Raw genomic sequence first — 72089 nt, forward strand, 5'->3', positions numbered from 1 at the left:
CATTTTTATCTTTCTTATCAGGAGACTGTACGCATGATTAGTGCTAGGTGTTATTTCCCTACTTTGTATATTAGTTGTACCTGCTGAGTGTTGGACTCACCCCGCCTCCATTGTTGTTATATTTCAGGTTGATGCTGTCAGGAGAGAGAGTTCCAGTTGCTAGTCCCCTGCAGACCATCAGCTATAGTTATCTTTGGTTTTGTTTATGCTTCTCATTTGACTATGTTTTAGACTTGGTTGATTTGATACTTGGATATTTTATTTTAGCTTTTCTCTATCAGACTTTGTTTTAGTCTTGTTTTGGATTTTACATATGGATATTGTATGGAATCCTTCCGTTTGATGGACTTTTGGTATGATTTGGATTTTATTCTACTACATGCCTGCCTGGACGGCAGAAGAGGTGAGTTCGTCGGATTTGAGCTTTACGAGTGTAGTTGAGTAGGGTGGATTTCGAGTCAGAGTACTATTGTTTGTGATTACTATTATTAACTGCGTGGTTGTGATAGCCAGAGGCTGAATATCTATATAAACTGCGTGGTGATTGTTTTTATTTATTGTTATTATTCCAGCTGCCTGTGGCTGAGGTATATGTGTTATGTAGAAGTTTCAGATTGTCCGCCGTACAGGGGAGATGCTGTCGAAATTTCTTCGGACAGGAACTCCTCTGGGGCGTGACATGTGATGCATGTTTAATTAAGTAGTTAATTAGTGCCTAGCGATTAGATTAGATCTAAATCGTGCACATGATGCACCCCACGATTAGATTAGATCTAAATCAAGTATTTGATACGCATCATCATTTAGATTAGATCTAAATCACGTCAACTCTAATGCCTACCGTGCCGTGATACCTACTACTACCTCGATCACATGTGTTGTTGAATCTGCCAAAGCAGAGCAATACATATTATCTTGGTAGGGTACGGAGGGACAATCTTGGTCCCGCCTATCAACGCATGTGTGAGTTCAACTCAATTAGATTGAGTAACTAGTTAACTCGGTTGGATCGAGTATAACTATAGGCATTCTTCCAACGGTTGGAAAGATAGGTCAAAATCACATATATATTAACTCTCGGGCGTATTAGCCAAAGCTAACTCGAGTTTTAATATAAATGCGGATATTGATCCTATAAACAAAGAGTTACATAGAGATGTAATTGGTAATCGTTACCTACCGATCATACTAAGTCTTGGGCGTATTAGCCAAAGCTAACTCTAGGGTTAGTATGATGTGGATCTTGTCCCACATGAATTATAGAATTCAGTGGGAGCATCATTTAATTAAAGGTCTAATTAAATGATTAAGAATATGATATTTATTTCTGCATTTATTTCTGTTGTAGATTACCATGACGTCGAATACGAACACCTTCTCCCTGCGATCTGTCCTCGAGAAGGACAAGCTCAACGGAGCAAACTTCCTAGACTGGTACAGGAACCTGAGAATAGTTCTCTCTCAGGAACGTAAACTGTACGTTCTGGAGCAGCCCATTCCGGACGCTCCTCTTGCCAATGCCCCGCGAGCTGACAAAGATGCTTACAAGAAGCATCAAGATGACGCATTAGATGTGTCATGTCTAATGCTCGCGACCATGAACTCTGAGCTTCAGAAGCAACACGAGTTAATGGGCGCTTACGATATGGTTGAACATCTTCGTCAACTGTATCAAGGTCAAGCGAGGCATGAGAGATTTTTGATCTCAAGGGTACTGTTTCAGTGCAAGATGTCAGACGGGGCTCCCGCAGGCCCATATGTACTCAAAATGATTGGGTACATAGAGAACCTACAAAGGTTGGGGTTCCCACTTGGCCAAGAGCTGGCTACTGACCTGATCTTGCAATCCTTGCCAGATAGCTACAGTCAATTCATTCTAAACTACAATATGAACGAGATTGACAAGCCACTGCCCGAGCTGCTTAACATGTTGAGAACTGCTGAGCTGAACCTTAAGAAGGCTAAGCCCAATACTGTTATGATGGTTCAGAAACATAAGGGCAAGGGCAAGCTCAAAGGCAAGGGAAAGTCCCAAGCCATGGGCAAAGGCAAGGCACTGAAGCCTAAAGGAGGGGTCGCCAAGGATGCTACCTGCTTCCACTGCGGTCAGACCGGGCACTGGAAGAGGAACTGCAAGGTATACTTGGAGGATCTTAAGAAGAAGCGAAGTAAGACTTCCACTTCAGGTATATATGTTATAGAAGTCAATCTATCTATTTCTACATCATGGGTATTAGATACTGGATGTGCTTCTCACATTTGTACTGATGTGCAGGCGCTGAGAAATAGCAGGGCATTGACAAAGGGCGAGGTGGACCTACGAGTAGGCAATGGAGCACGGGTTGCTGCTGTTGCTGTAGGGACTTACTTTCTATCTCTGCCCTCTGGGCTTGTACTAGAGTTAGTCGATTGTTGTTATGTGCCTGCGTTAACTAAGAACATTATATCAGTTTCTTGTTTGGACAAGAAAGGTTTCTCATTTACAATAAAGAACAAAGATGAACCTTGTGTCTACAAGAAGGTTGTAAGGGACATAGTTGTCTTCCTCATATTGTATGTGGATGACATACTACTCATTGGGTGGTTGAATTGCATTTCATTTGACAGGCTCTCTAGTATATATGGCTTGTACTTCTTGAATTTCTGAGGGAGATTCCTATTGGTCCCCGTAGGTGTTTTGATGTGATCAACCAAGTTGGTTAGGTCCTGCTTTGTGTTTGATCCCTGTGTCTGAGTGTGTAAGAGCTTAGGAGCGCATGAAGTCGAGCAGAAGACGCAGCTAGCGAGAAGGACGGCACGGGAAGGGAACCGACGGGCTCGGTGCGTCCGCAGGACGAGAGAGCTGCGGAAGAGTACTCCGGTGGATGAGAAGAATGTGCACGGCTTTCGAGGGATGAGAAGCCGGACGGAAGCTTGCTCGAGGAGAAGGCCAGAAATTGGGTTCGGGTGAGCCCTATTTTGGTTGACCGGAATCACCCAAAAGAACGGAACTTCGGAAGATGAAGTAAAGAAGCAAGCAAGGTGGAAAAGCTGCTAGCCAACTTGGAGGCGCCTCCATCAGGCTTGGAGGCGCCTCCAGCTTGAGGGTGCCTTCAACCCCTGTTGAAGGTGCCTCGGACCTGGCAGAAGTGAACGTTGAGCTGTTTGGATAAAGTTTTATCTCCTCTCTCATTGGAGGCGCCTTGGACCTTGTTCGAGGTGCCTTGGACCCTCAGGATAGACTTTCCAAGAACTATATAAAGGCCCCTGGAGCTAGAAAATAAACAACAGCTCAAGCAATCAACTATGTAGTCTTTCCTAGTAATAATTCTAAGCTTCCAAAGTGTAAAAGGTTTCTCCACCTTCAGAGAAGGAGACGTTTTCGAGTTCACGTTTCATCGCCCTGGATTAACAACCCTCTTGGTTGTAATCAGGTTAACTTCTGAGTTCCTTTTCATTTCTGTTTCTTTACTTCTGATATTTAATTATTGGTATTGCACTTTTGAGTTGAAATTTCCGAGGAGGGTATAGTTTTATTTTTCAGAAGCAATTCACCCCCCTCTTGCCGGCCTCCATTGCACCTACAATTGGTATCAGAGCCAAACCGCCTCAGAAGGACTAACCGCCGACTAAAGCACAACGATCAAAACGATGGCCGGAGCAAACATTTATCCCCCGAAGTTCGACGGAGACTTCGCGATGTGGAAATGTCGGATGGAGGTCTTCTTTAAAACCGACTTCGATATTTTACTAACTATAAAATATGGTTTTTGAAGTTCCGAAAGACAAAGAAGAGCATCAGTGGAGCAAGAAGGAGCAGGCTGAGTTTGTTGCCAATGGAATGGCAGAATTCCACCTGCTGAGCGTGCTGCCACCACAAGAGGTAAGTCGAATCGGAATCTACTCATCCACCAAAGACCTCTAGGAAAAATTCCTGGAGCTTCACGAAGGTACTTCGGAAGCCAAGCTAGCGAGGCGCGACATCCTCCGGACTCAATTAATGAACCTCTGGATGAACCAAGTGTTAGCTAGAGCCCTAGAGCCAATCATTTGATTATTGTATTTTGGACTTGTTGTATCGTATTCTATATATATAAATAAAGGCATTTGGTTTTTGGTTATTATACTTACTTGTATTGGTGCCAAATAAACTAAGTATAATAACGTCCTTGAGTAGACGGTTCTCACCTATATCAATCGGTTAGTTGAACCGATAGTGAGATGATATAGGGAATACTACTCTTAATCATTCCTAGTCGAGTATTAACATTCAGGGACAATGTTAATGTAATAAGACTAGCATGTAGGTCAACTCGATGACTTGATCTCACAAGTCATGGATATAGAGATATCAAGTTGACACATGGGTATACATTAGAGAATGTATACTGAATGACCCGCTATGAGAAAGTATCATGGATCGTTATATGAGTGACATATACTTTCTCATGTGGATATTAGTATGACTACTAGTCCTTAGACCTGAAGTCACCATGGTTCCCTACATAAGGAGTTATGTACTTTGGTTTCGTCAAACGTCACCCGTAACTGGGTGGACTATAAAGGCGATTACTGGGTATGTAACAAATTATGCGGAGGGATGTGAGTGATGTAGATGGGATCTATCCTTCCTATATGATGGGAGAGACATCGGTATTCTTGATAGAGTGAGACCACGAAGTGCATGGCCATGCCCAAATGAGTCAATATGAGATATTGAGCTCATTTGATTGAGTGAGTCTACTTGGAGTTCAAGATTTAGATTGATTAGAGGATGACACGATCTATGCCTCATATTGATCAATCTAGATGTCTAGGATAGAAGGACACTTGTCATATTTTGTGAGGAGTCACAATTAGTAGTCACAAGGTGATGTTGGATCTCAGCATTCTTGTAACTTGGGTAGTAATGATGTGTTGCTAGATACCGCTCATTACTTATGCTCCTAAATAGGTTTAGGGGCATTGCCAACGTTACAAGAACCTATAGGGTCATACACTAAGGACAATTAGATGGAGATTAGGTTCATATGATGAACCAAGAGCATTAGATTCATTGATGAATCAAATTGGATTAAGAGTAATTCTAATTGGGCTAACTTGAGTTGGACTCAAGTTGATTCATGTGTTCAATGGGTCTAATTTAGATTATGACTCATTGAATCAATTTAATTAAATGAATTAGATTCATTATATTAAATTGGCTTGAATTAAATGGTTGGATTAGATCCACCATGAGAGAGATTAAGTCAAGTTTGACTTGACTTGAGAGGAAGAGAAAGAATCAAGTTTGACTTGACTTTTTGCCACATCATAAGTGAGTTGGCAAGATGTGAACCAATGATGATGCTCCACATCATCATGATTAATTAAGTGAGATGCCACCTCATGGAGGTTACAATTCTTCACTTTAATAGCTACACATTAATTGCACTTAATGCAAAATGGGAGTTACATTCTTTTGAATGTGGCCGGCCACTATGGTGTGGTGTGGAATGAATTTTTCATTCATAAGTGCATTCACATCTTCTTCCTCTTGGAGCTCTTTCTTCTCCTTCTCCTCCTCTCTTGGCCGAACAAGACAAGGTGCTAGCACACCTTTGTTTGGTCTTCTCCATCAAGGATTGTTCGTGTGGATACTTCGAGAGGACCGTACGCTTGTCGGTCTAGAGATCCGGCACCTTGGACGAGCGGGATTCGCGAAGGGCATGCTTCAAAGGTATAACCTTTTCTTCATGTAGATCTAGAAGTAGATCTAAGTAGAAACTCGTACATGTAAATTTTTAAAATCTATCCTTCGCACGAGATCCAGTGGCATGGGTGATTCAAGGTTTCCGCAACACGAAAATGTGATTTTCGCGGCCCGAAAAACCCAACACCAAGGCGAGAAGGTAGCACAACTCCAAGCAAGGATCAAAGAGCTGATCACGCAACTGACCAATCTTGGAGAAGAAGTAACGAACCGAGACTCTATCCAGTACGCGCTCAATGCCTTCCCCAGAACTCCAGAGTGGGTCTCCTTAGTAGATGCGTACTACATCTCTAAGGACTTTGAGGTAAGTACATTAGAAAGTTTGTTTTCTACATTTGAACTTCACGAATCTCAGATTGCAGAGCCCGTTAAAGTGGAGAAAGCAAGTCAAAATATTGCCTTGAAGGCAAGAACCAATGATTCTGACTCCGAAGCCTCAATCGACGAATCCGATGCTGCATTAATGGTAAGATGATTTAATAAGTTTTTTAAATCTAATAAATTTAGATCACAGAAGCATGAGCGAAAAAGGAGAACGGTTCGTTGCTACAACTACAACGAAGAACAGCACATCAAGGATGACTGCCCGAAATTAAAGAGTAAGCAGAAAGAAAAGGAAAGGGTCAAGTACAAGAAGCTATAATCCACCAAGCACAAGAACCTAAAGGTCACTTGGTCAGACTCGTCGTCTTCCGAATCAGACATCGAAGCCTTCTCGGGGTTAGCGCTAATGGCTAACTATCAAATAGAAGAAGAGTCAAGCTCAGAGATGAGCATAGATGAAGGGGGAGGAACATCAGAAGAGGAAAGCTGCATTGAAGGGGAAGCCTCACCAAGTCAGGTAAGTAAGGTACATAATCTAACCCCAACTCAGTCTTTTCGCTTTATTAAGTCTCTTTCTAAAGACTTATTCAAATTAGAAAAAGAAAATACTGAATTAAAAATGAAATTAGCAAAAGCCTGTCCACTTGAGATGTACAATAATCTAAAATCAGAAAATGATAATCTAAAATTAGAAATTAAGAATTTAAAAACTGATGCATGCTTAAATAGATTTCCAAAATCAAAAATTAGAATTTATGGAAAATTGAATTGGTACATTAGAAACCATCAAGGTCAACTTAGAAGAGTGCCCAAGAACTATGTACCCCTAAATTTTTGAATAACCTTGTAGGAAGGAACCTCTATTGGGTTCCGAAATCTGTGCTAAATTAATTTATTTAATTAAAAGCTTACAGTGAGAAAATTAAACTTTGAGTTTCTTTATGGAAGCTTTGTCTAAGAAAGTGGTTGTTGCTCCAATAACCATGAAGGCCTAGTGTCTCGACAAGACCTGGAAGCTGAAATATCAAAATAAAAATGTTTAATTAACTTTCTGATAAAAGCATTCAAATTAAAATTAAATAATGCTTTGAAAAGTTTTTAAACATTTCCTTAGAATTTTTTTTATTATCTAGAAAAATGTCTCTTGAAAGGTTTACATAGAATTTTTTTAAAAATTCAAAAAACAATTTTTTTACTTAGAAATTATTTTGAAAAATTCAAACAAATCATTTTAGTTAGAATTCTTTTGTCACTTAGAAATTTTACTTAGATTTTTTTTAAATTTCATTTTACTTAGAATTTTTTTTTCTATTTTTGAAAATTCTATAAATTCAGTTTAATTAGACTTTTTTTTTCATCTTAAATTAGAAATGTTTCTAACTTAAAATTTTTTGCTAAAATGTTTTCTGTTACCCCATTTTTGTTGTGATCAAAGGGGGAGAGAAAGGTACAAGTTTAGAGAAGTACATGTTTAGGGGGAGAGAATTTTTTTAAATTTAAAAATATTTTTTCTAATTAACTCTTAATTTAGTAGTTGCAATTTTATTTATTGCAAACTGTTGCTTAACATGTAAGTTTAGTAATTTTCTTTTAAAATTACTTTTCTGTCTATTTTAACCCAAACTTGAACTTGGGTTGATGCACATCAAAAAGGAGGAGATTGTTGGTCCCCGTAGGTATTTTGATGTGATCAACCAAGTTGGTTAGGTCCTGCTTTGTGTTTGATCCCTGTGTTTGAGTGTGCAGGAGCTTAGGAGCGCATGAAGTCGAGCGGAAGATGCAACTAGCGAGAAGGCGGCACGGGAAGGGAGCCGATGAGCTCGGTGCGTCCAAAGGACGAGAGAGTTGCGGAAGAGTACTCCGGTGGATGAGAAGAACGTGCGCGGCGTTTGAGGGACGAGAAGCTGGACGAAAGCCTGCTCGAGGAGAAGGCCGGAAATTGGGTTCGGGTGAGCCCTGTTTCGATTGGCCGGAATTATCCAAAAGAACGGAACTTCGGAAGACGAAGCAAAGAAGCAATCAAGCTGGAAAACCTGCTAGCCAGCTTGGAGGCACCTCCAGCTTGAGGGTGCCTTCAACCCCTGTTGAAGGCGCCTCGGACCTGGCATAAGTGAACGTTGAGCTGTTTGGATAAAGTTTTATCCACTCTCTCGTTGGAGACGCCTTGGACCTTGTTCGAGGTGCCTTGGACCCTCGGGATAGACTTTCCAGGAGATATATAAAGGCCCCTGGAGCTGGGAAATAAACAACAACTCAAGCAATCAACTGTGCAGTCTTTCCTAGCAATAATTCTAAGCTTCCAATGTAAAATACAACAACAAAATAATAATTAAAAATAAGATTATTTGAGAAATAATCTTAACGGGATTTTTAGGAATTTTTGGAAATTTATTTGGATTTAATCGGAACCCATATGACGAGTTTAAGAGGGGTTGATCGGTTAAGTTAGTTAAAAGCTGTTTGGAATACCCGGAGGTGGGAGTTAATTGAGAAACCGATCTAGGGTTTAATTGGAAAGCCCCTAAGTTATAAATTCAAATTTGCCTCGTGCCCTAGCTTCTTGCAATGTCGATCCTCTTCTCGAGCTCCCTCCCTCTCGCGAACCTGCTCCCCAAAAGCCACCGACTACCAGCTCTGCCGAGTCCTCATTCCTGTGCCCTAAGCCCAATGCCGCCACCATCCCTCTGCCTCTCGCAACCTTGTTGTGCCACCCATCGCCGCTGTGCACAAGCACCAGCCGACGATCTCTCCCGCGGATGAGCACCCCCGGACGCCGCCGGCCTCCCCTCCTTCTCACGCGGCCACCACAGCCATGGCCTCGCTCCCTCACGCGGGTGCCAGTCGTCGAGCACAATAGCCGCCAGTGATCTCCTCCTCACGCGAGCACCCTATCCACCGAGCCACCGTAGACGCCGGCTCCTCTCTTCCTCGCACTCGACGCCGCCGACCTTCCTCCCTTTCCCTCTCTTGGCGTTGTGCCATAGCAGTAATTTCGGTGGTAAGTGGTTAGATATGGTTATGAATTTGGGCGTTCGTGTTTGATCTTATTTTTGTTTAGTTTTTCTGATTGTGTTCTGGCCATCTTAATGGATTCAACTAGTTATATTTTTCAGTTAGCAATGGAATTTTGGGAATTTATTCGATTCAAGGGTAGGGAGCTAAACGTGATCAAAAACTTGGTTGTTGTTTTGCAAGGATTCGGTGTTGATGGAATTGCTGGTTTCCATGAATTGGTTGTGAAGCAGTGGACGGAATTTGGAGGTTGTGTATGGTTTCGATTTTTGTTCATGTTGCTATGATAGTAGGATTTTTCTTTGGAACAGAATATGATGGCTGAGACTCGATTGAAATGTTGCTTGGTTTCCCCTCTTGTTTTCGTACCCTCTATCATCTTTGGGAAGTTTCGATTCAATTTCGATGTTGTTTCCTTTGTGTTGGCTGGATTTTCTGGTATAGATTTGAGAGGTTGTAAGTTGATTTCTATGTGGTTTGCTCCTTCATGATGACTCTGGACCTTTAGAGCAGATTGGTGGGATGGGATTTGATTTTTGATGTCAAGCTTGTTTCCTTTTATTAGTGGAAGTTCTGGACAGGTTTGAGGGGTTTGGATGGGCTTGTCATTGAGCTTTGTTAACTTGTGTTGGCTTTATATTTCTGTGACAAATTTGGTGGATTGGAGTCGGATCCAAGGTGGTCGTTGTTTCTTTTCATGTTAGTTAAATTTCCTAGACAGATTCGAAGTGTTTAAAGGTGGTTTGTTGTGCCTTTACCTCTTGCCCTAACTGGAAAAAAATTAGGAATTTTGATAGATTTGGGTGAATCGAGGTTCATAGTTGGATTAGGTATTTTTCCCTAATTAAGTTGGGTTTCGGTTTAGCTAGTGTTGTTTATGAAATTAGCTAAATTGTACATCACGTGATTTGCAGGACATTGATTGAAGACGGTTGACACGATCTGCATATAAAGGAGGGTACTTCTTGCTTTGTTTCTTTTAGTACTTTGACCTTGGTGCATGAACTATTTTGGATAAGAAATTATTTTTACCTTAATTCCACTCTTATTTTCCTGCGCTTGATACTTCCACGCGATCTTTGAGAAATTCGTTTCCATATCTATACAGTCTCTTGTTGTTGTCCATGATCAGTAGCAGATACTAGATATCATATTTATATGCTTTGACTGTTGGTAATTTATGTAATATCTTGAGCATGCTGGCTTCATGTAGTATACCTAATTTTTGTTTATATTTGTATGATGATTGTTGCATTTGGCGCATCATATCTTGACATGTATGTCAACGACCAATTCTCCCTTGCGGTCGAGAGAGTCGTTAAAAAAAAAAGGGCCGCAACCTCGGCCACTCGAGAGAGTGATAGTTGGAGTTGATGTCGCTTGTCCTGTCGTGCCGCACTTGGCCACTCATGGGTAGTGGTAGCTGGAGTACGAGCAACAGGTACCCCGTCGCAGATGTAGCTAGTTAGCTACTATGCAACTGTCCCCTCGGCCACTCGTGTGAGTGGTAGCTGGAGTGGTGTACAGTCTGTCACTGACCTGGCCTCTCGACCATACAAGGGTCATGATGCAGAGAGGTGGGCGGGAGTGACCATCCGTGCATACGCTGTTGTTATTATATTTGCTTTGGCTGCTGCTGTTTATATGCTGTTATTGCTGACTTACTGCTGTTGTTCACATATGCTGATATACTTACTTATGTTGAGATATATTCTCATTGTAGATGTTTAGTCATTGGAAATTTGTATATACCTTGCTTATTACCTCTGTAGTTATGAGCAGTACTGTAGCAGATTAGTACCAGTTCTGACCTACTATACCTAGCCTAGGATATGGTTTCTGGTATGAGCATTTATTTTGGTTCTATTATAGTATCTGCTATTCCCTTTATGAGACTGTATACTGTTGGCTTATTCTCTATTTATATGTTATGTTCATGCACTATGTTTCTCTTACCCGCTGAGTTCCAGTACTCACCACTCCACAAAATGATTTTCTTTCGCCAGGTAGCAGTAGATGATTTATGGATGCTTGGAGAGATGCCGGCTGCTAGTCTTGGGTCTTACGTCACACTCGAGAATAGTTTCTTTTTGGGTTTTGTTATCGTTTTGGGTGGTATGTTGATTTTGTGTATTTTTACCTTTCAATAAGTCGATGTGAATTTTGGAGTCAAGTCTGGTGATTTCAGGTATTTTTGTTAGTGCCGTTGTTGGGTTTATGTTCATATGGTTTTATGTTTTCCGCTGCGTTTACGTTGTTGTGTGTTTACTTTCAGCTGTGTAGGCTTATTAAACTACGTGGTTGTGTTTATTTTGTTCCAGCCGAGTGGGCTGATGATATAAACTGCGTGGTTGTGTTTATTTTGTTCCAGCCAAGTGGGCTGATGATATAAACTGCGTGGTTGTGTATATATTCCAGCCGAATGTGACTGATGTATATTTTGTATGTAGAAATGCTTCAAATTGTCACCCGTATAGGGGAGATGCTATCGAAATTTCTTCGGACAGGGACTACCTGGAGCGTGACAATTTAGTGGTATCAAAGCCTAGGTTTTACGAAGCCTATTTTTAAGTTTTAGATTTGCTATTTATTTTTCATGTTCTGTATTTTTAAGTTAATCTGATACCAATTTTATGGTATTAGAGCAGTTTCAATCTTGATTCGATTTATGATTATTTTCGAGTTAATCTAATATAAATTTAGTGGTATCAGAGCATGGTTCGAGTCAAATGCTGTGTTTTGTGTTTTGAAATTTTGATCTTGTTTCGGTTTATGATTTTCGGTGTTTTGATTGTTTTGTTTTCCCTTTGTAAGTTGATCCCTCGATGTGACTCTCGAGTTGTGGGACCAGGTAGCGGCAGAAATCTCCAAGCCATAGGAGGTATGTGGTATACCGTTAACATACACTTTTGTTAATACTTGGTTAGTTGTTTATACTATGTGTACTTGTTTAGTTGTTTGTACCATGTGTTTATGCCATGTATGATTGGTGGTGTCAGTCATTGGTTAGATCAGATATAGTGATATGTTGTCTTTTGATGATCTATGAGTGGATATTAGACTTGATGGTCTATTATTTAGCCTTTAATGTTGATAGTAACTTAAAGAGTATAATGCCTTGATATTTATGGAGTTGGTGATTTTAGTTGAAGATTAGATTACAGACTTTGTCCTAGCGATCTTATTTTTTTGGGTATGGTTGTTGTACGGACATGAGGAGTCCTTGATATTGCTATTTAGGTTTACAGTGCCCTAAATATTTTTATGGACCCGATGTATAAAGTATCGATTATTCGCGTTGGTTTGGTTAGTGGAGGACTAATTTACTCTTATTAGCTTAATCAGTAGGAGACCGACTTACTCTTTCATAGGTCTAAGTCACCTGGTATATATAGCAATTACGGAAAGGGAAAATGCAGAGGATGATATTGCGAACTTTGAAGTCTGATTCTCTGTGTGTCAACAAGTGAAGACAGAATATCAGAGTGGCGCAGTGGAAGCAAGATGAGTCCATAACCCACAGAAGAATCCTTTTCGGTTAAGGATTTGTAACGACCCACCCTTCTTACTACTATTCTCTAAGGGCGACCGTTACCTAACTACTACTCTACTTACTAGTGTCACTGACGCTAGTATTAGTAATACTTAGATTTATCACGGTTCAGAGGAATTCCTACCGAAAATTTCGGCAGAGTCTCCTTTGTACCAGTGACCAAATTTATAGTACATAAGATATATACGCAGCCACAGGCGGCTGGAACTCATTTTTCACAACCACGCAGTTATAAAAATAACAGTAAAACAACCAACTATATCACTCCACAAATAATTAAAGTGACTAAATGCATATGCAGAAATAAACTCAACTACAATCTCACAAACTTCATACTAGTGTTAAAGAAAAGAACTAAAGCATAAACTCTAAACAAATAGGTCCTGTAGGTTTGGTAGCACTCTCTGGATCTCTCCATAGTCCAGTCACCACACACCTTCATCACCACCACCATCCTGTCGTCTCCCTTCATATCTTAGCTTTTCCTTTATCTGCAGTAGGAGGAAAGAAAATAGATCTATAAGCGAAACGCTTAGTAAGTACTAATCTATCTCACAAAAACTCGAAGTGCATAAAAGTAATGCAATAATACTGAAACTGAAATGCTAAAGAAAAACTGCATGTACTCATGGTATACAGAAATAAAACTGAATACTAAACATGCTTACTAACTGACAGGAAAGTAATGAAACAACTACTGTAAGCTTAGAATTAAAGAACTAAACTTTTATTGATTCTAAGCATAAACTCGTTTCATTTTCTTATATCCTTATACTAGAAATTAATCTTTTAATTTCTCTTTCACTTTCTTCTTCTTTTTCTTTGGGCCCAGGCTTAGTACCATCTTTGTTTTGCGCGCTCTCTAATAGTGACTGGGGTAGCGAGCCTCCAGCCCTATGAGAATAAAGACCTCGGTCTTACCAGGGCCAAGACCTCGGAATTGGTCACCTGGATTTGTTTAACGACAACTTCGGAAGTCGGGTACTAGCCTCTTACTTTAATTTACTAGTTATCTCTTTTTAACTAGACCTTGGTCCCTTTCTTTTTACTCAGTTTCCTCATAATCCTTTATTAGAGTTTATTGGAATCCTTTAGATATACCTAACAAGTGTAGGATTACAATTAACTAAGCATGCTATATAAAAACAATACAAGGGAAACAAATCTAGACTCTCTCTAAGCATGTTATAAAACAAAGCAACAGAAAAGCAAATCTGAACTTTCTAAACATGCTGTAAAACAAAGCAAAAGAAAGCTAACTTGGACTTACTAAACATGCTATAAAATAGAGCAAAAGAAAGTAACTTTAGGCCTTCTAAACATGCTGTAAATTAGACAACAGAATGCTACTTTAAACTTTCTAAACATGCTATAAATAAAGCAAAAGAATACAACTTCAGGCTTCTTTAACGTGCTATAAAATAGGCAACAGAATGCTACTTCAAACTTTCTAAACATGCTATAAATAAAGCAAAAGAATACAACTTCAGGCTTCTTTAATATGCTGTCCAAAACAAATCCCTAAACAACCTTAACGCTGTACAATATGATCTTAAAGCAAGGAGATTCAAGCATAAAACACAACTCAAAGAATCCAACAGCAAGCCAAAAGAATGTATCCTTAGATGAACTCACGGCAGCAACATGAGGTAACCACAGCAATCTGTACGGTATGATCCAAAACAGGGCAGCAAAGAACCAACCGGAAACTCAACTGTGCATGGCAAAATCCCTAGCAAAAATTAAGGATAGAATGCATAACACAACAACCCTAACATACAATTCTACCCGGCACCCAAATTAAGGTATCAGAACCATGCTTCTTGCTCAATTAGCCTAAACAAATTTTTTTTTTTATTCCTTTGTGAAGCTCACGGCATAACCTCAAAAGAAAACCAAAGTCCCCCAATCCTTTTCACATAGAACTCACGACAGCAACATAAAAGGCTTCCAAATCCACACAACTTCAATTCCGAAAGCTAAGAGATCAAAGCAATACATCGGAACTACTCCTACTACAGGTGAGTAGTACTTACCGACGATTCTTGGACTTACAACCGTGAAGAAGGAAGGGAAAGGCCTTAGGGTTTTCGGAGGGCTCGGGTCTTGCAAAATCTTCGGCTTCCTCTTGTGCCCGCAAGTTCTTCTCCGTCAGGACGACCACCCACGGTGAAGGATGGCTGGAATAAGGCTTCGCCGGCGCCGGAGACCCAAAACCTAGCTTCCTCTTGGTTTCCGCCGAGAGAGAAGGCGCCACCACGAGTAGTTCGGATCCTCTGTCCCGAACTATCTCTGTCCCCATGTCCCATTACCGATCGGACGGTCCGGATTGCATCTCAAGGATACATTGCATATCACAAGAATATTGCACACATCTTAAAGATGCAATGTATCCTTGAGATACAATCTGAACCGTCCGATCGGCAGTGGGACATGGGGACAGAGGTAGTTCGGGACAGAGGATCCGAACTGCACCACGAGGGGGGAAGGGATCTTCTGGACCGCATTTCTCTGGTCCGCCCCTGGACCACACTGGGGAGATAAAATCTCCCTCACGTGTAAAACACGTGCACGCACCCACTCGAAAAACAGCCCTAACCTCTCTCTCGCCCTCCAGCGCCGAAGCCCCAGCCCCGTCGCCTCCCTCCCTCCCTCCAGCGCCGAAGACCTAGCCCCGTCGCCTCCCTCCCTCCCTCCAGCGCCGAAGCCCTAGCTCCGTCGCCTCCCTCCAGCGCCGAAGCCCTAGCCCCGTTGCCTCCCTCCCCCGACCTCGAGCGCCGACCTCCATCGCGACGACCTCCAGCGTCGACCTCCATCGCGACGACCTCCAGCGGCCTCCAGCATCGCGGCGACCTCCCTCCTGCGGCCTCCAGCGACCTTCGCGCCCTCCAGCCCCCGCGACGACCTCCAACGGCCCCCTCCAACGACCTCCGCAACATCCAGTTCATCGCCGACCTCCCTCCCGCTGCCTCCACCTCCAGTGCATCCCTACAAAGTGTTCCTAATTTCCCCAACGTACACATCAATTCTTACAAAGTGTTCCTATTTGTCCCATTTATCAGTTTATTCTTACAAATTGAATCAACTTAGACTTGAACAATCACCAACTGACATTATGGTTTCTTACCTTGCATGTTCTACGCTAGTAGTGTTTCACAAGCAGTCGCATGTGCATCTACATGCATCTTTTAGCAATTGTTCAATTTGGATCCATGCTTTCCCCTTGCATTTATTTTCCTAGCTGTTTTGAGAGACTTTTCCTAGTTGATGTTGAAAAACTTTTCATTTATTCTTGTTTGTGATGTTTAAACTTGTCATTTATTTTGAGTTTGAGTTGCTGTTACCAAATCCTTTGAACTATAGTTGATTTAGTTAAAGGGTGTTGGCTTTGGAGATTTTGTTGGATTCTTGATGTTTATATGATTTGTGGAGCAGGATGTTTAAGTTTCTTAGTTTGTAAAAGCAATGCATGCTTTAATGAATTAAACTCATGATATGTTGACATGGGCAACAGTTAGTAAGTGTTCTATTTTATATAGGAATGTGTTCTATTGATCTCTATTAGGATTTAATTTCCAAATCTGAATTTTTGTGAAGTATGTTCATAAGTTCTTATTTATGCTACTGATCATTCTCAAAAGAAATCCTTTAAACTATAGTTGATTTAGTTAAAGCTATTACAATTCATGTTAGATGCCCCTTGAGTTGCTATTTTTTAAATGTCTTATTTTGATTATCTGATTCATAGGTAGTTTTGATTATCAAATTAAATATCTTAATTTGATTATATAATTTATGTCTTATTTTTTGCATGGTAGTGTTGTTCATGTACAAGGAAAGACATGCAAAAAATGGCCATCAGGTATCATGCTTCAAATGAACATATATCTGATGTGTTATAATTGAAGCAGCCTCTTTAAGTAATGTGTCTGTTTGTAATAGTTGGAAAATTTCTTTTTGTTGCTTGATTGGTTCTTCGAGTAGCATGCAATTGCTTATGCTGAGGGTGAGAAATACTATGGAGCAAAAGCAACAATTAATGTCTGGCAGCCAAAGGTCCAGGAATTCAATGAGTTCAGTCTCTCTCAGCTCTGGATATTAGGGGGCTCTTTCGGGGAGGATCTTAACAGCATTGAAGTTGGTTGGCAGGTATACTTCTGTTCTTCAAATTTGATCATCCTAATCTTCTCAACCATTCTCTTAGGATCAATGCTTGCATTAACTTATTCTAGTGTTTCAATATCAGGTCAGCCCAGATCTGTATGGTGACAATTACACAAGGCTTTTTACTTATTGGACTGTGAGTTCAATCTCCACTAGTTTTGTTATCCTGTTTTATCTTTGCAGTTTATTATTAGTAAAGGAGATGCACTTACTGAGATATTCTTCATTTCATTGTACCATTTCTTAGATTAATATCAAAAGAATTGGTTTCATGGTTGTTTTTTGTTTTTTGGTACTTGCTTAGTTGATTATTAGTTTTTTATGTAAAATTTCAGAGTGATGCATACCAAGCAACTGGCTGCTACAACCTACTGTGTTCTGGTTTCATTCAAATAAACAATGAGATTGCGATGGGTGCCAATCTACCCAATTTCGAACTATGACGGATCACAATACGATATAAGCATACTTGTTTGGAAGGTTCAGTTTCAGTTAACATGCAAATTCTAGTATAATAATAAACCAAGCTGGAGAATCTCAACCACTCTTGTTTGTTTCATCATGCACAAACACCAAATGCAAAAGCTCTGCAGATCTTTTTCTTTATAATTGATAACATTTTTCTTTACCATTATGAATAATGGCACTGACAGGATCCTAAGGAGGGGCACTGGTGGATGCAATTTGGGAGGGACTATGTGCTTGGCTACTGGCCTTCCTTTCTCTTCTCCTACCTGGCAGATAGTGCGTCAATGATCCAATGGGGAGGGGAGGCTGTGAACTCTGAGCCAGATGGTGTGCATACTTCCACAGAGATGGGGAGTGGGCACTTCGCTGAAGAAGGATACAGCAAGGCGAGCTACTTCAGGAACATTCAGATAGTTGATGGTTCTAACAATCTAAGAGCTCCAACAAGGATCGGATCCTTCACGGAGCAATCGAATTGCTACAATGTGCAGAATGGGAACAATGGTGAATGGGGGCAATACTTTTACTATGGAGGACCTGGTCGAAGCTCTACTTGTCCGTAGCCTTTAAGTATTGTGATTTGTTAACATCCAGTGTAGTGTCGTTTCTTGATTTAGTACTGTTTTCTTGAGCTGTGTAAATTTGGAGAGAGGCAGCCATATTTCTTAAGAGAAATATGGTTTCTGGTAATGCTTTGATGGATCTGCCATTGGTCCCTACTTTTTTTTAGGGTACTTAGGCAATGGCAGTGTCAATGACTGAATGTTATCTTGGCTCTGTCAAATGTGTGTTTGATTTGGTTATTGAGATATGCCTCAATTTGTTGTCTAACGTTACATCGGCATTTCAATATGCTATTTTCATTCCATCAATCTTCCACAAAAAACACACACATGCGTCCATCACCAACCGTGAACATAACCTGAAAGTAAAGACAATATAGCATTAACGATATGACATGAGTCAAATTGTAAGCAGAATAGCTGAAACAGTTCAGGTTTACGGTCTTAAACATTCCAAATTTCCAACACAAAAAGATGGCAAAGCTTCAAGCAGATACAATGATTCCCCGAAGCAGATGAACAAAAAGCAAATCCCATTAAGGAAACAAGATCACTTAGTATCTTCAGGATCTTCCCCGTCTTCATCTGCACCTTCTGCGCCAACCTCCTCGTAATCCTTCTCGAGTGCAGCCAAGTCCTCTCGTGCTTCTGAGAACTCCCCTTCTTCCATTCCTTCACCAGCGTACCAGTGAACAAATGCTCGCTTGGCGTACATGAGATCAAACTTGTGGTCAATTCTTGAGAATACTTCGGCAACGGCAGTGTTGTTGCTGATCATGCACACATCACGCTGAACCTTGGCTAGGTCTCCGCCAGGCACCACTGTGGGCGGCTGGTAGTTAATACCACACTTGAAACCAGTAGGGCACCTTGAAAACGCAACAAAGATATAGTAATCAATCAAAAGCACACAAGATATCAAACCTTGCAAATGAAAAAAAAAAAATGCCAGGTTGCTCACCAATCAACAAATTGGACGGTTCTTTTAGTCTTAATGGTGGCAACGGCAGCATTGAACAACACTACCATGCAAAAAATAAGACATAAATTATATAATCACATTAAGATATTTAATTTGATAATCAAAACTACCTATGAATCAGATAATCAAAATAAGACATTTAAAAAATAACAATTCAAGGGACATCTAACATGAATTGTAATAGCTTTAATTAAATCAACTATAGTTTAAAGGATTTCTTTTGAGAATGATCAGTAGCATAAATAAGAACTTATGAACATACTTCACAAAAATTTAGATTTGAAAATTAAATCCTAATAGAGATCAATAGAACACATTCCTATATAAAATAGAACACTTACTAATTGTTGCCCATGTCAACATATCATGAGTTTAATTAATTAAAGCATGCATTGCTTTTACAAACTAAGAAACTTAAACATCCTGCTCCACAGATCATATAAACATCAAGAATCCAACAAAATCCCCAAAGCCAACACCCTTTAACTAAATCAACTATAGTTCAAAGGATTTGGTAATAGCAACTCAAACTCAAAATAAATGACAAGTTTAAACATCACAAACAAGAATAAATGAAAAGTTTTTCAACATCAACTAGGAAAAGTCTCTCAAAACAGCTAGGAAAATAAATGCAAGGTGAAAGCATGGATCCAAATTGAACAATTGCTAAAAGATGCATGTAGATGCACATGTAAGAATTGATGTGTACGTTGGGGAAATTAGGAACACTTTGTAGGGATGCACTGGAGGTGGAGGCAGCGGGAGGGAGGTCGGCGATGCACTGGATGTTGCGGAGGTCGTTGGAGGGGGCCGTTGGAGGTCGTCGCGGGGGCTGGAGGGCGCGAAGGTCGCTGGAGGCCGCAGGAGGGAGGTCGCCGCGATGCTGGAGGCCGCTGGAGGTCGTCGCGATGGAGGTCGGCGCTCGAGGTCGGGGGAGGGAGGCAACGGGGCTAGGGCTTCGGCGCTGGAGGGAGGCGACGGAGCTAGGGCTTCGGCGCTGGAGGGAGGGAGGGAGGCGACGGGGCTGGGGCTTCGGCGCTGGAGGGCGAGAGAGAGGTTAGGGTTGTTTTTCGAGTGGGTGCGTGCACGTGTTTTACACGTGAGGAAGATTTTATATCCCCAGTGTGGTCCAGGGGCGGACCAAAAAAATGCGGTCCAGAAGATCCCTCCCCCGCGAGGGAGAAGGAGAAGAAAATTTTCGGGAGAAAATGTTTTGGTTTTTGGAAAATCAAAACCTAATTCCCTTTCTTATACTCGGGTTATAATTATAACCATGCTTTAAATCTAATTCTCTCCATATAAGGTAAACAAAATCTTGTAGCTCAGCTGGTTGGGCCAGTTTTTCTTGGGTCAGTCTAACACGAGGTCGTGGGTTCGAACCTCATCTTCAACAGTTTTTATCAAAATTTCTTTCTTTTTGTAAACATACTAAACGACCTCCAAAAATTACGTAAAAATACTCTAAAAATTTCTAAAAATCTCTAGAATATTTTAAAAGCATTTCCAAATATTTTTATGGACATTTGGAATTCGAAATAGGGAAAATTGGATCGTTACAGGATTTGATCATGACACTATGATGGACTAGTATATGGGTGTGTTATTTGGTTGTTATCCTTAGATGAGGATTCCTAAGTTAGTAGTAAATTTGGGGACCAAATTTTTATTAGTGGGGGAGAATGTAAAATACGACAACAAAATAATAATTAAAAATAAGATTATTTGAGAAATAATCTTAATGGAATTTTTAGGAATTTTTGGAAAATTTTCTGGATTTAATTAGAGCCCATATGACGAGTTTAAGAGGGGTTGATCGGTTAAGTTAGTTAAAGCCTGTTTGGAATACTCGGAGGTGGGAGTTAATTGAGAAACCAATCTAGGGTTTAATTGGAAAGCCCCTAAGTTATAAATTCAAATTTGCCCCGTGCCCTAGCTTCTTGCAACGTCGATCCTCTTCCCGAGCTCCCTCCCTCTCGTGAACTTGCTCCCCAAAACCCACCGACTACCAGCTCTGCCGAGTCCTCCTCGTTCCTGTGCCCTAAGCCCTACGCCGCCACCATGCCTCTGCCTCTTGCAACCTTGTTGTGCCACCCATCGCCGCCACGCACAAGCACCAGCCGACGATCTCTCCCGCGGATGAGCACCCCCGGACGCCGCCGGCCTCCCCTCCTTCTCACGCGGCCACCACAGCCATGGCCTCGCTCCCTCACGCGGGTGCCAGTCGTCGAGCACAATAGCCGCCAGTGATCTCCTCCTCACGCGAGCACCCTATCCACCGAGCCACCGTAGACACCGGCTCCTCTCTTCCTCGCACTCGACGCCGCCAACCTTCCTCCCTTTCCCTCTCGTGGCGTTGTGCCATAGCAGTAATTTCGGTGGTAAGTGGTTAGATATGGTTATGAATTTGGGCGTTCGTGTTTGATCTTATTTTTGTTTAGTTTTTCTGATTGTGTTCTGGCCATCTTAATGGATTCAACTAGTTCTGTTTTTCAGTTAGCAATGGAATTTTGGGAATTTATTCGATTCAAGGGTAGGGAGCTAAACGTGATCAAAAACTTGGTTGGTTGTTTTGCAAGGATTCGGTGTTGATGGAATTGCTGGTTTCCATGAATTGGTTGTGAAGCAGTGGACGGAATTTAGTGGTGGTGTATGGTTTCGATTTTTGTTCATGTTGCTGTGATAGTAGGATTTTTCTTTAGAACAGAATATGATGGCTGAGACTCGATTGAAATGTTGCTTGGTTTCCCCTCTTGTTGTCGTACCCTCTATCAGCTTTGGGAAGTTTCGATTCAATTTCGATGTTGTTTCCTTTGTGTTGGCTGGATTTTCTGGTATAGATTTGAGAGGTTGTAAGTTGATTTCTATGTGGTTTGCTCCTTCATGATGACTCTGGACCTTTAGTGCAGATTGGTGGGATGGGATTTGATTTTTGATGTCAAGCTTGTTTCCTTTTATTAGTGGAAGTTCTGGACAGGTTTGAGGGGTTTGGATGGGCTTGTCATTGAGCTTTGTTAACTTGTGTTGGCTTTATATTTCTGTGACAGATTTGGTGGATTGGAGTTGGATCTGAGGTGGTCGTTGTTTCTTTTCATGTTAGTTAAATTTCCTAGACAAATTCAAAGTGTTTAAAGGTGGTTTGTTGTGCCTTTACCTCTTTCCCTAACTAGAAAAAAATTGGGAATTTTGATAGATTTGGGTGAATCGAGGTTCATAGTTGGATTAGGTTTTTTTCCCCTAATAAGTTGGGTTTCGGTTTAGCTAGTGTTGTTTATGAAATTAGCTAAATTGTACATCACGTGATTTGTAGGACATTGATTGAAGACGGTTGACACGATCTGCATATAAAGGTGGGTACTTCTTGCTTTGTTTCTTTTAGTACTTTGACCTTGGTGCATGAACTATTTTGGATAAGAAATTATTTTTACCTTGACTCTACTCTTATTTTCCTGCGCTTGATACTTCCACGCGATCTTTGAGAAATTTGTTTCCATATCTATACAGTCTCTTGTTGTTGTCCATGATCAGTAATAGATACTAGATATCATATTTGTATGTTTTAACTGTTGGTTATTTATGTACTATATTGAGCATGCTGGCTTCATGTAGTATACCTAATTTTTGTTTATATTCGTATGATGATTGTTGCATTTGGCGCATCATGTCATGACATGCATGTCAACGACCAATTCTCCCTTGCGGTCGAGAGAGTCATTAAAAAAAAAGGGCCGCATCCTCGGCCACTCGAGAGAGTGGTAGCTGGAGTTGATGTCGCTTGTCTTGTCATGCCGCACTCGGCCACTCATGGGTAGTGGTTGATGGAGTACGAGAAGCAGGGACCCCGTCGCAGATGTAGCTAGTTAGCTACTATGCAACTGTCCCCTCGGCCACTCGTGTGAGTGGTAGCTGGAGTGGTGTACAGTCTGTCACTGACCCGACCTCTCGACCATACAGGGGTCATGGTGTAGAGAGATGGGCGGGAGTGACCATCCGTGCATACGCTGTTGTTATTATATTTTCTTTGGCTGCTGCTATCTATATATGCTGTTATTGTTGACTTACTGCTGTTGTTCACATATGCTGATATACTTACTTATGTTGAGATATACTCTTATTGTAGATGTTTAGTCATTGGAAATTTGTATATACCTTGCTTATTACCTTTGTAGTTATGAGCAGTACTGTAGCAGATTAGTACCAATTCTAACCTACTATACATAGCCTAGGATATGGTTTAAGGTATGATCATTTATTTTGGTTCTATTGTAGTATCTGCTATTCCCTTTATGAGACTGTATACTGTTGGCTTATTCTCTATTTATATGTTATGTTCATACACTATCTTTCCCTTACCCGCTGTGTTCTAATACTCAACACCCCACAAAATGGTTTTCTTTCGCCAGGTAGCAGTAGATGATTCATGGATGCTTGGAGAGATGCCGGCTGCCAGTCCTGGGTCCTACGTCACACTCGAGGATAGTTTCTTTTTGAGTTTTGTTATCATTTTGGGTGGTATGTTGATTTTGTATATTTTTACCTTTCAATAAGTAGATGTGAATTTTGGAGTCAAGTATGGTGATTTCAGATATTTTTGTTAGTGCCGTTGTTGGGCTTATGTTCATATGGTTTTATATTTTCCGCTGCGTTTACATTGTTATGTGTTTACTTTCAGCCGTGTAGACTTATTAAACTGCGTGGTTGTGTTTATTTTGTTCCAGCCGAGTGGGCTGATGATATAAACTGCGTGGTTGTGTATATATTCCAGCCGAATGTGGCTGATGTATATTTTATATGTAGAAATGCTTCAGATTGTTACCCGTATAGGGAAGATGCTGCTGAAATTTCTTCGGACAAGGACTATCTTGGGTGTGACATCCAAAGTGTAAAAGGCTTCTCCGCCTTCAGAGAAGGAGACGTTTTCGAGTGCACTTTTCATCGCCTTGGATTAACAACCCTCTTGGTTGTAACCAGGTTAACTTATGAGTTCCTTTTCATTTCTGTTTCTTTACTTCTGATATTTAATTATTGTTATTGCACTTTTTGAGTTGAAATTTCCGAGGAGGGTATAGTTTTTTTTTCAAAAGCAATTCACCCCCCCTCTTGCCGGCCTCCGCTGCACCTACAATTCCATCCAACTTTTGCTCGACCATCCATGGAGGTTCAATGTCACTTGATCAATTAATGTATAAGCTTCTTCTATACTCTTGTCCATAAATGAACCTCCAGCTGATGAATCTAACAAACACTTATCTGAAAAAGAAATTCCCCTATAGAATATGTGTAGAATTAACCATTTCTCCTAGCCATGGTGAGGGCACTGCCTTTGTAGACTCTTGAATCTATCCCATGCTTCGAATAAAGATTCTCTATTTGCTTGAACAAAATTTGTGATGCAACTCCTCATGTAGATTGTTCTTCTTAGAGGGAAAAAATGATTCAGAAATTGCTGCTCCAATTGTTCCCAACTTGTGATGCTCTGAGGAGGAAGAGAATATAACCAAGTCCTTGCTTTATCCTTAATACTAAAAGGAAATGTCATCAATCGAACCGCATCCGCTAACACTCCTTCATAGTCCACCATATCACAAAGCTCTAGAAATCTCTCAAGGTGCAGATAAGGAATCTCTGATACTTCTCCTCCAAATTTATGACCTTGTATCATGAAAATTAACTCTGGGTCTAGTTGGAAACTTTCTGCTTCAATATGAGGATGTACAATGGGAGATAAAAATCTTGCAGAAATGAGTGCAGAGAAATCTCTTAAGGACCTACTTGACATGTTAGTGCTCATAATATCTAAGAAAAAATTTTATAAGGAAAAAAAATGAAAATAAAGAATTAAAGACAGGAAATAAAATGCTATATGAAAAATAAAAAAAATAAATGCAATATTTAAAGACAAGAAATAGAATGATGGTTTTTTTTTATGAAAATGGAAAACAAATTGCAATATAAAATGGAAAAATAAAAACTATTCACAAGTCTAGACTAACTAAATTGCTAATCTACTAATGTTAATGCGAGTAGTCCCCAGCAACAACGCTAAAAACTTGTTACAATCCGCAAGTGTACGGATTCGTCGTCAGTAATATTAAAGATTATCGAACCACAGGGACTGTTGATTAAGCACTAGAGATATCGCAAAGTATGTTATCTAGACAAACCTAAGATTGGTGTGAAAGGAGAATAAGAGAGAGAGAAGAGAGAATTGGTCTTAAAGGGAATGAGTTTCGGGAGATGGATTCTAGGATTTCGGTTTCATTATAATTCTAGGAGATACTAAATAGATTACTTAGTTTCCATCCTCTATGTCAATGATCTTGTAGGAAGTTAGATTGGTCAGTATCCCTAAGTATCACGTAGAGATGATCCCTATGAAATCCTGTAACGGTTAACCCCCTATCATGAGGGTGCCTCGGTAGATCACTGGGATACATATCTAGTAAAGAACAATAAGGATAAGGGTAGAGGTTTGGTACGATTACCTACTTCCTTATGAAGGAATTGCCTCTCCTTTTAAGAGAATGTCCTAGACGTCCGTGAACGGGTTACCCTTATCACTAGGGCCCATCGGGTATACAATCTAGAGCACTCTCTTTACAAGAGCAGCAATTCCTAAGGGATTGTTTCTCCCGTTGAGAGAACGTCTTAGACGTCCGGAAAGGGTTACCCCTGTCACTAGGGTACCTTGGTCAATAAGCTCTAAGGTATCCCCTTTTCGGGATCAACAATTCTCCACATAAATCAATCAAGAAAATATAAACATGTCACACAAGCATGAACAAGACATTGACAATTTATCGAATAGAAACAAGGTGAATCTACATAGTTCTACATCTCTATCACATTACAAATACTCTCTAATCCCAGAAGAGGGTGTCTACTCCATTGTGGGGGAAGAACAACCCCAGAACATAAAGAAAAGCATACTTATGACCCTAGATGTGAGAAGAAAGGGAAGAAGAGATGCTTACCGACGATTTTGATGCCTTGGGGATGCCTCCTTGCTTCGGAGATGGACGGATCGTGAAGGGACGGCGGTGGATGAAGCCCTCCGGTTTTCCCCGAGAGGAGGGACGAAGTCCCGAACTAAAGATTCCCCCAAAAATGGGTTCTTGACCCTTTTATAGGTTAGGGTATGGGCGCCGCACGGGCCATGGCACAGCCGTGCGAGTCCGCACGGCCATGCGTTCCTGCTACACTGGTTAAGTGGCACGACCGTGCGAGTTGGCACGGCCATGACTTCCTGCTGCACTGGTTAAGTGGCATGGTCGTGCGAGTCCGCACGACCATGCTTAGCTTATGCACTGGTTAAGTGGCAAGGCCATTTGATTTGGCATGGCCGTGCCTTCCTTCTCTTCGGGTAGAGTGGCGCGGCCGTGCGAATCCGCACGGCCATGCCTTCCTGCTGCTCTGGCAACACCGCACACCCATGTAGAGTTGACACGGCCATGTGTCAAGGCCGTGTGGACTTTGTAGACCCTTTTAATACATCTTAACATGGGATTCTTGAGTTTAGTCTTCATTAAAGTTGTAGAACTTGAAGTTAGCTACAATTTGGTATAACTAACAGCCCAAAACTCCAACGAACCATAAAGTTATGCATGTTTTACTCTTTGTGTGTAGTGCAGGATTTGACACGGCCATGCGCCTAGGCCGTGTCTCATAGAAACGAACTTTAGACCTTCAAGAATTGGTTATCTCTGGTTGAAGTCTTCATAAGAGTTGTAGGTATTGAAGTTATCTACATTTTGATATCTGGAATGGCTCATAACTCTAACTGAACAGAAAGTTATGGTCATTTTACTTTTGGTATGTAGTGTTGGAAATTCCACACACCTTCACACGGCCGTGTGGCCTCAACACGCCCCCCACACGGCCTCCACACGGCCGTGTGGGTTCTACACAGCTAGAATATGAAGAAAACTTAGTCTTCGCCTGCCTGTGACACTCTAGAAGCTCTAGACTTCATGTAGGCTTCGTTTTTGCTCCAAATCACGCCCTATCAATCAGAAAACACACAAAAGAGAAGATCTCCGAACAAAAGAGTATTTATGATAAATATGTGCTAAAAGAGATGAACATGCGTAGAATATACGTGAATAATGTAAGTGAATGTGCGTCAAAATATGTATAAATGATCATAAGATCTACGCACATTAGTGGGTCAGGTGCTGCATGGCCGTGCCGGGTGGCACGACCTCTTCTTTTCTTCTCTCGGACGGGCTCGCACGGCTGTGCCGGGTGGCACGGCCCAGGACTTCCTCTTCTATGGACTCTCCTACATGGTAATTCCAACTGGCATGGTCACTTCCCTTCTCTTCTCTGCACTATCCACACGGCCGTGCAAGGGTGCACGACTAGTGGCTTCTGCTTCTCTGCAAGCTCCGCACGGTCGTGTGAGATCACACAGCCACCTCTTTTAAGCGTGGGATGCCTCATCCTTTGTTGTTTTGGCTCCTCCGATGCCTCCACGCCTATGAAACGCTCACGGTCAGCTCGTGGAGATTATGCACATCCTAAAAATGAACACGAATTAAGTAATGCTACTCGACTGATTCTACTTAAAGAAATAAAAGGAAATAAAATGGATGACGAGGCATTAAATCAAAATGAAAAAAAACCCTTGGGTTGCCTCTCAAGAAGCGCTTGTTTTAGGTCTTTAGCTCGACCCCGTTTCAGTCAGTGTGGGCTGAACCCGTTGGAGGATGACTCTCCTTCTAGGGTTGATGCTCCAGCCTGCGCCTTCAGTTTCGCTCGTGCAGGACAAATGTATTTCTTATTGCTTGCTAGAGGGGAACTCTCATGGAAACTGTAATACCCTTCCTTGTGTATGCTGATTTTGCGAGAATTTCCCTGAGAAGAGGGGTTATAGATGGAAGAATTGGACAGATCGAATTCAATCTTTTCCTTGCCGATCTCCAGGGATAGCTTATGGCTTTTTACATCAATGATGGCTCCAGCCGTGGCAAGGAATGGTCTTCTGAGGATGATTGGTATCTTGGGATCTTCCTCCATGTCCAAGATAATGAAATCTGTAGGAAATATACATCCACCTACTTCAACTGGCATATCTTCCACTATTCCCATTGGGTACCTGCATGAATGGTCAGCTAGTTGCAGTGCCATCATGGTCAATTTAATGTTCTGGAACCCCAACTTCTTACATAAAGAGTACAGGAGTAGGCTGACACTGGCTCCCAAGTCACAGAAAGCTCTTAGTATAAGTTCAGAACCAATTTTGCACGGTATGGAGAAACTTCCTGGATCCCGAAGCTTAGGTGGAGGATTCACCATAAGGAGGGCGTTACAATTCTTTGTCAGTGCTACAGTCTCGAAGTCGCCTTTCTGTCTTCTGTTAGATAAAATTCTCTTTAAAAATTTGGCGAACTTCGGCATTTGGTGCAGCGCATCTATCAATGGTACTTCTATGCAGATTTCTTTGATCTTCTTTAGGAAACGGTTGAACTCTTTGTCTCTCTGGGATGCTATAATCTTCTGAGGAAAAGGGATCTTTAGATTCTGTGGTGTAGCTTGAAGAGTTTCTTCAACCTTTTTAGTAGCCTCTTCTCCATCTCTGTTTGGAATCTGACTGGGCATTAGAAGAGAGGGCTCCTTCTCTAAGTCAAGCTCCTTCTGAGTAATGATTTGGGGACCACCCATGGTACGTCCGCTCCTCAGCTCAATGCGATTGCAATGTTCTACTGGATTTAAGTCTGGTTTCCCGAGAAATGTACCCTGTGCTCTTGAGATGGACTGAGCTATCTGGGGCTATTTGGCTGTTTTGCATCTTTGGATGCTTCTCAGAATTTTCCAGTCTTTGGGTCAGTTGTTTGATCTCACTCTTCATCTCCTTTTTCTCTGAGAGGGCTTCCTCAAGCATCTTTTCAATCCTGGATAGTTGTGAAGGTGGTTGTTGCCCAGGTTGGTAGCTCTATTGCTCAGGCTGATAATTTTGATGTGCTGGTCCCTGATCTTGATTATTCCTGTACGAGAAATTGGGGTGATTCCTCCATCCTAGGTTGTAGGTATTGGAGTATGGATTAATTTGCCTCTGATTGTAGCTAGTTATTGCATCACACTGCTCAAGTTGGTTTATCTGTGCTTGCATCGACCCATGGGGGCAAGTGTCTTGAGCGTCGTCCGTGCTCCTTTAGATGTCGCAAACACAGACTATGGCATTAGCTGTGTTGCTCCCCATTGCTTCAAATTTCTTAGTCAGGGCATCCAGCTTTGCAGACATGAGTGTGAATGCATCCACCTCGAATTTTCTTGATACCTTCATCTGATTTCCTGAGAACTCACCGCTAGACCTTTCAGATGCCCATTCATGGTGGTTGTGTGCCAAATTCTCTATTATCTCTTCTGCTTCATCAAGGCTCTTGTTCATCAACGCTCCTCCTGCCGCAGAGTCTAGGGATACCTTCGTGTGATAATTAATTCCATTGTAGAAGGTGTGCAGAACCAACCACTTCTCAAGACCATGATGAGGGCATTGTCTCAGCATATTCTTGAATCTGTCCCAGGCTTCAAATAATGATTTTGAGTCTATCTGTTTAAAGCTAGCAATCAGGTTCCTCATGTGGGCAGTCTTGCTTTGGTGGGTAGAACTTGTCTAGAAATTTCTACTCACACTGCTCCCAAGATGATATGTTGTCTACTGGAAGAGAGTTCAGCCACTGCTTGGCCCTGTCTTTTAGAGAAAATCCAAAGAGAAGCAGTCTCACTGATTCTGGAGGGACACCGTTCACCTTTATCGTGCCACATATTTCATAGAACATCACTAGATGATGGTTTGGGTCTTCGTGCGGACCTCCTCCGAATTGATTCTGCTGGACCATGTGAATTACTACAAGCTTGATCTCAAAGTTGTTGGCTTCAATAGGAGGTCGGGTGATGCTGGACCGAATCCCTCGTGCATATGGTGCCGCATAATCTTTCAGCAGTTTGTCGGTCATTTCTGAGGGTTCCTGTGCAGCTTGGAAGACCTTCTGTAAATTCCTTTTCTACAGAAAGGTCATGTCAATCTCTGGATCGAATGGAAGAAGCTGCCCTGAAAGGTTAGCTCTTCTCATGCAAAACATGTTGGTGCAGTAAGCATCCGACGATCGAACCTCAGTTTTGATAATGGCAAAGGGATTCAAAGTTAAGATTCCTTGTTATCTAACGTGGTTAAATAAGGTTTCAGGAAAATCCTAACTGCGGTTAGGCAGGGGAAAATCATAAGGGGGGTAACCTTAGGTCCTAGGGAGTGGTAACCCTAGGTGGAGGAAAACCTTAAGGGGAGACAACCTTAGGTCCTAGGGGGCGGTAACCTTAGGTGGATGAAAACCCTAAGGGGCGGCAACCTTAGGTCCTAGGGGGCGGTAACCCTAGGTGGAAGAAAACCCTAAGGGGCGACAACCTTAGGTCCTAGGGGGTGGTAACCCTAGGTGGAGAAAAACCCTAGGGGGCGGTAACCCTAGGTCCTAGGGGGTGGTAACCCTAGGCGGAAAGTCCAGTCGGTCTGGAGGACCGGACTGGCATCAGGTAAAATCTCCTGAGTGGAGTAGGTGAGGATGCGTTCCCCGTAGAGGGAACAGTAGGCGTCGGGTCGACCTAGGGTTTCCGGTTGGAAATCCGAAGTCAGACCCGGACAGTCCAGAGACTGTCATTACTTCATATTCATACTTTTATTTTGTATTAACTTTGTGGTGCAGGTATTTTTGGATTAACATACTTGCAGGTACCAAAAACACAAAGAAGAACTCGGATGAACAGTGTCCGAGGCGCCTCCATGGGGCTTGGAGGCGCCTCGGGTGGAAAAGCTGACCTGGCTGCGAAGCTTCAATGGAGGCACCTTGGTGAGGGTATAAGGCGCCTTGGAAGGCGCCTTGAGCAGGTTACAAGGCGCCTTAAAGGGATGAAGTTCGACCAGATCAGATTTGATTCACGCGGAAGACTCGGCAGCATGGAGGCGCCTTGAGAAGCCTTCAAGGCGCCTTCAACACCCTTTGTAAGGGGGTTTCGACTAGCACTTCAAGATATCAAGTTCCAAGCTCTCTGTCTTCAACGTGCTGCTAATAAAGTTATTCCGAAGTGCTGCTGCAACATTCCGACGACCCGGAGCTCCATTTTTTTCTTTCTTAAGTTGTCGGTACAAAGTTATTTTAATACTTCCGTTGTATTTTGTAATTCTTATCGAGCTTATAGTTGTTGCCCACCAGAAGTGATCAAGGATCGCGGGCTTTCGAGTAGGAGTCGCCTTAGGCTCCGAACGAAGTAAATAGCTTGTCTTTCTGTGTGTTTGTTTACTTTCTGCTGCGTGTTTTAACTCCGATAGTTTCACGATTCCGATAAACGTACAATTTAGCCACGAGCGCTATTCACCCCCCCTCTAGCGCAGTCTCGATCCAATAATTGGTATCAGAGCGGGGTCGCTTTGAACTGGTGCAACCACCATTCAAGCCATTTTTCGTGTGCTATTCACCCTACGCCTTTCGTTTTTTCCCTCCAAAATTATTTTCAAAAAATTCATTTTCATACTTTCACGGGTTATTAGTATTGATAAAATATTGAATTTGGCAAAATTTGAAATAATATTTTTTAAATATTTTTTAATAATATTTTATTATTTTTTCTCGAAACTGGTGAACTTCTATTTCTATCCTTCCATACCGCACTGCTAATCCAGGATCAAGTCCTGGTACATTTTTTTTTTTGCTATTTTTTGTGTGCAAGGTTCTTTTAAAATGGCATTCCAAGAAGGATTCTGCACCGTCCGACCGCCGCTCTTTTCTGGCGAGGACTTTGGATACTGGAAGAACCGGATGGAATACCACCTCAAGACGCAAGTCGAGATATGGATCATCACCCAGACCGGACTCGAACTTCCACGTGACGACACCGGAGAACTTATCTCATGCATCAACTGGGATTCTAGCACAATAAAAAAAGTTGAAGCCGATGCCAAAGCAACCTGTATGCTATAATGTGGCCTAACCAATGAAGAACTAAACCGCATCGGCCCCTTCGCAAGTGCAAAAGAGTTGTGGCAAAAGTTGATGAAACTACACGAGGGCACTTCCGACGCTCAAGTAAGTAAGCATAATTTAATAAATGATTTATTTGAATTAGATGAGCAGAACAATACTACTTCGGCCGAGGAAAGTATTACGATGGTTGCAGGTACAAGTAAGACAGAGGAAAAGATATGGTCCGAGTCTTCAGATGAATCCGGGTCCGACGTAGAAGAACCGACGAGCTTCCTCGCTCTACCTGTACTAGCAACCGTGGCGGAAACTGAGTCCGAGTATGAGTCAGAAACCGAGAGCGAATCTGAGACTGAGTCTGATCGAAGCCACAAATCCGCATTCGTTTCCGAAGGACCAAAACCCACTGTAAGTTCACTACTCGCAGAATTTCAATTAGATAACTTGCATGAATTATTACCTTACTTAGTAAAAAAGTTGGCTAAATCCAACGTCCGGGTTAAGTCGCTCCAAAAGGAGGTAACAACCCTTAAGGAAGCGGCTGACTCGAGCTCTTTAACTGAGTCAGTTCAAATTGGAAGTTCAACTCAAGTCCAACAACTTGAGGAAGAAAATTCCAATTTGAAAGCTCAAATTAAAGAACTCAAGGACACGTTGGAACGGTTCACCTTGGGCTCCAAGAATCTAGATCTGATTCTTGGAAAACAGCGAGCCGTTTACAACAAAATTGGACTTGGATTTAAAACTAAAATAAAATACAAATCATATTTATCGCTAGTTAATAGAAATAATAGAAAAATTCTCCAAGCATGGGTGCCAAAATCTAACTTGGTTAATCAAGTTGGAACTGGTCACCATTGGGTCCCCAAGGATCAAGTCTATTACCTTGATAGACCATATCGAGGCTATGATCCAGGGGGAGCTAATAGAAAAATAATATTAAGAACATAATTCAAATTAATATTCAAATTAAATTTGAAATTAAATTCAAAATTCAAAATTCAATTAAAAATTTGAAATTAAATTAAATTCGAAATTCAATTCGAAATTAATTCAAAATTAAAAGTAAATTTCAACTTAAGTTAAATAAAAATAGATGGAGGATCCAGACTTGCTGGCACCCCCAACTGAACTACCCGACAGGGTAACTGAACCTAATCTACCCGAAATGGGTAAAACAAGAGTAGATTACCCGGCAGGGTAATTAAGGTTAGATCAAAACGGGCTAGGTTTAACTTAACTAACGGTACTGGTGAAGTTTTTGGATGATAGTACATTAGGGAAGCTTGGGCATCGCATGTCTAGGAAGATATGGCTTCGACCTGGTGCATTTGGCCAAGTGGAACTGACCGAAGCTACCCTTAAATGGATCCTAACTAGTTAGACCAAAGTTTAGTATTAAGTTCAATGGGTAGGACTATTTGGAAAACCTCGAAGGCATGGTTATTTTAATGAGTTCCTTGTGCACCATAGCCCAGAAGTTTATCCAAAGAATGCTTATTTGTTGAACCCAAAGCTAAACCTGTATCTAACACAAAGTTAAACCAAACCCTTAAATTGAACCTCAATTCATCTCACAACAATTATAGGGTTCCCTGATTGAAAATTTAGATCGGGTGAGATGACTAAGAAATTAAAATTGATTTAAAACATAATTTCAAAATTATTTAAAAATCTTCTCAAAATTAATTTCAAAATTATTTAAAAAATCTTCTCAAAATTAATTTCAAAATTATTTTAAAAAATCTTTTCAAAATAATTTTAAAATCTTTTCAAAATTCATTTCAAAATTATTTTAAAAATCTTTTCAAAATTATTTTAAAATTTTTTCAAAATCTTTAAAACTTAATTTCAAAATTCTTTTAAATTTATTTGAAAAATCTTTTCAAAATCATTTCAAAATCTTTAAAACTTAATTTTAAAATTCTTTTAAATTTATTTGAAAAATCATTTCAAAATCTTTAAAACTTAATTTCAAAATTCTTTTAAATTTATTTGAAAAATATTTTCAAAATTCATTTCAAAATCTTTAAAACTTAATTTCAAAATTCTTTTAAAATTTATTTGAAAAATCTTTTCAAAATCATTTCAAAATCTTTAAAACTTAATTTCAAAATTCTTTTAAATTTATTTGAAAAATCTTTTCAAAATCATTTCAAAATCTTTAAAACTTAATTTTAAAATTCTTTTAAAATTTATTTGAAAAATCTTTTCAAAATCTTTAAAACTTAATTTCAAAATTCTTTTAAATTTATTTGAAAAATCTTTTCAAAATCATTTCAAAATCTTTAAAACTTAATTTCAAAATTCTTTTAAATTTATTTGAAAAATCATTTCAAAATCATTTCAAAATTATTTGAAAAATATTTTTAAAATCATTTTAAAAATCTTTTAAAACTTAATTTCAAAAGTTATTTGTAAAATCATTTGAAAAATGATCATTTCAAAATCTTTTGAAAAATCATTTGAAAAATCCCTTGAAAAATTAATTTCAAAATTATTTCAAAACTACTTAAAAAATTATTTGAAAAATCATTTGAAATATCCTCTGAAAAATTAATTTAAAAACTCTTTTCAGAAGTTATTAAATTCTTTGAAATTCTTAACTCAATTAATTTTTAAATCTTCAAAATAATGGTCACTTATTTGGAATTCTAATTGATATTTTCAATGCTGTAAATTAAAGTAAACTCTATCTCACACTCACTCATATGCTAAACATGCTTGTTAATCTAGAATGAGTGAGACGGAAAATTAGGAAAATAATTTTTTAACCCCTCATGCTTGAACTCCTGAACTCAAAAATTTATTAAGGCATTAATTAAGGGGGAGTGATTTTGAGTAGGTTTTAAAATTAGTTTTTCTTTTAAAATTTTTTGACTTGACCTTAAAATTAAAAACTATTTTTGGCATATCTTCGAAAATTCAAGCTATTTTTAACTTAGCTTTAAAATTAAAATTATTTATGACCTAACTTTTAAATTATCTTGGCAAGATATTTTCTCAACGCAATCATTTTTAAGCTGAAAACATAGCTAAGTATTTTCAAAGTTAGCTAAATATTTTTTTTCAAAAACATTTAGCTAAGTACTTTTTAAAGTGTTTAAAACAAAAAAAAAAATTTAGCTAAGTGTCTCTCAAAGCAATTGTTTTCAAATACTAAGTTCTGCTGAAAATGCTAAGTATTTTCCAAAACATTTTCAAAATTTCATCAAAACAATTTTTTTTGAAAAACTAAATCTTTTTGATATCACAAAAATTTGCTAAGTTACTGTTTAAAGACAAAATAACTTTATCTCAGCTAAAAGTATCTCTCAAACTAAATGAAGAATTTTGCTTTCAAAATTATGATTTCACCTAGCTAAAAGTCTTACAAGAAGAACTAAGTGTTTAACCCTCTATTTTTCTCTTTGAAAGATAAGATTGAAAATTATCTTTGAAAGTTAAGCTAAGGCCTAGATTTTCTTCACTCTCTTGGGTATTTTGATATATGGCAAAGGGGGAGAGTAGAAAGAAATTCAAAGAAAATTATAAAATAAAATTCAAAGAAAATTAAAACGAAAATTTTGTTGTGAATGTGCCTATGCTTTATTTATGCCTGTGCTTATTTATGTGCATCTCTATTGCATTTTTACTTAACTTTGAATTTCGGTTGCCATAATCAAAAAGGGGGAGATTGTTGGTGCAGTAAGCATCCGACGATCGAACCTCAGTTTTGATAATGGCAAAGGGATTCAAAGTTAAGATTCATTGTTATCTAACGTGGTTAAATAAGGTTTCAGGAAAGTCCTAACTGCGGTTAGGCAGGGGAAAATCCTAAGGGGGGGCAACCTTAGGTCTTAGGGGGTGGTAACCCTAGGTGAAGGAAAATCCTAAGGGGGGTAACCTTAGGTCCTAGGGGGCGGTAACCCTAGGTGGAGGAAAACCCTAAGGGGCGGCAACCTTAGGTCCTAGGGGGCGGTAACCCTAGGTGGAGAAAAACCCTAGGGGGCGGTAACCCTAGGTCCTAGGGGGTGGTAACCCTAGGCGGAAAGTCCAGTCGGTCTAGAGGACCGGACTGGCATCAGGTAAATCTCCTGAGTGGAGTAGGTGAGGACGCGTTCCTCGTAGAGGGAACAGTAGGCGTCGGGTCGACCTAGGGTTTCCGGTTGGAAATCCGAAGTCAGACCCAGACAGTCCAGAGACTGTCATTACTTCATATTCATACTATTATTTTGTATTAACTTTGTGGTGTAGGTATTTTTGGATTAACATACTTGCAGGTACCAAAAACACAAAGAAGAACTCGGATGAATAGTGTCTGAGGCGCCTCCATGGGGCTTGGAGGCGCCTCGGGTGCAAAAGCTGACCTGGCTACGAAGCTTCAATGGAGGCGCCTTGGTGAGGGTATAAGGTGCCTTGGAAGGTGCCTTGAGCAGGTTATAAGGCGCCTTAAAGGGATGAAGTTCGACCAGATCAGATTTGATCCACGCGGAAGACTCGGCAGCATGGAGGCGCCTTGAACAGCCTTCAAGGCGCCTTCAACACCCTTTATAAGGGGGTTTCGACCATCACTTCAAGATATCAAGTTCCAGGCTCTCTGTCTTCAACGTGCTGCTAACAAAGTTATTCCGAAGTGCTGCTGTAACATTCCGACGACCCGGAGCTCCATTTTCTTCTTTCTTAAGTTGTCGGTACAAAGTTATTTTAATACTTCCGTTGTATTTTGTAATTCTTATCGAGCTTATATTTGTTGCCCACCGGAAGTGATCAAGGATCGCGGACCTTCGAGTAGGAGTCGCCTTAGGCTACGAACGAAGTAAATAGCTTGTCTTTCTGTGTGTTTGTTTACTTTCCGCTGCGTGTTTTAACTCCGATAGTTTCACGATTCCGATAAACGTACAATTTAGCCACGAGCGCTATTCACCCCCCCCCCCCCCTCTAGCACGGTCTCGATCCAACAAAACAAGTTATAGAATATGACAATAGGAAATAAAGAATGATAGAGGAAAGAATAAAAATGCAGTAAATAAAGAAAATAAAACCTAGTCTAATCCAATATGAATATGCTAATGTTATAGACGTAGTCCCCAGCAATGACACAAAAAACTTGTTACAATTTCGTAAGTGCATGGATTCGTCGTCAGCAATAAAAATATCGATCCCATAGGGATTGGTTATAAGCACTAGCAATTGTTCACTTAGGGTTAGCTAAGCTACCAATGGTTTTGAATAATCTAAAGAGAGAGATCGGGAAAAAGAATCAAAAGCTGGAAAGTCAAAGTGTTCTCTTGGTTACGAGGTATTCTAGAAGGTCAGTTTCATTGTGGTAGTATTGATGTGTCATGATTTATCCTACTCTCACTGTCCTTTACCATGCAGTTGCTGGAAACTAATGTAGCTATACTTTAACAACAAGAGGAAGAAGATCCCTAAGAGAGCCTGTTACGGTTTACCCTTGTCACTAGGGTGCCTCGGTGAATCTAGAGGAAACGACTCTAATTGGTAAGTTAAGAATAGCGGTTAAGAGATGAGTTTGGTCTTTCGTTTCCTTGAGGAGAATTTGTCTCTCCTTTCAAGGAAGTGCCCTAGATGTCCGTGAACGGGTTACCCCTGTCACTAGGGCCCCTCGGGTGTATGATCTAGGGGCAATTCCTATGCGAGGTCAACAAGTTCTACACAATCAAGCATTAAACAATTGAAACAAAGCATAAAAGATCATCCAACGTGAATAAGCAAAATGCGAGTCTTACATCAAACCAAACCTCAACTACTCCCTACTCCTAGAACAAAGGATCTACTCTATAAGTATCAGAGAAACGCCCAAAGACATAATGTAGATAGACATACAATCTTTAGATAGAGCGAGGAAGAAAGAGTATGCTTATCTAATGACGACGAGTGACCTTCGAATCCGATTCTCTGCTTTTGGAGTTGATGTGGGGTGGAAGATCGTTGGACAGGGCTCCAAGACAACGTAGAACAGCTCCAAAACGAATCCTTCCCTGACGGCTCGCCTCCCCCCTTTAGAAAAAGGGTTAATACCCTTTTATACACTAGGGTTCGACAGCGGCGACACGACCATGCCAAGATAGCATGGCCTTGCTCCTCTCTTTCTCTAGCGAGGCTGCACGGCCGTGTCGATTGGCACGGCCGTGTGGTCTCTGGCTTCTGCTCCTTGAGGCATGGCCGTGCAAGGATGCACGGTCGGGCATTCCTTTGTCTCGGCCTGGGGTGGCACGACCGTGCAATGATGCACAGTCGTGTGCTGCTTTGCCTCTACCATGGCCGCACGACCGTGTAAGAGTGCACGACCATGCACTGCTTCGCCTCTGCCATGGTCGTACGGCCATGCAAGGGTGCACGTCCGTGCACTACTCCCTTCTGTTTGGTCACACAGCCATGTGCTACACGGCCATGTTCTTTGACTTGTTTCGGTGTGTAGATAATCATCGTTTTTGCTCCGAAAGTCATCCCTATCAACACAAAACCAAACAAAGAGCAGATATCTGAACAAAAGAATATATATAATGAATACAAGACGAAAGAGGCAATCATGCAACGAATATATATGAATAAAGTACGTGAATGTGCGCTAAAACATGCGTAAATGATCATAATATTTGCGCATATCAGCCACATGAGCCTCCCTCATCACCCCCCAAGGGCTTTGTAACCTTTTTCAAAGATCAACTCCTCAGAGGCCTTCGTTTTCTCATCCATCCCTTTTTCTCTGCCCTGAGTCTGTTGGAACTTTCGGGCCGCAAAAATTGTTTTTTACGTTGCGGAAACCCCGAAGTCTTGCCACGGATCTGTGCGAAGATATATAAAATTTCATGTACATGTTTCCTACTCTAGATCTACTCAAGATCTACATGATAAGGAGTATACCTTTGAAGTGAAATCCTTCACAAATCCTGCTCGTCCAAGGTCCTTCGGATCTCAAGTGTGTTCAAGCGTACACACCTCTATACGTATCCACACGGACAAGAAAATGGAGAAAACACCTTAGAGTGTGCTAGCACCCCAAAGGAGTCTCGACAATGGAGGAGAGGGAGATAGAGAGAAGAGAGGAGGAAGAAGAGAAAGCTTTCAATCACCTTGATGATCACTTAATGTGGTCGGCCACCTCATGAGAGGTTTTAAACCTCCATGGAATACCAAGAGTCAAGGCTCTTGGTCTCTCTCATGAGGTGGCACGCCTTGATGATGTGGAACACCATCATTGGCCGACCCATGCCAAGTGGCTTTGGTCAAGTCAAACTTGACTAATAAAGTGTCATTTGGTCAAGTCAAACTTGACCCTTCATCTTCCTTCTCAAGTTAAGTCAAACTTGACCATTTATCTCCCATGGTTGATCAAATCTAACCATTTGATTCAAACCAATTTAATTTAATGAATCTATATTCATTGAATTAAATTGACTCAATGAATCATAATCTAATTAGACTCATTGGACACATGAATCAAATTGAGTCCAACTCAATTAGTCTAATTTGGATTACTCTCAATCCAATTTGGTTCATCACATGAACCTAATCCTCTTGGTCCATCATATGAACCTAATCTCCATCTAATTGCTCTTTGTGTGTGACCCTATAGGTTCTTGTAACGTTGGCAATGCTCCTAATCCCATTTAGAAACATAAGTAATGAGCGGTATCTAGCAACACATCATTACTACCCAAGTTACAAGAATGTTGAGATCTAACATCACCTTTGTGACTACTAATTATGACTCTCACAATATATGATAATGTCCTTTTATTCTTGACATCTAGATTGATCACTTGAGGCATAGACCGTGTTATCCTCTAATCAATCTATATCTTGAACTTCAAGTAGACTCACTCTAATCAAATTATCTCAATATCTCATATTGACTCATTTAGGCATGGTCATGCACTTGGTGGTCTCACTCTATCAAGAATGATGATGTCACTCCCATCATATAGGAGGGATAGATCCCATCTACATCACTCACATCTCTCCGCATAATTTATTACATACTCAGTAATCGCCTTTATAGTCCACCTAGTTACGGGTGACGTTTGACGAAGCCAAAGTATGCAACTCCTTATGTAGGGAACCATGGTGACTTCAGGTCCAAGGACTAATAGTCATACTAATAGCCACATGAGAAAGTATATGACACTCATATAATGATCCATGATACTTTCTCATGGCGGGTCATTCAGTATACATTCTCCAATGCATACCCATGTGTCAACTTGATATCTCTATATTCATGACTTATGAGATCAAGTCATCGAGTTGACCTACATGCTAGTCTCATCGCATTAACATTGTCCACGAATGTTAATACTTGATTAGGAATGATTAAGAGTGGTGTTCTCTATATCATCTCACTATCGATTCAACCAATCAATTGATATAGATAAAACCTTCTACTCAAGGACGCTATTATACTTAGTTATTTGACATCAATACAAGTAAGTATAATAACCATAAAGAAATGCCTTTATTAATGTATAGGAATATGATACATCGAGTCCATACAACAATCATCATATGATTGGCTCTAGGGCTTTAACTAACAGAGTCATCACCTGGGCGTCCCGCTTTCTCAATTTGCCCCCAATGCCTTCCGCTATATGTGCGGAATGGTGATTCTCTGTCACTTGTATAGAATTCCCCTAACCCCCCCAACTCTTTCTTAATTTTTACTCACTGAAATGATCTGAACTGGGTGTATTTATGGTCCAGTCTCGGGTAGGATATAAATTTTTCAAAGATATGTCTTCTTCCAACAAAGGATGGAAGTCACGCTTCTTCTTTGTTAGACTGCCTGTTAGACTGCCTGAAGCAATATCGTGGCCAACCAAATGGTATTACTCCCTCCCTTCTGCCTCTAAACGTTCCGAACATCAACATCAACCCGACTGTGACACAGCTTCAGAGAAGCTCGGTCGCATGCGCCTCCACCTATCTATGATAATGCGGGAGGGTTTCTTGCATACTTTTGGGCTTAACCCGATCCCAGCGACTATAGGAGCTCCTTTTGGTAAGACCCTGCATCTTCTTCTCCTAGTCTCCACTAACTGAGGTTTTTTTTCTCCTGTTTTGCAGAGACAGCCATGTTTCGTGCTTTCTCGGTCGACCCTTCTAAACTGCCGAGCCATATTTTGAAGAGCGTAGGAGAGGAGATCGCTAAGGGTTTAGCGTCTCCTTCTGTGGCTCCTGTAAGTGAGCCTGTGGGAACCTCGACCCAACCTCAAATAGAACATGAACCCTCTGAAGCTGGCTCTATCCCTGTAGAGCCATCCGAGGAAGAGTAGGCACCTTCTCCCCCACTAGATAAGCGTTTATGCCTTCAGCGCAAGAGAAAAAGAGTCACCCCTCCATCTAATCGTCTCCTTCTCTTCCTCTCTCTGGATGGACTTCTTCCAAGGCCCCCAAGGCCAAGACGGGCACTCCCACTCGGACGCCCCCTCCCCTGCTATAGAAGTCCCATCGTCCACTCCAGTTCATGTCGCAGCCCCTAAGCAGGCTAGCCGCCCGGCCGGAGACCAGCTCGGGAGTTCTGCGCCCCATTCTGTTTCCCCTACACCGGCTATCTCAGCTCCAGCCCCCTCTCGCACCAAGGGCGATCCAAGAGCATATATGTCTTTTCTTCTTCCTTTTGCCTACCCTCCACTATTGGGACAGACTCCCTGTCTGCAGGTGACACCCCCTCTTTTTGTGGCCAAGTTCAATTACACGGAGCCTTAGCTACTTCTTGGCAAACAGCCAATGAGCAATTCTGGGGGGGGGGGGGGGGGGGGGGGGGCTCCTTGTTGGAGGGAACGGATCTACTCTCCCAGCGCCTATTATCGGTAAGTTCTTCTTTCTCTCATCTCGAAGAACTAGAACTAATTCTAACTCCTCTCGATTCCATACAAGCCTATTCCGTGGGGCTGAGCTTATCCCAGGTCGTGGCCGGTTCGCTTCGAGAAAATGAGGCATTAAAGGCTCGCATCCGGGAATTGGAGCTACCCTTGACTCCTCAGCACCTGCCAAATCTAACAGCTTTTGATGACCTAATTCAATCTTACCTTCACACGGTTGGGGAGTCTGCTCAAATTGTCCGGGGCCTGGCCCATGCCTCGTCAGAAAAAATAAAAAAACCTGGAAGCTGCTCTGCAAACTAGAAAATCAAAGATGAAATCAAAGGGGCAGCGACTGATAGAAATCCTGGCTGATTTTTGACGAAAAAGAATCAGAGGTATCTACTCTTTCTGAGTAGTTAAAGACTTTGTAGGAGTCCTATGCAGCCCTGGAGCGAAACTTGGCCACTGCTCGAACAAACCTATATGCAAGTACTGAGTGAGAGAAAACTCTCAAGGGTCAGTGGGATATCGAAAAGGCCACCGTCAAATCCCTGCAAGCAAATCTTCTTAAGGCTAAGGAGGACGCTGCCCAAGGCAAACAAGAACTGGCATTGATGCGAGGGGATGCAGAGAAAGCTAAGAGTGAGCTGGTCATATATCAGGCAGGAAAAACTGATCGCTTGAAAGCGTACCAGCTAGCCTATGTCAAGTCTCTAGCTTTTGGGAAGAAGATCGGTCATCTGATTGACACAATGATCTGTTATGGCAGTGTAGGTACTGTACGCCAACTGTTCGAACAAGGTCTTCTCTGATCTGCTCCCCCATATAATTTCCTGAACAAGACCCGCCTTGTACCAGAGCTACCTGCTGAAGCTTTCCCCTCCTTCGACGACGATGATAACTTTGCACTTTCTTCTGTAGTTTCATAACGAATTGGGTCTGAATGTAATCACCTTCCTATGAACGTCTTCCTATCATTGGATCTTTCTGTCTTTATTTTCATTCTGGTTTACTTATGAGATTTATCAAATTCATGCCTCTTTAATAAGCATTATATGCCTTAATGCTCATAGACTCTACAAGGCTATAAGCAAGATCCACCTGTTTTTCGGTCAGGGCCCTACTTGAACCTTGCTGATATCCCGTTCAACCTCACCATCTGAGATTTTTGTTTATTTGTTTCTCCAACACGTCTTCCCGTCCTGGCAATTATAAACCCTGAGAGAATATTTACTGTAGCCACACCCCTTCCCGAGGCTACCATACGTCTTTATTACCCTCGTACTCCTCATCATTCCTTTTTCTGATACATTCACTTGGATCCGCCTTTCGATGATGATCCAATGACCTCTCTTGCCTTGATGATTGGAGTTACTCCACTGTGAACCGTTGGATGAATAATGACAATCATGCCCTTAGGGATGGCGACTATAAATATGTTTCCTTCTTCTGAACTTTTCTAACCTTCCTCTTGCTCTCGCCCCTGTCCCTTGCTGTGATTAACCTTTTGCTCCTTGCCTTAGTTTTCCACATGACTTCCCCTGCACCTATCTATGCTTCGGGAGTTTCCATTTTCTCCGGGGTAGATTTAGATGATCTTCGCTTCAACTACGAAATTTCTGAGGAGATTCATATCATCATGCCCACTGCGCTCCACCGAGCTTCCTCCCCCCTGAAGGATACATAAATTTCTTTAAGGAGAAATTTATCGTCGGTCTTCGCTTTCCTGTCCACCCTCTATTTTCTGCAGTGAACCACTACTTTAGAATTCCTCTGGGTCAGCTAAGTACCAACTCTGTGAGAATCATGTGTGGGCTCATCATTCTCTATGAAGTGTGCGATATCTCCTGGTCAGCTCGCTTATTTCATTACTTCTTCACTCCTCACCGACAAAATGAGGGTATGTTCCGTCTTTGAGCCCGTATTTGAAACACCTTTTTTTGTCCCCTTCCATCATCTGATGTTGACTGGAAGGACTAATATTTCTTCCTTCAATTTCCCTCTGTCGTGGAATGGCTGACCCGGTGGCAATCATCCCTTCCCTCAGTACCTCACTTGGGGAACTTTCAAAATGATCCTCTTTTTACAGATGCTTCTGCATAGTTATTGGGTTGGCGGCTGGATCTGCTCAAGCTACTGGCTAAGGATATACTGTTTCTATTTAGGATAAGCCGTATTTCTTCTGAATTACCTCACTCCTTAGGTGAGTACCCTTTGTCTTTAACTTGTCTTTTCTCTACTTTTTATCGTGCAATTATGATATTGGTGTTCCTTTAGCAGCCAACACCCTGAACCGTGCATCTAATGTTCAACCCCTCCCCCTAAGCGACCAGGAAATAAATCCTCGGTGTCGTATCATTTTAGCAAGGAGTCTTCCGCACTCTGTTCCTGCTCATCTCAGAACATATGGAACCCCAACCCCTCACTTGACTTCTCAGTCAGCCCCCCGATCAACTCCTCGTTCAACTCAGTGGTTCCTTTCTCGATCAGCTCCTCGACCGGCCTATCAATCAACTCCCCCGTTAGGTTCTCAGTCAGCTCCACAGTCAGCTTCTTGATCAACTCCACGGTCAGCTTCCTGATCGGCTCCTAGATCAACCGCTCAGGTGTGCTTCGCTCCTACTTCCAGCAACCTAGAAGCTCCCTCGTCCTCTGCTCGTTGACCTCGAGCCTCCTCAGAGGATTCAGATTCCGACGACCAGCCATTATCTCGTAGGCCTCACCGTAGGCCTACTGAATCAATCCCGGCTCACGGGGATATACCTACCACCTTACCTTCTCAACCACCTTCAGCAACTGCCTTAGACTCACAATTCTCAAGCGTGTCGGCAACCTCTCCTGAGCCCCAGGTAGGAGTTTTGTGAGGAGAGGACCCAATTATTAAGGAAGAAATCCTTGAAGAATCTTTCCCGAATCCCATGGGCCCCTCTTCCTCACATGTACCCCCCCCCCCCCCCCACCCCCACTGCTTCAACCCTTCCATCCTGACCTCCCTCTTCCCCCTTTTCTACTTCCGCCCCTCCTGAATTTCAAGACACATCTGCAGGGCCATTGACACATCCCCCGCCTGATGAGGCCCAGGCTGGGTCATCCCGCTCATGGCGCCCTCCCTATTCTTACTTCAGAGCTACCATGCCTTCAGAGTGGAATCTGCGGCGTCAAGCAGATACGCCCACTAGTCGTATTACTCTCAGAGGACTACTATCCATTCGCTGGCAAGAAAGTTTAGAGCAGATGCACACCATTTTGGTGCCCCTCCAGCTAGACTTGATCGCTGAAGGAGCTGTAGCCGTAAGTTTTTTTTTTCTTACATTTCCCCCTTATTTCCTTATAAGTACCCATTCCTATCTAGAGCTTCACCAAGTCTATGACAATGAGCCAGACACTCTCCTTTCTGTATCAAGAAAACAAATCTATGAAAGATAGGGTGGTTAAGTGGAACTCCAGTTAAATGACCCGGCGACAGCTGGCTATCTATTGAGGACTGAGATAACAGCCTTGAAGAGAATGAACAATCTCCATAGGCAGTCCTTGAGAGAAGCATATCAAGAAATCAAAGGCCTTCGTGAGGAAAAAAGCAAGACCGAGATTCTTCACAAGCAGGCTTTGGATCAGCTGGCCCAGGAACTGCAGTGTAAGGAGGCACTTCTACAGGACCAAAGTAGGACTTTGGAATCCCAAGTAGCGGAATTACGCGCAGCGCAAACTGATTTATCCCAAGCTCGCTCTGCTCTATCAGGAGTTACCACAGCCTTGGAAATCTATAAGGCAGGAGAGGGCGAGCGTTGCAAGTTGAGTTGGGAAGTTTATCTGCACTCTCCGGAGTTTGATAATCAAGTGGGGGACCGATTTTTACTGTAGTATCTTATGGGGCAACAGGGGCTCTTAGGCAATTATATGAACGAGGGTACCTGACCTCTGCTCCTCCTGAAGACTTCCTAGACCATCGCCGGATTCTAGGAGAAATGACAGACGATGTTTTTGTTGCTTTTAAGTAACTTACAACAATATATTAAAAACTAGGGTGGTTGTACTATGTTAACATTTTATTCTACCTATTATTATCTACATCTTAAGCCCTAACTTGACAGAGCCCAAGTGGATCAATCCTAGCCTGAGTCCTGAGTGAGTCTTACAACTTACAAAGAGTTAAAGCGTAGCAATCTAGATTAGGCTAATACCCCGACTAGCTAGTCAGGTGAACATTCTTGACCTGAGCGACCTTACTTTCATACTTGTAATCCTTACAAAGAGCTAAAAAGGCTAAATGCGATAGGGTCAAAGGTAATTGGCACTCCATTGTTGGTCTAACTTCCTACCCTGGACGTCCTGTAGATAGTAGGCACCTGACGCTAATTTCTTAATAACTTTATAAGGTCTATCTCATTGGGGTGCTAATTTAGTTACTTCCCCAACAGGCTTTGTTTGCTTCTAGACCAGGTCTCCCTCTCCAAAGAGCTAAGGGATCACTCTTCTATTGTAATTTTATCTCATCCTTTGTCGGTATGCCGCCAGCTTGGCTACCGTCCACTCACGAATTTCGCTAACAAAATCCAGCTCTGACAGTCGCCGCTCAGTATTATCCTCATCATATAACTTCCGTCTGACAGAGGGTACTCCAATCTCTATAGGTATCACTGCCTCATTCCCATAGACCAAATGAAAAGGCGTGAGTCCAGTACTTTCTCGGGGAGTCGTATGGTATGCCCAGAGGATACTAGGCAACTCCTCCACCCAATTGCCTCTGACATGATCTAACTTCACTTTCAACCCTCAAACTATTTCTTGATTGACAACTTCAGTCTGTCCGTTACTTTGTAGATATGCCACGGAGGTGAAAGCTTGACTTATACCAAATTCCTGACACTAGGCCTGGATTCTACGGCCCTGGAATTGTCTTCCATTGTCAGAAATTAGTTTGTGAGGTATGCCGAACCTAGAAAGGATATTTCTCCATAAGAACTGTATGACAGCCCCTTCCGTGATCCTAGCCAGAGCTTCTGCTTCCACCCATTTAGAGAAGTAGTTCACAACCACGTGCAGGAATCGCTTTTAACCAGGTGCCATAGGGAACGGTCCTACAATATCCATGCCACATTGATCAAAAGGGCAGGAAACTATGGACCTCTTTAGCATTGCAGTTGGCTTATGAGTCAGATTTTGATGCTTTTGGCAGGACAAGTAAGTATTTACCAACCTCTGAGCATCTTTCTGCAGGATGGGCCAAAAATACCCGGCCAGTAACACCTTCCTGGCTAACATCCTACCCCCAGCATGATTGGCACAGCACCCTAGATGTATTTCTTATAGGACATGCTCAGCCTCTTCCATTCCTAAACACCTGAGCAATGGCCTAAAGAAAGCTCACTTGTATAACTGATCTTCGATCATGGTATAGGCGTGAGCTCTCTTCATGATCGGTCGTGCTTCCTTAGGATCGGTTGGTAAAGTGCCCCTCTGAAGATAACTAATCATGGGTGCCCTCCAATCGATTAGCTCCTCCATATTGTTCTGAAGATCTATTTTAGTTATCAAGAAGGTTTGAGCTATTGATCTGTCCAACATCCAAGTAGTCAAAGAGCTAGTCATCTTTGCTAATTCATCAGCTCAGCCATTTTCGACTCTCGGGATCTTGGATACTATGACCTCTTTGAACTCTTCCTTCATTTTCTCATATGCTTCTCGGTATACTTGTAGCTTGTCACTATTGACCTCAAATTTGCCCGCCACTTGTTGAGCCACTAATTGAGAATCTGAGTAAATGATTACCTGAGCGGAGCCAACATGTCTAGCCGCTTACAAACCTACTAACAAAGCCTCATACTCTATTTCGTTGTTAGTAGCCCTGAAGTTCAACCAGACGGCTAGTTGGAGGATGTCCTCTTAAGGGGAGATTAAAAGGATTCCTACGCCACTACCCTGTTGAGTAGCTGATCCGTCCACATAAACCTTCCAAGTCTCCTCAGAGCCATCTTGATGAACTTTTGTTAAGAAATCTTCCAGAGCTTGCGCTTTAATAGCAGTACGGGGTTGGTATTGTATATCATACTCTCCCAATTCAGTCACCCACTTGATAAGCCGGCCAGCCATCTCCACATTAGTAAGGGCTGTACCCATGGTGTTGTTGGTCAATACTGTAATGGGATGCGCTAGAAAATAAGGCCTCAAGCGACGAGCCATGAGCACCAATCTGTAAACTAACTTCTCCAGGGTTGTGTATCGCAACTCAACCCTTTTCAATAAGTGACTGAAAAAGTGCACTGGCCGTTGTACATTGTCTTGCTCTTTTACCAGCACTGCCCCCACAGCCTCAGGAGTGGCTGACAAATAAACCCATTATAAGATACCGAGAAATTAAATAATAAATATTGTTAGACGGAAAATCTTATTGGATTTTTCGGGGATTTTTAGAAATTTTTCAAGAATTAAACGGAGGTCGTTTGACCCGTTTTGAGAGGATGGATTTGGGGTACAGTGGAGGCCTATTTGAAATCCATTTAAATGGGAGTTGATTGAGGATTAAACTTAGGGTTAATTAAATTAAACCTAAGTTATATTTCTCTTATTTCCCGACTTTTCTCCTCCTTCCCCGGCCGAACTCAATTCTCATGATCTCCCTTTCCTCACGCCTCTACCCGAACCCCCCCCCCCTCTCCTACGATTTCTCTCCCAGCGATGCCGATCACACCACCGTCTGCTGGTGTAACCTCGGTTGAGCCTCCCTCCTCCCTCTCCCTCTCGATGCGTGGAGTCTTTCTCCTCTTCCTCTCTCGCCCGTGGACGACCCGACGCCGACAGCTTCCCCAGTGATCTCGGCTTCGTCGCGTCACCAGGGAGAAAGCGTCACCCGATCTTGATGGCTCCGACCATCTCCAACGCAGCGATCTCCTCTTTGGCTGTGCTAGCACACGAGGCAATGACTCGGCAGAGCTAGGGCACGACAGGGGGGGTTGACTCGTGTTCCCAGCCGATCGATGGTCTCCTCCTTAGTATGATCGTTAGGGATTGTTCCGTAGCTCCACTCCTGTTGGATTGGATCGGGCAATAACATCGGAGGTGATCAATCAAGGTATGCTTCACCCAAAAATTTTGTGGGTTTAAGGATTCTGGTATAATTGGGTTCATTTGTGGTTCTCTCTTTGATCTGGATTAGGAAATGTTGGATCAGTGTGCTATGGAAGTTTCTCTATTGCCGATCATTGTTTCTCTCCAATTCTTGTGGCTGAGTTCTTTGGTGGTTGTTGAGTGAAGAGGTGGAGGTCTGTTGGAGGTGAATAAGGTTCTATTTGTTAGGATTTCAGTAAGTCTTTGCTGTACATGTTGAAATCTGGACTGACTCTTGAAAGAATTGGTTGTGGGTATTCTTTGTAGCTTCTCGGCAGTGAGTTATAGGGTTGTTGAGCTACTGGAATTGCTACCATACTTCAAGGTCAGTGCCTTTCTAGTGTTGTACTTTGGGTATTCTATTAGTATGATACTAAATTTGGTTTTCTATGGGTTGTGGGGTTTTGTTCTGCTTAGATTTATGAGTAGTGTGATGTGGTTGGATTAATTGAGGTGGATGAATTATATAGGATGGATTTATGATGGTTATTTGGTGAATGGTTTATATAAATGGATGCATGATCAGTATTAGTATATTTTGGATTGGTTATGTTTGTAGTAAATCTTTACTAGAAGATGAAGTGGTTAGGGATGTTGATTCTATTTGGTTATGGATTTGGGATTCATTTATGAGTAGAATTGAAGTGAAGGATTGTGGATTTAGTTAAACCTAATTGGATTAAGGGGTTGGGTTAATTATTTCGGTTAGGATTTTCCCTAATTAGATTGGAAAGTTTATTTAGCTATTTGCTACCTATGTAATTAGCTAAATATATTATGTGTTCGCAGGACTTTGTTTCGAGGCGAGCGTCTCGACATGAGATTGGTTTATTTGACACGGCCGACAAATAAAGGCAGGTATTTCTTCCTTGGCCTCTTTATAGTTTCTTTGAAACTTAGTGCATGGTTATTATTGGATGAATTAGGCTGCTTTATCTTATATCATGATCGGTTGTTGTTTTTCCTGCATGATACTTATGCTTGACCCTTGTGATTATCTAGTTATATCATATACAGTCTCTACTCTTGATTTCTACTCTGCTGTGATTACGCGTGTAGAGTATGTATTGTAGGGATTGTCGAGTGGTTGGATTTACCATGCTGATTTTGCATATAATGTGGACTGTACGTAGCTTGGTATGTGTTTTAGGAGACATCATGTTGACCGTACATTTGCATGTTGTATGTACACACGTATTTGTTATGTACTTTTAGAGGAGTTGTGTTGATTGTATGTTTGTGGTTATACACATGTCTGACGTGTTTACTACTGGAGGATACATGTTGATTGTATTTATGTACATGTGTCTTGTGGGATTATTGGAGAATTTTAGTTGATTATACATGTGTAGTTGTGTACATATGTTTGGTGGGATATGTGGAGGTATCATGACGATCATATTCTTGTTGTGCAGTGCTTATGTGGTTTAGAGGTTGCATGAATGATGACGGTGTTTGTATCATGATTATATATATATCATGTTCATCATTCATTGCATCTGACGACTAGTCTCCCTTATGTTTGAGAGGGTCGTCAGTCTTTTATAGTTGTCCACTCTACCACTGATGGAGAGTGGTAGCTGGGAGTGGAGCTATGTCCTGTCGCGTTTACTCAGCTGCTCAGTATTTTTACTCTGTCAGCCTCGACCACTCTGGAGTAGTGGATCTTGAGGGTACAGTAGTCAGGGGGCTTGAGTTGTGAGTGGTCAGGGACCCTTAGCTATGTAGTTAGATAACTACATAGTATACTGTCGCCTCAGTCGCTTTATAGCGGTTACGTGCGTGAGGCTTGTACGGTTTGTCACGGACCCAAGCCTCTCGACATACAGGGGTCGAGGTGTCTGGAGAGGTGGCGGGGGTGACCATGGAGCATGCATACACATTTGCATATAATGCGCGGTGCATTTGTGGATATATATTTGCATACATGCCTAGTAGATACTAAATGCATGTGATTGTGGTTGTTGCACTTGTTTGAGATATGCTTGTTGCATATGATTGTCATGTTGCATACATGTCATTTATTTTACATGTATTTACAGTCATATTTATATTGCACATGTGTCACGAGTAGGTCTGTTGCAGATCTGGTGAGTTTACTGACCATTGTACCAAGTGTCGATTCCAGATTGGGTATGTATCTATCATTATGTCGGTTGTGGTTTGTACAGTACGTATGTCAGGTTAGTAGGTCTGATATGTTCAGATGCATTGATTATGATAGTAGGATCATGCTCTTTGTGTTGGATCGAAAATAATTTAGATATTTCCACAATTGCATGATATTGTCCACTTTGGGCTTAAGCCCTCATGGTTTTGCTCTTGGGCTCTCCCCAAAAGGCCTCATGCCAATGGAGATATCTTTTCTCTTATAAACCCATGATCTTTACCATGTGTTTCCAATATGGGACTATGTTTGCAACCTTGCAACCCAACAATCCCCCCCTCAAACAAAGGACCATAGACTTCCCACGTCCGATCCTCGACCCACCAAGTCTTCCTGCCCCTCGGTCCACCCGACCTACTAGGACTTCCTTGCCTAGTCGCAACTATGACTTCCTGCCTGGTGTCTGGTCCTCTTGATCCGAACATAGGAGCATCCACTTTCTTTGTTCGAGGTCAATATTGTACCCACATGGCTCAATCAGACCATACCTCTTGTGCACAGTCGGCGGTTAAATCTTCTGGCAGTCCGGGCTCTGATATCAATTGTTGGATCGAAAAGAATTTAGATATCTCTACAATGGTATGATATTGTCCACTTTGGGCCTAAGCTCTCATGGTTTTTCTCTTGGGCTCTCCCCAAAAGGCCTCATGCCAATGGAGATATCTTTTCTCTTATAAACCCATGATATTTACCATGTGTTTCCAATATGGGACTATTTTTGTAACCTTGCAACCCAACACTTTGATTCCCCATTGAGACTGTATACCTTTGATCTCTATGTTTATTTATAGACCATGCACTATTTTTTCTATTACCCGCTGAGTTACCTATACTCACCACCGCATGTATATCTTTATGTTTTCAGGTAGATAGTTGGAGTGTCGCTCGGAGTATCCTGTCTGTTGGGTCCTACGTCACATCCGATGATCGTTTTAGGTTTTGTATATCTTTTATTTGTATTTGGTGATTGTTGTATTTGGTGTGTTGTTGTATTTGTTGTTGTGGTTATTGTATAAAGCCTATCCGACTAGCAGTGTGTTGATTTGTTTTGTATGAGTTTCGTTATCATTTTTCCGCTGTGTTGGTTTAATACAGCCGAGTGGGCTGTCTATTGTATATATATAACTGCGTGGTTGTGTTTTATTCTTGTTTCAACCGAGTAGGCTGATTTTATAACTGCGTGGTTATGTATATATTCCAGCCGCATGTGGCTGATGTATTTTGTATGTATTTATGCTTCAGATTGTCACCGGTACAGAGGAGGTACTGCCGAAATTTTTCGGTAGGGGCTCCTTTGGGGGTGTGACACCCATAGCGGCTCCCTTGCAACGGGTTTGAACAAGGAGGGCAAGGTTTCCAGATACTTCTTTAGCTCTTCAAAGGCTTGAGTGTATTTTTCATCCCACTGAAACTTGGAGGCCTTCCTGAGCACCTTGAAGAAGGGTGTTGCTCGATCCGCATACCTGGAAATAAACCTAGATAGAGTTGTTTCCTGCCTACCAATTTTTGAGCTTCCTTTAGATTTTGGAGAGTCTTCATATCTCTGAGCGCCTGAACCTTCTCTGGATTAGCTTCAATTCCTGCTCTGTCACAAGATATCCTAGGAATTTTCCTCCCCGAGCTCCAAATAAGCATTTCAATGGATTTAACTTTAATCCATATTATCTGAGGGTGGCACATGTTTCTTCTACATCGGTAATCAAATTTATAGTTAAAGAGGACTTGATGAGTATATCATCCACATAGACCTCCACGTTTCGACCAATTTGTTCCCTAAAGATTTTATCCATCATCCTTTGATAGGTAGCTCCCGCATTCCAGAGTCCAAAAGGCATGACAATGTACTAGAAAGTACCGTATGCCGTGATGAAGCTGACCTTCTACTGATCTTCTATTGCCAAGGGGATTTGATGATATCCCTAAGCATCCAACATACAAATTCTTTCGCACCCAGCGGTTGAGTCTACCATCTGGTCAATTCTGGGAAGTGGATAACAATCCTTGGGGCTGGCGCGGTTAAGATCCTTAAAGTCAATGCAGACCCTCCACTTGTTATTAGGCTTGGCCACCAGAACGATGCTAGACAGCTAGGATGGGAATTGCACTTCTCTGATGTGGCTTGCTTTCCTGAGCTGATCTACCTCAACTCTAATGATCTTATTTTAGTCGGCCAAGAAGTTCCTCTTCTTCTGCTTGACTGGTCGGGAATCGGGCAGAAGATGCAATTTATGCTCGTCCACTTCAGGATTAACCCCCAGCAACTCCTCCAGGGACCAGGCAATGACGTCTCTGTTGCGCGTCAGACACTAAATCAAGTCCGCCTTGATCTCAGCAGGTAAGTCACTCGCTATACACGTGAGGCTCTCTGGGCGCTCAGGATAAAGTTGAACCTCTTCCCAAGGGATGGGCTCTTCTATCACAAAGAGGGGTTCTTCTTAGATGGCATGGACACCACCATCCTGAGTCCTTTGTGTCTTGCGAGCTTCCACTCTAACCATATCAATGTAACATCTGCGAAAGACCCGTTGCTCCCCCTTAACCTCTCCTACTTGGTCTCCTACGGAGAATTTGATCGTTTGGTGGAAAGTAGAAACCGCGGCCCGGAACTCATGCAAGGTCGGTCTGCCTAGGATGACATTATAAGATGAGGGTGAATCCACCACGATTAAGGTGCTTCTCCTTGTACGCACCAGCGGTTCATTACCCAGGGATATAGCCAGCTTAATCTGACCCATGAGTTTTACTTCATTGCCAGTGAAACTATACAAAGAAGTGGCCACCGGCTGCAACTCGCTAACATCGATTTGCATACCTTCAAAGGCAGTTTTGAACAAAACGTTGACAGAGCTTCTGGTTTCCACGAAAACTCTAGCCACACGGCTATTGGCTATGATAACTTTGATGATCAGGGCGTCATCATGAGGAAGTTTCAGGCCTTCTAAATCTTGCGGCCCAAAGCTAATAACAGGGTCAGTAACTTGCTCTTGGTTGCATCCAATAGTATGGATCTCCAAACGACGTTCATGAGACTTCCTCGCCCTGCCGAAATCTCCATCTGTGGGGCATCCAAAGATCATGCCTATCTCTCAGATGGCAGCATTGCCCCTATTTTCTTATTCTCAGGCTCCTTCCTACCTTTGACCCTGAGCAAGTTGTTGCATACTAGGACCAGCCTGACCGGTCCCCACACCTTGACCGTCCATCATCCGTTGCACTTGAGGGGCTAGCTCAGGCGGTGGGAGACCTAGCTCTGCAGCACGTCGAGAGTCACGGGCGAATTGGAAGCAGTCGTTGGTAGCATGAGTATGTGATCGGTGATATGTGCAATAACGCGAACCCCAGGGCCCAGGCCTGGGGGCATAAATGGCAGCTACTCGGGGGGCCAGCCGAGCATCCTGACCAGGCGGGAAGAGAGGTCTGGTTTCCCGAGTGCGAGGAAGAGGCTAAGCTGGGGGTTGGGGTGTCCTCCTCTCTGGCTTTTTGGCAGACTCAGGAGCTTTGTCTACTTTCCTACGGGATGTCTGTGCCTCCTCCACATTGATGTAGCTAGCAGCCTTCTCGAACATCTCATCAAAATTCTTTATAGGATTTCGGATGAGGTCTCTGAAGAACTCCCCCTCTATTAATCCATGAGAGAAGGCGCTTATTAATATTTCTGAAGTGACAGACGGAACATCTTGAGCCACTTGGTTAAAACACTTAATATAACTCCTCAGGGGCTCAGCAGACCCCTGCTTAAGGGTAAAGAGGCAATGATCTATTTTTTGATATTTCCTACTACTAGCGAAATGACGTAGGAAAGCGGTCTTGAAGTCTTGAAAACACGTGATGGACCCATGCGGTAGTCCATCAAACCATTTTTGTGCTGACCCAGACAAGGTGTTCAGAAACACAAGGCATTTAATAGTGTCACTCTATTGATGTAGTAGTGCCGCATTCCTAAATTTACGGAGGTGATATTCTGGGTCTTTGCTACCATCCTATTCCCCTATAGCAAGGGGTTTATACCCCTTAGGCAACTTTTCCTCCAGCACCCTTCGAGAGAAGGGCACTTGCTCTTCAGGTTCTAGCCGGGGCTCCTCCCTGAAGATGATAGCTTTCCCTTTTTTAGAGTCCCTGGGCGGGGAACTCTTCGCCATGGAAGACTGTAGTTGCTCTTTCTTGTTATTATAACACCCCGGGTCCCTCTGATAATAACCCAGGCCAGGTTCTCTGTAGAAGGTCGGGGGAAAATCCTCAAGCTGTTTTCGCTTTGATCCCCAATCAGAGATATGCGTCGACTCCTCGGAAACTTCAGGCAATTTGTGCGATCGGGAAATGGTAGTTTATTTTACCGAAGCCGCTTGTCTCTTGGCTTCTTTGAAGAGCTCGTACTCTCCGGCTATCATGTTGACATTAATCTTGTCAGTCTCCTCCATCTTTATGTTTCGGAACAAGTGTGTTCCCATAGACGGAGCCAAATTGATCTCGTCTGGAATCTGACTCAAACAGAGGCCAGCTGCGTTGTCGCTGGCATTGACAGAGGGAGACTAAAGCACCCAGCTAGCACGGTACTCCAAGAGAGGGGTCACACGGGTTGTTGATGAAAGATGACGATGAGGATGACGAGGCGGGCATTCTCTGCGCACACTCAGACAAGCACCCAGGTCGTTAGAGACCAAGAACCAGGGAAAAAGTCCCCGGATTAGGCCCTCCGACGCTCAAGTTAGGTACTTTTTCCCCAGAAGAGCAGTGAATGAAAAGAAATAGTAACGGACGAGTGCGAACAGGTGAGTGCGCGTACCTGCGTAAGAGAGAGGGCTTCCCTTTTTATATAACAATGGGTACTTCTGGAACTTGACAAGTGTCAGGGAATGTCAGGTGTCAAGGCTTGTCTAGCAATGAGTGACACGTGTCCCCTCTCACGGGCTAGGGGAAGTTCTAATATCCGAACTCATCTGACCATTAGCATATTCCCTGACATTGGGTAGCTATTCCCTGACAGATGGTTTCGATTCCCTGCTTCATTGTCGTATAGTGCCTTATTGACCGAGCCGACTCATCCTGACCCGTATATCCTAACCGGTGTATCCCGACCTGTGTCTCCAGCCCTGTAACTCCTAACTTGTGTCTCCAGCCCTGTAAATCCTGACCTGTGTCTCCAGCCCTGTAATTCCTGACCTGTGTCTCCAGCCCTATAAATCCTGACCTGTGTCTCCAAGCCTGTAACTTATGACCTGTACCTCCAGCCTTGTAACTCCTAACCTGTATCTCCATCCCTACAAATCCTGACCTGTGATTCTAGCCCTGTAACTCCTGACCCGTGTCTACCTCCATGTCCTCCTATCCTCTAACTGCCACGTCCCCTTGACTTCTAACTGCCACATACTCTTGACTTTTGACTACCACGTCCCCTTGACTTCTGACTGTAATGTCTCCTTGACTTCCGACTGCCACGTCTCCTTATGCACCGTATCACAAGCCTCCCCCTCAATTCTAGTCGAAGAAGGCCCAAGTCCGACTGACTAGACCTCGTACTGGTTTCCTTGACTTCAACTCCTAGTCATAAATGTCACTCCTTCCTCCTTTTCCCAATCCTCATATGCCTAACCTGCTTAATTGTTCAATCAGTCTGGGGAGTCACGCCCCATTAAGTCCCAAGTCGTTTACTTTCCCCTATCCTTCTTCTTTAAAAGGAGGAGGATTGCTACTGGTAGGGCTATATTGTCCTCCCATCCATACTGAGCACTCATGGACTCTCCTCCTCCTGACGCGGATAAACAACAACACCTCCATCACTAGCTAACTCAAACTGCTCAACTACTAGCCCAGAGGGAGGTAGAGTTAGTAGAGATGACACAAGACCGGGACCTCCAAATTTCTCTGTGTCTGGATATTGAAGTCCTGTGGTTTTCCGCTAAATCCCGGATTCGAGTTGAAATGGCGCTGAAACAAAAGGCCTACGTAGATCTGGAGAGTCAAGCTCAATTTCTACTCTATGAAAAAAGATAAGCATGCTACCGCCCTCTTCCTTCTTCAGGAAGAAGGTCACGTTAAAGACGCCACCATTGCTTAGCAGAAGAATCTTATCAAGCTCCTTAAGGCCGAGCTGGAAAAGACCCGAGCCCCCTCAGGGCTCGTGAATCATGAAGAACGTTGATGCCTGTGAGAGTAGACTCCGCCTTGTATTGAGGAAGAAATTTGAGCATTAGAATAATTTGTATACCTTTATACGAAATAACCTTGATCCTGTAAGGATTTTTATGGTGTTGCTTGAATATTCTCATCTCTGCTTGTGTCTCTTCTTTTCTCTTCGTGCTATTATGCTCTTCAAATATACTTCCCTATAAAGAACATAACGCACACCTCTTTCGAGAAGGTTAACTTACCAATAATTCTCTTTATGACAAGAGCTGGGAAGTGATCAGGAGTGAGAGCTAGCTCACTTATAACTTATTATGAAGTGAAAGTTTGGGACACCGACAAGGAGGTCATTGGGCGTAAGAGCATGCTCACTTATAACTCGCACTGAGGCGAGAGTCTGGGACACCGACCGGGAGGTCGTTTGGCCTGAGAGCATGCTCACTTATAACTCGCACTAAGGAGAGAGTCTGGGACACCGACCGGGAGGTTGTTGGGCGTGAGAGCATGCTCACTAATAACTCGCGCTGAGGCGAGAGTCTGGGACATAGGCCGGGAGGTCATTGGGCGTGAGAGCATACTCACTTATAACTCGTACTAAGGTGAGAATCTGGGACACTGACCGGGAGGTCGTTGGGCATGAGAGTATGCTCACTTATAACTCGCACTGAGGCGAGAGTCTAGGACACCGATCGAGAGGTTGTTGGGTATGAGAGCATGCTCACTTATAACTCGCATTGAGGCGAGAGTCTGGGACACCGACCGGGAGGTCGTTGGTCGTAAGAGCATGCTCACTTATAACTCGCACTGAAGTGAGAGTCTGGGACACCGACCTGGAGGTCGTTGGGTGTGAGAGCATGCTAACTTATAACTCGCGCTGAGGTGAAAGTCTGGGACACCGACCGGGAGGTCGTTGGGTGTGAGAGCATGCTCACTTATAACTTGCACTGAGGTGAGAGTCTGGGACACCGACCGGGAGGTCGTTGGGCGTGATAGCATGCTCATTTATAACTCGCGCTGAGGCGAGAGTCTGGGACACCGACTGGGAGGTCGATGGGCGTGAGCTCGCGTTGAGGTGAGACTCTGGGACACCAACCGAGAGGTCGTTGGTCGTGAGAGCATGCTCACTGATAACTTGCACTGAGGCAAGAGTCTGGGACACCGACCGGGAGGTCGTTGGGCATGAGAGCATGCTCACTTATAACTCACACTGAGGCGAGAGTCTGGGACACCGATCGGGAGGTCGTTAGGTGTGAGTGCATACTCACTTATAACTCGCGCTATGACGAGAGTTTGGGACACGGACTGGGAGGTCGTTGATAAACCTGACCGGGGAGAATCCTAGAAGCCCGGGCTGGTAGCTTGACCAGGAACGAGCGACTAGGCTTATCTTGAGTCTTTTTCTGCCATCACCAAGGGCCTAGTATAAGATTAGAAATAAAATAAGAACTATTTAAATCTTATGCTGATTTCAAGAGAAAAAGGAGAGAGGAAGGTGTAGAATTAGAATGGATGCTCCCGCCGCTTTCTTCTCCATTTCACGAGGCAACTGCATGGCCTTCCCAGTCTTCGAAGTGTGGCCTTCCAGAGGTGAGCCGCTCCTGTACGCATATCCCTCTTCATGATTTTCTTGTCACTTCTATCATAAATACCTTTTCTCGGGGAATGACACGTCCCCCCCCCCCCCCCCCCCCGAACTTAATGTATGACATATGTTTTTTTCACACCATCTTCTATGCCTTTCACTTTTTTGATCTGACGGCAGTCATGCACCTGGCCCATTAAGCTATCTGCCTCTTTTTTCGATGATTCCTAGGAATTCTACCTTATAAACCCTAAAAGTTGTCCGTCGTCACCTTCTCACCACTTGGTCTACCTTCGACCTTCTTCCATCCTCCTGCTTTCATCAACCTTGCACCTTCTTGTCGATCTTCCGACTTTGTGTTGCTTGCGCCTTGCTAGCCTTCTTCTTCATACTTGTCCTTAGTAAGTATCTGACGCTCCTTCTTCTTCATTTCCACTTCTTTCATGGCTGGAGAGAGGGAGATGCCTTGGTACTCTTATTTCCTTTCTGACTTAGACCAGAGTGACCTAGATTCAATCTGTGCAAGTCTGTAACTTTCTGATGATTATCACCTTCGACCTCTAGGGCCACATGAGCCTCCCTCATCACCCCCTAGGGCTTTGTAACCTTTTTCAAAGATCAACTCCTCGGAGACATTCATTTTCCCATCCATCCCTTTTTCTCTTCCCTGAGTCATCACCTGGGCATCCCACTTTCTCAATTTGCCCCCAATGCCTTTAGCTCTATGTGCGGAATGGTGATTCTCTGTCGCTTGTATAGAATTCCCCTGACCCCCCAACTCTTTCTTCTTTTTTACTCGCTGAAATGATCTGAACCAGGTGCATTTATGGTCCAGTCTCGGGTAGGATATAAATTTTCAAAGATATGTCTTCTTCCAAAAAGGATGGAAGTCACGGTTCTTCTTTGTTAGACTGCCTGAAGCAATATCGTGGCCAACCAAATGGTGTTACTCCCTCCCTTCTGTCTCTGAACTTCTCGAACATCAACATCAACCTGACTGTGACACAGCTTCAGAGAAGCTCGGTCGCGTGTGCCTCCACCTATCTGTGATAATGCGGGAGGGTTGCTTGCATACTTTGGGGCTTAGCCCAATCCCAGCGAATATAGGAGCTCCTTTTGGTAAGACCGTGCATCTTCTTCTCCTAGTCTCCACTAACTGAGGTATTTTTTCTCTTGTTTTGCAAAGGCAGCCATGTTTCATGCTTTCTCGGTCGACTCTTCTAAACTGCCCAACCATATTTTGAAGAGCGTAGGAGAGGAGATCGCTAAGGGTTTAGCATCTCCTTCTGTGGCTCCTGTAAGTGAGCCTGTGGGGACCTCGACCCAACCTTAGACAGAACATGAACCCTCTAAAGCCATCTAAGGAAGAGCAGGCACCTTCTCCCCCACCAGACAAGCGTTTGCGTCTTCAGCGCAAGAGAAAAAGAGTCACCCCCTCCATCCAATCGTCTCCTTCTCTTCCTCACTTTGGACGGACTTCTTCCAAGGCCCCCAAGGCTAAGATGGGCACTCCCACTCGGACACCCCCTCCTCCTGCTATAGAAGTCCCATCGAACAGCCCAGTTCATGTCGCAGCTCCAAAGTAGGCTAGTCGCCCGGCCGAAGACCAGCTCGGGAGTTCTGCGCCCCATTCTGTTTCCCCTCCACCGACTATCTCAACTCTAGCCCCCTCTTGCACCAAGGGGCAATCTAAGAGCAGATATACCTTTTATTCTTCCTTTCGCCTACCCTTCACTACTGGGACAGACTCCTTGTCTGTAGGTGACACCCCCTCCTTTTGTGGCCAAGTTTAATTGGTGATCCGTTGACGGAAGAATTCTTCGTAAAACTCTATCTCGAAGTCAACCCAGCTCATCTGGTTTACTGCTCTCTTACTCTTAACTCGCTCCCACCACATACAAGCATCTCCAGATAGGCAGAAAGAGGCACACTTAACCTTCTCGACTTCTGGCCAGTCAAGAAGCTCCATCGTGCTCTCAAGTGTCTTGAACAAAGCCTGGGCATCCCAGGGTCAGTCGTGCCTGAGAAACTTTCTGGCTTCAGCTTCAGCCACTGTATCAGGGATGCTTCTTGTCTTCTAGGTGTTGTGGCGACTTCCAGGGCAACTGATGGGACTTCAGTCACCACTGGGGTCTCTACATTGATGGTTGGGGGAGTGGGAGGAGTTGGCTTCTGATTGGCCATCAGATTAGCAATCACTTGTTACTGCTCTACTACTTGTCTCTGAAATTGAGCAACAACTTCAGAGAGATTAGGCCTAGTTGTTCTGGGCTCTTCGTTCTCCTGAGCTCGGTCCTCAGTACGAATGGTATGGGGATGTCCTCTTCTTGACATCTAGTTATGTAGAGAAAAACTTGATATCTTCTCTATCCTTTCTAAACATACTTATGTATATGAATAAAAGAGAAACAAAACTTCTATCTTACTATAGTGCATATAAACAATTACTCCATACTGCAAATAATAAAGAAAGCATAAAAGAAAAAACTTAAATACTTTCTTACATGAAGACGGCAAGACTGAAGCTGATGTGTGTGTGATGCTGGAGAATGGGAACTGCTCTGATACCAACTGTAACTACCACCCTCCTTACTACTCTCTAAGGGAGGACGCTACTTAACTACTCATTCTACTTAACTGATATTGCTTACTTTAAAGATAGTAAACTTAACATGATATATATTATTTTCTTTTTTTTTTTTGAAGGCATGCTGCATTACTACTAATCATTTCAGTGCTGTCATCAACCAAGCCTATCAATCATACCAAGGTGTATTAGCATGTTTCCATAATAGCATTTAAAACTTGTATGCATACATATACCTTTGCATAATTCGGTCATGGCTGTTCCTACTAATGCTGCATACCAGCCAAACCTTTAATCATTAATAAGGAAACATTAAACCAAGCAAATGTGAAACCTTAACCTAAACCAATATACGAGTTACCCTCTACCACTAAGAAGGTGCAAAGGAACAAAATGATAGTAGTAAACTACATCCTAATATTTTTCTTTCATAAACACTAAACCGCCTTCGCTGGTCCTTTTCCAGAATCAATTTAGCACAATGTCAACATTAATAAAGGTAGCCAATTCCATCAGAATCGAAAAGCTATTAACCCAGCAACCAAAAAATAAGCCAATTTCACAATTTATGGCACTAATTAGAGCATTAAACAAATTATGGAACATGTAAGAAGAAATTAAACTAGCATGTGCAATTAGGAGGTACAAAACTGAACAAAAATCAAATCTGTATTTGCTTAAGAAAATTAAACTAAATCTGCACTTACTAATAGAAAAAGGTAAGACTAAATCAAATCCAGCAATATAAAATAACATGTGCGGTTCTCTAATTTCCTTAGCAATTAAAAGAAAACTTCTATTAAACTCTTATCAGATTCTTAACAAGAATTCATTTAAATCCTCTAGGAAGGTCCCAAGCTTCCATGGTTCCAAACGTCACACACATCCATCATGCATCCTCCTTGTCGCCTCCCTTCGCTATTGCTTTTCCTTTCCTTTATCTGCAGTAGGAGGAATGCAAACTATAAGCCAATGCTTAGTAAGCGCTATCTACTCACAAAACTAGAAAGAGCATATAATGGGAAGAATGCTAAATCTGAAATGCTAAAGAGAAAAGCTACTCATGCTCAACTAATACTAAAGCTCTGAAAATGATCTGCATACTCATGCTATACAGGAATAAAACTGCATGTTGGAAATAAACTAATCATACTCAATAAACTAATAACGAAAGTAAATAAACTAATACTGCATGCTAGAATTCAAAAGAACTAAACTTCTTAATTCTAGGCATATATGAAGCTCGTTTCATTTGTCCCAAAAAAACTTATGGTCTTATACTTATAGTCTTACACTTAGAAATTATTATTTGATTTAATTTCTCTTTTTCTTATCTTTTTTTGGGCCCAGGCTTAGTACCAAATGCGTGCTCCCTAGTAGAGACTGGGGTAGCGAGCCACCAATCCTACGAGGGTAAAGACCTTGGTCTTACCAGGGCCAAGACCTTGGAATTGGTCACCTGGATTTGTTTAACGACAACCTTGGAAGTCGGGTACTAGCCTCTTTAAATGATTTACTTGTTATCTTTTCTTCTCTAGACCTTGGTCTTTCCTTTACTTATAACTTCTAATAAATCCCTAAAAGGATTTTATAGAACACTATATGTACATGTAAATTCTAGAGCTATATGAGTTCAATTCGTTAAGACTTGCTGTGAAAATAAGGAATTGCATCTAACTGAACATGCTGACAAATAACAAAGAAATCTAAGATTTGCATGCTTTAAAAATAGACCATCCAAGCTCAATGATTTGCAAGGAAAATAAAATTGCAAAGCTAAAAGAGAAGGTCGGTTGTCCATGCTTAATAATCTTTGCAAAAGAATCTAAACTGAAATGCAAGGGAAAGGAAATAACCGACCATGCTTGCTGAAATTTTAAACCAAAACCCACTGCATGCTTACAAATTGGGCAGTAATATATACACAATTCAGCTAGTAAAGAGTTGCTACTGAAAACCCAAAAAAAACATATTCATTTTTCATGCACAGTACCACGGCAAGGAAACCAAAGAGACCGGAATGCTACTCCTAGCCATTCATTGCAGTGACCTCTAAAACTGAAACCTATATGCTCAAACAAACTAAACCCTTTCATGTTCATCAACTAATAGCAACAAAATTCGAATCCTGTAAAACTCCCATGAACCGAACAAGTTCATCAAGGTAACAAGGTGGTCTAAGTTTGAAATACTAACTTTATAGGGTTGTTCTTTTTCATTGTAGCATGGAGAAAATAGCAAGAGTATTTTCATTACAGCAAGGAGAAAATAGTAAGAGTAATCTAGAATGAAGATTCATGGCAGAAAACTTCAAAAACAGCATTCTTTCAAGCATACTTCGAAAAACAAGAAGTACAAGACTCCAAGAACCACCCCTACTGCAGGTGAGAAGAAACTTACGCTTGTTCTTGCAATTACAACCGACGGAATGGTTCTAGGGTTCGGAGACTTGTAAGATTTCGACCTCTTCCTCGTGCCTATGGGTTCTCCTCGACGAGAGGAGCTCGGATCCGCAAGGTTCGCTGGAAAAAGGCCTTCGTCGGCCGCCGGAGGGAGGAAACCCTAGCCTCCTTCGTTTCCGCCCAAGTAGGAGTCGCCGCTCGCGTCGGGAGAGGAGAGGAGAAGAGATTTCGAGAAAAAAGAAACTAACCTAATCCCTCTTATAAGTAGGTCTAACTTTGGGTTCTCATTATAACTTAACTATATTTCGATATAGGTTTAATTAAGAAAAGTTCGGCTGGTCTGCTGATTAAGCGAATCTCTGCTTAACTCAAGGTTTCTGGTTCAAATCTCAGCTTGGACATTTTTTGTCCAAAATTTCTTTCGTTAGTAAAAATATCAAACGACCTCCAAAAATTACATAAAAATACTCTAAAAATTTCTAAAAATCTCCAGAATATCTCTATAGCATTTCTAAATATTTTTAAGGATATTTAGAACTCGAAATAGGGAAAATTGGGTCGTTACAATCCTCCATACCTTATAAAAAGTTTGTCCTCAAACTTAGAATAACTCTGGATACTTCTGTCTCATACTGTCCTCACGCTCCCAAGTAACTTCCTCGTGCTTCTGATTCTGCCAGATGACCTTCACTAGTGGCACTTATTTGTTTCTTAGTCTCTTGACTGCTCTATCCACTATCCGTGTAGGTCTGTTCTCGTAGCTAAGATGCTCTTGGATCTGCACTGTCTGAGGCTGAATCACTTGGCTAGGGTCGTGGAGACACTTCTTTAGCATGGAGACATGAAATACATTATGTATTGCCGACATGTCCTGTGGTAAGTCCAGCTTGTATGCTACTTTCCCAATCCTCTCTATGATCAGGTAAGGTCCTACGTAGCGAGGACTTAATTTGCCCTTCTTGCCAAATCTCATCACTCCCTTCATAGGAGCAACCTTGAGAAAGACTGAATCCCCTACTTGGAATTCAAGTGGCCTACGGCGTGTGTCAGCATAACTCTTCTGTCTACTCTGGGCAGTCTCAATCCTCTGTCTGATCTTCTGGATAGCCTGAGTAGTCTCTTCTATCATTTCAGTCTGAATGCCCAGCTCTACTTCCATTTCCCTTCTTTCACCTACTTCTTGCCAGCAAATGAGTGATATGCACTTCCTGCCATACAACGCTTCATAAGGTGCCATCTTGATGGTGGCCTGATAGCTATTGTTGTAGGCAAACTCAGCTAAGCATAGATACTTGCACCAACTTTCCTTTAAATCTAGTGCACAAGCTCTGAGCATATCTTCTAAAATTTGATTTACTCACTCTATCTGTCCATCAGTCTGAGGATAGAAGGCTGTGCTGAACTTGAGTTTGGTGTCTAGTGCATTCTGAACACACTCCCAAAAGTGAGAGGTGAAACGTCCATCTCTATCAGAAATAATAGATTTGGGAACTCCGTGAAGTCTTATCACCTCCTTAACATATAGCTATGCCAACTGCTCTATAGAGTGGGACACCTTGATGGCTAGAAAATGAGCGGACTTGGTCAATCGGTCCACTATTACCCATATCACATCATATCCATTTGTGGTTCTTGGGAGACCTGTTATGAAGTCCATGGATATGTCTTCCCACTTCCACTCTGGTATTGGGAGAGGCTGTAGAACTCCTCCTGGTCTCTAGTGCTCTTCTTTGACCCTCTGACATGTCAAGCAGGTGCTAACATATTTAGCTACATCTCTTTTGATTCCAGACCACCAAAACCTCTGTTTCACGTCTTGGTACATCTTGGTAGAACCAGGATGCATGGAGTAAGGTGTACTATGAGCTTCTTCTAGAATTTTTATTCTCAACTCTTCATCATTGGGAACACAAAGGCGACTCCCCTGATAAAGAATTCCACTGTCTGATACTCGAAACTCTGAATTTCCTTCTTCTTGTATCCCTTGCTTGATCTTTTGGATATCTGGATCTCCACTTTGCTTTCTCTGTATATTCTCAAGCAAGGTAGACTATAAGGTCAATACAGAGAGTTGCTGTTCGCTCTCCGCAAGTGTACGGAAATGTCGCAAGTAATATAAAAGATTATCGTATCCACAGGGACTGTTGATTAAGCATTAGTTAACTTCGCACGGCGAATTATCTAGACAATCGAAAAGTGGTTTACAAATGTTAGGATAAGAAATAGAAGAGAAAAGAAAGAGAGTAAGAAGGGAGAGAATGAGCGTAGTGAATGGAGGGGAATAGATACTAGGATTTTGGTTTCTTTGTGATGTTATTCAATGTAAATGTTCACCAATTCTTATCCCTCAATTGTCAAACACTTGTAGAAAGTTGCCGGTTCTCTCTTGCAATAGATAACCGGCTAAGGACTGAGAAATGTACCTAGATATGATCAATTAGACGTGAACCTACGTTGTCCTTACACAGAAGCGCACCTATTACTATGCCTTCCTCGGATATCAACATAAAAGCCCACAACTTATTAATCTATCAAGATACAAGAAATTAATCACAAGATCCATCCTACTCTCTTGAATATTCCTATTTCCTCTTCAAGATTATCTCTCAAACGTCCTTACACGGGCTTGCACCTGTCACGTGGATCCCTCGGATGATCGAGTGAGAGTTTATCTTTAAAAAGTCCATAAGAAATCCAAACATTCAATCAAGCATGGTCATTAAGCCAAATCACCATATTCCACACAAGATCAAATAGGTACAAACAAGGCAATATCATGGAAACAAGAAAATGACAAATCCACAAAGGTTTGCATACAATCACATTACATCAAACAAGAACAATGCATCAACAAGTCATTGAATAGAATCATGGTGTCTTCATAGTTTTACATCATTCATCTCATCACAAATACTTCCTACATCCTAGATCTAGAGATCTACTCCATTGCAAGATAATTACAATCAAGAGACAAGAAATAAAGCTATCTACAACTCAAAACATAAGGAGAAGAGAAGGGAAAGCTTATCCATGTAGCACCGGTCTTCTTGGATGCAATCTTTGCTCCGGAGGTGGACGGATCGGCGAAGGATCGAAGATCTAGGGTTCCCCCAAGGGGGAAAACCCTTCCCCAAGCAATGGGGAAGAGCCCCAAGCCAAAGACCAGCCCCCGATATGAGAAAAGGGGAAGAAAACCCCTTTTATAGGCTTGGCACGGGTGCCACACGGCCCCGTGGCACGGCCGTGTGAGGCTCACACGGCCTGCACCACTTCCTTCTCTGCCAACCTCACACGGCCGTGTGCGGAACACGGTCATGTGAGGTTCTCCTTCTGTTTCCTTTGCACGGCCGTGTAGATTTACACGGCCATGTAAGGTTTCAGCACTGGATGCCATACATGGCCGTGTGCAGCTCACACCCCCTTGCATGGCCCTTGCACACCCTTTGTCTTAGCTTTGAATAGTTATGTTTCATTGCAACATCTTTTAGGCCACCAAGATGGGGTTTTCTCCCGTTTAAGTCTTCATCAAAGTTGTAGATCTTGAAGTTATCTACAAGTCGGTATAAAGAACAGCCCAAATATCCAACCGAGCACAAAGTTATGGCCATTTTAGTTTCAGTTTGCAGTGCAGAAAACCTCACACGGCCTTCACACGGCCGTGTGAGGTTCACACGGCCTTCACACGGCCGTGTGAGGTTCACACGGCCCCAACATGACCCCTACACGGCCTTAACACGCCCATGTGAGTTCTACACGGCCAGAACATGAAGAAAACATAGTTTTGCATGCCCATGTCACTCTGGAAGCTCTAGACCTCATTTAAACTCTGTTTTTACTCCAAATCACGTCCTGTCAATCAAAATAAGCAAAGAGTAGATCTCCGAACAGAATATAATGAAAGTATGACATTCTAATGAAATAGGGTGCAATAAACATAGATTATGTCAATGAAATACAAGTAGATGTGCGTCAAAGTATGCATAAAAGAGTATATAATCTACGCACATCACACCCCCAGACTTAAACTTTTGCTTGTCCTCAAGCAAAACCCACAATCTAGATTCATGTGGTTAAATAGTGCATCATAATCTCTAGCAAGTCAATCTAATCCTTTCAAATGATTTCATTGGTGAGCAAGATACAAAAGTAGTTTGAGTATGACCTAAATAGTAGTCCTCCGTGCTCAGTGCGAAAGTGACCTATGTTTATCAAGTTTCAATCCCTAAGCCTAGTCAAGTCGTCATAAAATTGTGTTCCTTATGCTTCCGACGATAGACACTTACCTGCCACACGCTTGGTTCATCCTTCTCAATCTACCCAAGGTCTCAAAGGTGTGCTCGATATCAAGAGAAATATAGCAGTTATTTCCCTAGTAACCTAACTCGGTCTCAAAGGGGTAACTTGCTAATTTCCACTCACGACAACTATTTTTTATATCCCTTATTCATTTTTTTTTCATCATTTCATTTTTTTTTTAAGTGATTGCAAGATGCAACACTTGAACACAAATACATATAAGTGCAAATGTTGGGATATTTTGATTTTTCCAAATGAGTTGACATGATTCGAGCATCATCCAGTAACCAAAATGTAGTTTGAGAAATCACCATGAAAACACTAGTACTAAACAAGTTTTATGAATCATGACTATTTTCAGAGTTATCTACCATCAAAACTAGGCAAAGTGTATAAAGGTCCTAAAACAAGGTCAATACTTAAACTCTTATAGTAAACACATTGCTCACTTCATGCTATCATAGATAGAAAAAGAAAGATCACTAAACATACTAGCACCATAAGTAACCAATAAACCACATAAATCTAGAACAAACGTGCTAGTATTTTACATTAAGGAACAAACAATCATGATATGATGAATGATGCAACTAGCAAAAACAAAAAAAAATTATTATGTAAAAACTAAACTAAATCAAATGCATCTAATGCATCCCCCCAGACTTAAACTTTTCATTGTCCCAATGAAAACTAGAAATGATATATGGAGGAGGTTTTATGGAGTTTAGAGAAGTTACCAAGTGATGAGCTCCAAATGGTTTACATTCATATTCTTGAAAATACTCCTCTAGCCAATGCTCACATTCCTCCACGCTTTTTAAATCAAGTGATGAGCTCCAAATGGTTTACATTCATATTCTTGAAAATACTCCTCTAGCCAATGCTCACATTCCTCCACGCTTTTTAAATCTACAAAACAATAATAGACAAGAAAACTTAAGTAGAGGGTATGAGTTATTATGAAGAAAGAAAGACATGAATGAAAATAAGGAAAATGAACTTGGGTTGCCTCCCAAGAAGCGCTTGTTTAAGGTCATTAGCTCGACCACCTCATTATATTCATCTAAATCTTGCTCTTGGAGGGGTAAGATATTTTAGAACCTTCTTACCAAGGGTTCTTATTATGGAGGGAGCTTTCAATAAAGGAGTTAAAAATTTAAGTATCACTCTCTCCATCTTCGTCTTCTTTGAAGTTCTTTCGGGTGGTCGAAGATGGTTCAGTATGAGCTTCCAATTATTGTCCTCTTGAAAACCTACACACCCAAAAGAAAAGCAAACCTCCCACAAGAATGTAATATAAGAAGGAACTAGAACCCTATTAGTATGAATTGAGTATGTATCAAAATATGAATTACATCCAACAAAATCAATTATAGGTACCTCTATGAAATTTTCTAAAAGATCACTAAGAATACTAACCTTGTAGTGCTGAGAAGTACCTGAAAGTTCTAAACAATGGGATATGACTTCTTCAGAGTTATGTAGTGGCTCTAGCTCAGACTCAAATGGTGGTGCTTCTGAAAATGGTGATTCTTGGCACTTTGCTTCCATTGCATAAGTCCCTACACAATTATCATCAACCAATTCTATTCTTACACATTCCATAGTATCAATTGGTTGTGTGACCAAATGAGGTGATCCTTGGGACATTTCCTCCATAGTACATGTCCCTACACTTTTATTCACCACATCATCATCATAAGTAGTGAAGAGTCCACTAACATCAATATCATCAATAGAGGAATCAACAACTTTATTGGAATTTTGTAGTAGTAGTCGTAAAGCTAAGATTCCCCGTTGTACCATTAGCTCTTCAGAATCTTGTGTTGTGGTCTTCATCTGATTGGGAGCAAGAGTATTTGAGTTTTGGGAGTCCTCCAAGTCAATCGGCTCATTTGGTTGTGAATGATGTGGTCTATACAATGAAAAATCATCCTGAAACTCTAAGAGACTCTGAGATGCTTGAAAAGAATGATCAACACCTTGCACGCTTCTATAATCAAAATTTTTATAATCCATCCAATCCTGATTGTAGAGCTGAGGTTGGTCAGAGTTCTGTTGCTGGGAAAATGACTGCTCACTCTGCTCTAAAATTAACTGAGGTTGAAGGTTTTGAATTTGATAATCTCCCCAATCATAGCCATAAGTATCAGGAACTTGCTCATATGTATCTTGATGTTGAGGTTGAACCAAACATTGAAGTTCCGGAGTTATAGCAGTCTTTTGGAAAAAATGGCAAATAGCAGCTGGATGAGATGTGCTACCACACACTCCACAAAGAAACTCAAATTGATCATCTTCTGAATCATAATATTCATCAATGGAAGATCTTGCACTCATGAGTGTGAAAAATTCTCTTGAAGCCCTGCTTGACATGTTAGTGCTTAAGATATCTAAAAAAAATACAAGAAAAACTAAAAATGCAGAATTAAAGACAAGAAATAAAATGCATAATGAAAAGCAAGAAGGAAAATGCAAAAAGAAAAAGAAAAATGTCTAGAGTAACTCATATGCTAATCAACTAATGTTAATCGAAAACAGTTCCCGGCAACGGCGCCAAAAACTTGTTCGCTCTCCGCAAGTGTACGGAAATGTCGCAAGTAATATAAAAGATTATCGTATCCACAGGGACTGTTGATTAAGCATTAGTTAACTTCGCACGGCGAATTATCTAGACAATCGAAAAGTGGTTTCCAAATGTTAGGATAAGAAATAGAAGAGAAAAGAAAGAGAGTAAGAAGGGAGAGAATGAGCGTAGTGAATGGAGGGGAATAGATACTAGGATTTTGGTTTCTTTGTGATGTTATTCAATGTAAATGTTCATCAATTCTTATCCCTCAATTGCCAAACACTTGTAGAAAGTTGCCGGTTCTCTCTTGCAATAGATAACCGGCTAAGGACTGAGAAATGTACCTAGATATGATCAATTAGACGTGAACCTACGTTGTCCTTACACAGAAGCGCACCTATTACTATGCCTTCCTCGGATATCAACATAGAAGCCCACAACTTATTAATCTATCAAGATACAAGAAACTAATCACAAGATCCATCCTACTCTCTTGAATATTCCTATTTCCTCTTCAAGATTATCTCTCAAACGTCCTTACACGGGCTTGCACCTGTCACGTGGATCCCTCGGATGATCGAGTGAGAGTTTATCTTTACAAAGTTCATAAGAAATCCAAACATTCAATCAAGCATGGTCATTAAGCCAAATCACCATATTCCACACAAGATCAAATAGGTACAAACAAGGCAATATCATGGAAACAAGAAAATGACAAATCCACAAAGGTTTGCATACAATCACATTACATCAAACAAGAACAATGCATCAACAAGTCATTGAATAGAATCATGGTGTCTTCATAGTTTTACATCATTCATCTCATCACAAATACTTCCTACATCCTAGATCTAGAGATCTACTCCATTGCAAGATAATTACAATCAAGAGACAAGAAATAAAGCTATCTACAACTCAAAACATAAGGAGAAGAGAAGGGAAAGCTTATCCATGTAGCACCGGTCTTCTTGGATGCAATCTTTGCTCCGGAGGTGGACGGATCGGTGAAGGATCGAAGATCTAGGGTTCCCCCAAGGGGGAAAACCCTTCCCCAAGCAATGGGGAAGAGCCCCAAGCCAAAGACCAGCCCCCGATATGAGAAAAGGGGAAGAAAACCCCTTTTATAGGCTTGGCACGGGTGCCACACGGCCCCGTGGCACGGCCGTGTGAGGCTCACACGGCCTGCACCACTTCCTTCTCTGCCAACCTCACACGGCCGTGTGCGGAACACGGTCATGTGAGGTTCTGCTTCTGTTTCCTTTACACTGCCGTGTAGATTTACACGGCCATGTAAGGTTTCAGCACTGGATGCCATACATGGCCGTGTGCAGCTCACACCCCCTTGCATGGCCCTTGCACACCCTTTGTCTTAGCTTTGAATAGTTATGTTTCATTGAAACATCTTTTAGGCCACCAAGATGGGGTTTTCTCCCATTGAAGTCTTCATCAAAGTTGTAGATCTTGAAGTTATCTACAAGTCGGTATAAAGAACAGCCCAAATCTCCAACCGAGCACAAAGTTATGGCCGTTTTAGTTTCAGTCTGCAGTGCAGAAAACCTCACACGGCCTTCACACGGCCGTGTGAGGTTCACACGGCCCCAACATGACCCCTACACGGCCTTAACACGCCCATGTGAGTTCTACACGGCCAGAACATGAAGAAAACATAGTTTTGCATGCCCATG

The 72089-nt window shown here is 42.0% G+C and overlaps 1 protein-coding gene, 1 long non-coding RNA gene, 2 other non-coding genes and 1 pseudogene across 4 annotated transcripts; 4 read left to right on the forward strand and 1 right to left on the reverse strand.

Moving 5' to 3' along the window:
• The first annotated feature begins 8616 nt into the window (after positions 1 to 8616).
• LOC122054091 lies at positions 8617 to 10038 on the forward strand. The gene is made up of 3 exons (XR_006132554.1): positions 8617 to 9053; positions 9251 to 9316; positions 9982 to 10038. It is a non-coding gene; the product is annotated as an uncharacterized LOC122054091 (long non-coding RNA).
• Positions 10039 to 11583: 1545 nt separating this feature from the next.
• LOC122052616 lies at positions 11584 to 18055 on the forward strand (annotated as a pseudogene).
• Positions 18056 to 18232: 177 nt separating this feature from the next.
• On the reverse strand, positions 18233 to 18844 carry LOC122050732 (tubulin alpha-3 chain-like). The gene is made up of 2 exons (XM_042611616.1): positions 18777 to 18844; positions 18233 to 18684 (listed from the first exon to the last, which is right to left on the reverse strand). Exons 1-2 carry the CDS (start codon positions 18842 to 18844, stop codon positions 18366 to 18368), a joined length of 387 nt encoding a protein of 128 aa, XP_042467550.1. The 3' UTR covers positions 18233 to 18365.
• Positions 18845 to 24094: 5250 nt separating this feature from the next.
• LOC122054379 lies at positions 24095 to 24201 on the forward strand. Its single transcript, XR_006132699.1, has one exon. It is a non-coding gene; the product is annotated as a small nucleolar RNA R71 (small nucleolar RNA).
• Positions 24202 to 29272: 5071 nt separating this feature from the next.
• On the forward strand, positions 29273 to 29378 carry LOC122054391. Its single transcript, XR_006132710.1, has one exon. It is a non-coding gene; the product is annotated as a small nucleolar RNA R71 (small nucleolar RNA).
• The last annotated feature ends 42711 nt before the right edge of the window (positions 29379 to 72089 follow it).

The sequence above is a fragment of the Zingiber officinale genome, chromosome 3A (assembly GCF_018446385.1).
Source record: "Zingiber officinale cultivar Zhangliang chromosome 3A, Zo_v1.1, whole genome shotgun sequence".
NCBI classification, from domain to species: Eukaryota; Viridiplantae; Streptophyta; class Magnoliopsida; order Zingiberales; family Zingiberaceae; genus Zingiber; species Zingiber officinale.

Bases quoted from the DNA above. Each gene is read 5' to 3' on its own strand.
- LOC122050732 (XM_042611616.1), bottom strand. From the start codon at position 18,844: ATGGTAGTGTTGTTCAATGCTGCCGTTGCCACCATTAAGACTAAAAGA. The intron at 18,685-18,776 runs GTGAGCAACCTG...TGCGTTTTCAAG, and splicing joins ACCGTCCAATTTGTTGATTG to GTGCCCTACTGGTTTCAAGT.